General features: G+C 31.4%; 1 protein-coding gene and 1 long non-coding RNA gene across 13 annotated transcripts in view; one reads left to right on the top strand and one right to left on the bottom strand.

Annotated features, from left to right (window-relative positions):
- Window positions 1-8247: 8247 nt before the first annotated feature.
- On the top strand, window positions 8248-45062 carry LOC117683412 (uncharacterized). Of its 11 annotated transcripts, none has more exons than XM_066073890.1 (6): window positions 8249-8313; window positions 32708-32963; window positions 35869-35931; window positions 37166-37306; window positions 40186-40334; window positions 42479-45062. In XM_066073890.1, the coding sequence occupies exons 4-6, from the start codon at window positions 37270-37272 to the stop codon at window positions 43586-43588; spliced, it is 1296 nt and encodes a 431-aa protein (XP_065929962.1). In that variant the 5' UTR covers window positions 8249-8313; window positions 32708-32963; window positions 35869-35931; window positions 37166-37269; the 3' UTR covers window positions 43589-45062. The 11 variants fall into 11 exon arrangements, with proteins under 11 accessions (XP_065929961.1, XP_065929959.1, XP_065929964.1 ...); XM_066073888.1 differs by having other exon boundaries at window positions 35869-35950; XM_066073894.1 differs by having other exon boundaries at window positions 35869-35950; window positions 37166-37302; window positions 40189-40334; window positions 42479-45059.
- A 13073-nt stretch (window positions 45063-58135) lies between these two features.
- LOC105348713 (uncharacterized) overlaps window positions 58136-67196 on the bottom strand; it is a 9484-nt gene continuing 423 nt past the window's right edge. The window contains exons 1-4 of one of the 2 annotated variants that reach the window (XR_010710230.1): window positions 66693-67196; window positions 65153-65216; window positions 61996-62322; window positions 58136-58517 (exon numbers count right to left, since the gene is read on the bottom strand). The exon at window positions 66693-67196 is cut by the window's right edge and continues 423 nt beyond it. This is a non-coding gene — a long non-coding RNA (uncharacterized lncRNA). Of the gene's footprint in view, window positions 58518-60678; window positions 62323-65152; window positions 65217-66692 lie in introns of those variants that run through there. The other variant, XR_010710229.1, reaches the window with a different exon arrangement.

Here is a 67196-nt window from a genome sequence, read left to right as displayed (position 1 = left end):
CAACATTATGGTACTAAATTTTTTTGTCCAGTTGGAAAACAAGTATTCCTTTCAAATGAATCTATGATCGGCATGTACATGTAACATCATTGGTCAGCTCTGTTAACGTGATACGAAAGCATTACGCTACATGCAATAAACAATATATAGCACCTTACGTTTTGTATTAGCAAGGCATAAATTTTTAGCAATCGCAACTTCTTGGACCTTTCCGGCAGGCTCGGAAAAACACCGGAAAGGCCCGAGAAGTTGCGATTGGAATTTTTAGTAGGCGAATTTTACTTCCGATAAATATTCTTACGCATGTGTAAAGAAAAAACGAGATTTCAATCATTATTTATGCAACTGTATATTCCTGTAATTTAATATTTACAGAGCACATCGACGTTCGAAGCTTAATTGCAGAACTAAAGACATAGATGTTGACATAATCTTAAACAAACTTCAAATAAGAAAGAAACAAATGCTGATAAATCATTTCTTTATTAAATGATGTTAAATATTGCAGGCAGATTTTGTACAATTGGACAATGACAATAATATTTTTTATAAACTCAATAAATAATACATCAGTCAGAGTTGGGGTAAATTACTTTGAAAATTAATTAATTACATTCAAATACAAATACAGTTACGACCCCGAGACAGAGCCTACAGAGGATCCAACGTATTTTGGAAGTCACGTTGTGCCTGCGCCACCGATCGGCAATATGGACAAGGGTACACCTGAAGATCAACCCATGGAAGGCGAGGACCAGTTAATCGCGCAAGGTAGTACTGACGCGCCGACACCCACCCAGAGCTAGGGGGACGCTGAGGATAGACCACCGCTCCGAATCGTGTCATGGAACGTGAACAGAGGTCTGGAAAAGAAGTTAGGTGAACATGAGTTTTGTAAACTTCTTTCCTCGTATGACATTGTATTTTTATCAGAGTGTTGGGTAAACAGTGAGTCTACTTTAGACCTGTCTCATCTTACTCAAGGTTATGCGTCCTTTATGTACCCACGTACCAGAGGCAAAGGGGGTGGAATGGTAATTCTGGTAAGAGACGAACTACTAGCTCACTTTTCAGTTTGTAAATATGTTGGTGACAGTATGGTATGGGTAAAATTGTCAGGTATATATAAAAATGACGTTTATATTTGTTTTGTTTACATTGCACATGAAAACAGTGTATTCTATACTACTTATGATATTGACCTTTTTGACACTCTATTATGCGATATTGCGAAGTACAGTGATATGGGTGTTATCATATTAGCTGGAGATTTTAATAGTCGTGTGGGTGAATCAAAAGATTATGTTGAATATGATATTTTGGCTAACAATTTGTTAAATAACATGCCTGCATTCTTGTCATATGATAAGGATTATACTTGTTCACGTAGATCGGAAGACAAACATGTCAATAATTTTGGTCGTAAATTACTCGAATTATGTCGAGCCTCTGGTCTTAGAATATGTAATGGCAGGGTTTCCGGGGACACGCGGGGCAAATATACATTTTTTAATCATTTAGGTTCGAGTGTCATAGATTATGTTTTAGTTGGTAAGGATGGTTTTGATGCCATCGAGAGTTTTACTGTTAAAGATTTTAATGAATGGTCAGACCACGCTCCAGTTGAAGTGTGTATTCATAATGTTAAAAACTACCAACGCTATGACAATCATAACATTTTCTGTAGTAATGTAACGGCAGGCAGTGTGTACAGATGGAATGAGGAAGCTTTTGAGTCCATAAAATCTATCTTACACAGTAAAGTGTCTGATTTTTACAGTCTTTTTGAAAAAATGGACTGTGGGATCCTTAGTATAGATCAGGTTGTAAATAATTTCACTAGTATATTAAACAGTGTTTTTATGCCTTTTTGTAGTGTACCCAACTTTTTAGGTGGTTCGTCTATTGACATTAAGTCTTCCAGTAGTAATAAGCCATGGTTCGATGACAAGTGTAAAGAACTCCGTAAAGTTTATAAAAGCTCCTTACGTATTTTTAATTGGGAAAGGTCTGTTCAAAATCGTATCACTTTATGTGAAAACAAACGTGTCTACAAAAAGCATGTACTTAGAACTAGAAATAGGTTTGTCAGACACGAAGGTAATAAACTCAACTATTTAAGAAAGCACAATCCAAAACAGTTTTACAAGATTTTTAAGAAAAGAAAAACAATTAAAAGCTCTTTAGATTTAGATGCTTTTTATCAATATTTTAAGAGTGTTTGTAATGTAGATGAAAATATTGTAGACATTGAAAGTCCATTTTTTGAGCAGAGGAGTACTGATACTGTTTTTAGTGAATTAGATAAAGCCATAGATGAGGAGGAATTACTTTCAGTATTAAAAAAATTAAAATGTGGTAAAGCTGCCGGAACAGATCACCTGTTAAATGAATATTTTGTTAAATTTAAAGAGTTTTTTTTACCAGTTTTAGTTAGACTTTTTAATAAAATTTTGGATGCAGGTACTTTCCCAAGGAGCTGGTCTATAGGTGTAATAATTCCACTTCTTAAAAAAGGTAACACCAATGATGTTAACAATTACAGGGGAATAACTCTTGTTAGTAATCTGGCAAAAATATTTACCACAGTGTTGAACTATAGATTACTTCGCTGGTCTGACGACAATGGTATCATAAGCGATGCGCAGTTTGGGTTTAAGCCAGGTCATAGTACCACAGATGCCATTTTTGCACTTACTAGTTTAGTATCTTTATATTTGAAAAAGAAAAAGAAATTATATTGTTGTTTTGTTGATTACAGAAAAGCGTTTGATAGTGTGAATAGAAACAAGTTATTATACAAACTTGCTACAAATGGAGTCACGGGAAAGTTGTTAAGTATTATTAAGCATATTTATTGTGAGTTAAAATCATGTGTCAGATATAAGTCTGAACTGTCAAATTATTTTTCGTCAACAACTGGACTTATGCAAGGAGAGGCTTTGTCGCCTTTTCTTTTTTCATTATATATTAATGATTTTGAAATGGATCTTATTCGAAGTTGTTGTGAACCTGTTGACTTCAGAGACCTTTCGCTTTTTCTTTTAATGTATGCTGATGATACTGTGTTAATAGCTAATTCAAGGGAGAGTCTACAGGGTATGTTGAATCAATTGTATCAATTTAGTAATGATTGGAATATTGGTGTGAACACAGATAAAACAAAAATAGTTGTTTTTCGTCATGCGGGTAGAATGTGTAAAAATGATTTTTGGACCTATGACCAAAAGCATGTTGAGGTTGTTAATTGTTTCAATTATTTAGGAATCAATTTGAATTTTAATGGGAATTTTAATGTTACACAGAAAACAATTGCAATGCAGGGTAGGAAATGTATGTTTGGTATTCTAAAACTATGTAATGAAACTTATTTAAATATTGAGACTAAATTAAGCATTTTTGACACCTATGTATCTAGCGTTCTTAACTACGGCTCCGAGATATGGGGTTTTCATTCTGGTGATGAAATAGAACGAGTTCACACAAATTTTTGTAAAAGAATTTTGAAAGTTAAAAAATGTACGTCAAACTTTATGGTTTATTCAGAGTTAGGTCGTCTACCTATGAGTATTATACGTAAATTGCGTATCATTAAGTATTGGTTGAAATTGATTAAAACAGAAAATTGTATATTACGCAATGTATATGAGGAAATGGTCTCACAGTTGATACCAAATACATGGTGTTTTAATGTCAGAGAATTATTAGTATCTCTGGGTATGCATGAAGTCTGGCTTTCACAAAATGTGGCTAACACTAATGTTTTCTTAAAAATTGTAAAGCAGAGGTTGTCTGATTTTTTTATTCAGGAAAGAGACGCATTTTTCGAGTCATCCTCTAAATGTTTATTGTACAAGTATCTGCCTGACACTTTTTCGTTACAATTTTATTTGAGTAAAAATATTCCGGAAAACCTTGTTGTCCTTTTAACAAAATATAGACTGTCATCGCATAGGCTTTTGGTAGAGCAAGGCCGTTATAATGGAACTGTCAGATCGATGCGTATCTGTAAATATTGTAATTTAGGTGAAGTCGAGGATGAATTCCATTTCATACTTATTTGTCCATTTTATAAAAGTCTACGGGTATTGTATTTAAAAAAAATATTACTGGTCTCGTCCTTCAATGTTTAAGTTAGTTCAACTCCTTGCCATTCATAATCGCAAACAATTGTGCCATCTCGCAATGTTTCTGCGTGAGGCAGGTAAAAAACGGGATGTCGGATAACTAGTACATCCAACTGATGTATTATCACTATCACTATTATTATTAATATTACTATTATTATCATTATTATCATTATTATAATCATTTGATTTATTGATTTATAGGGTCTCTCCTCCTATGAATGTACATGTATGAATAATATTTTTTTAGAATATTGTTTAACGTCAATAGCGAACTGTTTGATTTTGATTGGATAGAGTGTAGCATTATATATTTATAATTATGTACATATGTTTCAACAGCTTATAATTCATTTGAATTTAGCCAATAAACAATACAATACAATACATTGACAATTTTATCAAATACTTGCAATTACAATTACATTGATTTTTTAAAATGTAATTAATTACCCTCAATTACTTTGATAAATGTAATTAATTACATTTCAAATACTTTATTTTTTCATTTTTTTAAATCTTGAGAACATATACATATATTAACAGCATTAAGATATACAGAGCTTAATGTATGGTTATGTTTTTAAAGGTTGTATAGTTCAGTTCATATCAGATTTCTTGAAAAATTTCTAGAAAAATTTTCTTTAACATTATATTCATTAAGTACCATTGAGTTCATTTTTGGTTCTGAATAATATTTTCTCTATAGTGAATTAATTTTTATTCACATATTAAAACTATGTTTATTCAGAAAGTATAACTTTTGGCAGTACAGCATATCAGTACATAAATAATAATTGCTCTAATTCACAAGAATAAGATATTTTGACTTCCTTAAGTCTAAAATCAATGGGTGTTCTTGGGTATTAGAGGAGTTCCCACCTCCACAAAATTCGATCTTTACCTATTGCCCTGGGCAGTGTGTTATGCTGTATAAACATATGAAACATTATGGGACCTTTAATTATTATTTTATAAACAAAAGTCCATGCCAAACATGTATAAAATCTATTGATCATTATAAGACACCTTTTTTATATTTTAAACTTGGAGAAGAAAAGTAATTGAGATGTAATTGAAAAGTAATTGAAAATACACAATATATTTGAAATGTATTTAAATTTCAATTAATTAAAATATTTGAATGTTAAATTAAGTGAAAACATACTAGACGTGACCTCAGGTTCATGAAGCCATTTCAGACCTAAGGCAAAATTTCAGTCAGTCAAAAAGTTGATTTTTTTATCATTAAACGTCGTTTGAAATGTTAAATTAACAACTTTATATCAAGACACTTTCATAGCATTTCACTTTTGTCATTGTTTTCAATCAAGATATATTAAGACAGTGTAAAATGTTTAACTTAAGTCTAAGGTTGCTTCATGATCCTAGACCCTGGACAGAAGAAGTAGCCCCAAAATGTTTGTTGAAAATAGTCTGTATTATGTAAATCTTAAATAAACGTCTTAACAATGTGTATTTACATGTACACAAGCATGTACAATATATTCTTTTTGCATTTTGACGTTACCCTATATAAAAGTATATAACACTGTTCAAATAACATTTCCATCCAGAATTGATGGGGGGAAATATAGTATATACATACATAAAAATTTGCTAACAAATCTATGACATGGATGGCATTTTATGTACTTCTTGGCTAAAAAAAACTACATGTAGATAAATCATAGTAAAATTAATATCTATCCAACAAATGAAAACTTCTCAAAGCTCTGTCCCGTAGCACATATTAGCATTCGTTAATTATAACTGTATAATTTAGACTAAATCATTCGAACTGCTTTGAAATTGGCTTATTTCCAGTTTCTTTAAAAATCAATCTCCTATGAAAAACCCCGTTTTTCAGTGCTTTCGGTTATTTTTGTAAAATGGAAAGAAAAATGCTATGACATTATAACATTATTTCCTCTGATTACAGAGTTGTTTTTTGTAGTTTACATTGTGGCATTTCATGTAGTATTTTGAACTTTGTCATTCAATATATCATTAAATAAATGACCATTTTAATTACTTAATCAACGTATTGAGTTGTATTGTGTCAAGTGGAGCACCACAATAAATGTTATCAGTAATAATAGTTTAACATTGTAACATACTTAAGACAACAAAATAGATACTCCTCCTTACAAAAAAAAATCTCTTTTCACAATTCATAAAGAAACTAATTTAAATAATGTATTAAAAAAATAATGTACAATGTATTATGCAAAACTAAAAAAGACTTCAGGTCATATAAGAATATTTTTTTTTAAATCAATATTTTATTTGACCTTAAAAACAAAGAGATGCATATATAACAAATATAGAGACATAATGCCGCTGCTTACATGCACATACCAGCTAAATAAATGTGATCCATCAAATTGATTTCTATTCCCTAGCGGTTTCAAAGAGAGAGAGAGAGAGAGAGAGAGAGAGAGAGAGAGAGAGAGAGAGAGAGAGAGAGAGAGAGAGAACTAATAAGGTCATATGAGATTCTAGGAAAGCGTTGCTCTTTAGCAAACAATATATTAATTATAAATGAGCACAACATTCAATTCTTTATTTCTTTAAGCTTTACAACTTATCAGTATACCATATGTATAACATGAGGTGGTAGTGTATTTACAGGAGAACTTGTGCACGTACAGATAATAACATTTACTGCTATATATACGGGTTGAGAAAACAAAAGACTACAATTATGTAATACAGTTGTCCCTTAATAACATACTTTTTGAGATGAATTTGCCAAGATTATAGAGATCTTTAACATCGTCAGTATTAAAAAGTTGAATTAATTTAAACATACAAGGTTTTTTATAATAATATTCTTTCATGTATAATCTGCGCAATGTTCTGTATAGAGGACAAACAAATAAAAAATGGAATTCATCTTCAACACTAGTTTTGCAATGTGGACAAAATCTATTATCTCTATTTGTGTTATTATATCTACCAGTTTCACCGCCTTGTGGTTTTTTTTTTAAATACACGTACAAATCATTTCATATCTTAATTATTTAGATATACACCATTAATTGATATTTAAATTTTAAAAAAAGTCATAACACCAAGTTTTATTTTTAAATACACATCTGTGGGAAGAATGTAAAATTATATTCGTAACACTAATTCTTTTTTTTTTGAATAAGCATTCGTGAGAAGACACAAGTATCCGTGACATACGGAAAATTTGATAGATATTAGGCTATCTTAGGCCTATCAAATTGATTTCTATTCTCTAGCTGTTTGAAGGAAAATGCGACAAGCTAAATCCTTCATCAGTATAATTATAGGTTTTTTTTTAAAGAAACAAAATTTTTTATCATGATTTTTTTAATTGCTAACTTAAAACATAGATGTATATCATCATGGCTGAGATAAAGTATCATCACTTTTAGGAGATTAATATATGCAACTCCTTTAAGAATTCAATTTATATCAAAACATTTTTTTTCAGATAAGAGGATAAAATTATAAAATAAAGAAAGACATTAAACGAATGCACCAATCTGTCTTATAAAGCGTAGACGTTTACAAGACACACGATACACGCTTTAATTTTCTTTTCTTAATATTCCCTTTAATATATCAGAGTTATTCTGACTCATCATATTGATTTCTATTCTCTAGCCGTTGGAAGAAATGACAGAAAAGGAAAAATGATATCGAAAAAAACATCGTCACTTTTACGCATTTTTTTACCTCATAAGAAATAAAAAGGATAAACGCTATTCGCTTTTTATTCTTTATACTTTCTTTTTTTTATCAACTTTTTCACCCATCACATTGATTTCTATTCTCTAGCCGTTTGAAAAAATCACTGGGAAAGAATATTTCGAACAAAACGCCATTTTTATGCATTTTTAACCTCATAAGAAATAAAAAAAGATAAACACTATTAGCTTTTTCCTTTTCTATAATATATGAAACTTTTTTACCCCATCATATTGATTTTTATTCTCTAGCCGTATGTAGATTAAGCAAAGAAGGAAACTAACAAAAAGTTGTCATTTTAAAGCAAACATATGTACATGTATGTATTTAATCACATTCGAAGATGTGAACATGACTGATCAAGCTCGTTAACCCATCATATTAATTTCTATTCTCTAGCTGTTTGAAGAAACATCAAAGATGAAGATTCAAGAAAAAGAAAGATTTGCCATCCATATCAATAGTAAGACTTTGTTATTCATACATACATGTACATGCCACCTGAATATAGACTATCTTTAAAGAAAAAAAAAGTTTGATATCAAATTGAACGATCATTTTACATTAAATTACAAATGTTCTCACAGGATGCAGCTGTGTCATTCAGTCAACTAAAGGCTGACTGAAAACTGACTATAAGGTATAATTTTGGCATTCAGCCACCTTTCTCAGCTTTTCAGATAACATTTAATTGACCTGTTGACAGAACTTCATCCAGTTTGAAGCTATTTGAAGAAAAGGGCATCTTTATTAATCATCAATAAATAGTTATACCATCAAATAAATATATTTTTTAAATATTCATATTCTATATTTAATCTCATAAGATATATTTCTATAAATGTCTATATTTTTTTAAGAGGAGCCTATTTCGCCAGTTCATAGGATTAATAGGAATACAAAGAAATGGAGGCAATTAAAATTACCATGCCGTCAATACTAAATAGTTTATGTTAAACAACATTCCGTTATTTTTATTTCAAAACAATCAGTTTTACAGAATTTCATTGAATTGAATTTTGTTTATTTGACCTTTTTAAAGATAAGTTTTACCTCCAAAAGTTTGTCTCTTTTACAGTGGAGGTTTGGGCCTCAGTCGTTCCCCTTTAACCATAATATTTAATCAGACTGTAGTGCAAGAATTCAATATATGTAATCTAAAAAATTAGTTTACAATATATGTAATCTAAAAAATTAGTTTACAATATATGTAACCTAAAAAATTAGTTTACAATATATGTAATCTAAAAAAATTAGTTTACAATATATGTAACCTAAAAAATTAGTTTACAATATATGTAACCTAAAACATTAGTTTACAAAAAAGGAATGCGGAGTTTGAAGAGTCGATGGTCGCCTATAATAAAGATTAAAATATTTACTGTCATATTTTCTCACAAAATCGTATTTAGTTAATATTAAACTGAACAACATTGTAAGGAACATAACTTTTTAAATTGAAAAGAAATCACAATATCTTAAATTGCTCCAAATACAAGACAGATAAAACTTAGTTAACCAATCGTATTGATTTCTATTCTCTAGCTGTTTGAAGAAAAACCAAAGAAATACCGTATAGCTGCTGATTTTTACCAATTTTTACGAATTTCATAAATCCGTAAAAATTAAACGCGTAAATTTTCTCAGAAGTAAAAAAAACAGCGCACGTAAATTTTCTACGTATGAGAGTAATGTTCATGATCTTCAGCTCAGTCCCTGACGGCTGTACATGTAGGTATATTTGAGCGGTTTTGGTCACGTGGTGATAACAGTTCAAATCTTTCTATTCAGTCTTGAGCTTTATGTCATGTGAATAAAAGCTTTGATTTTTGAGATGGAGTTGTCTCTATTGGTTGGGAGAGAGAGAGAGAGAGAGAGAGAGAGAGAGAGAGAGAGAGAAGTTGAAATTGAGTTGTCGTACTTTTTTTCCCGGTTGAGCACATGGTGTACATCAATGAAGATACCCAGATTAATGGGAATAAGTAAAGTGTATATCACATATGAAATAATGATAAATGAATAAACACAATCATAATACATGTAATTAAGGACTCGCTAACAGAATCAAAGTACTGTAGGCTCTTTTTGGTGTGTCTTTATGCATATTGTGTAGTAAAGCTGAAAATCTCTCTCTCTCTCTCTCTCTCTCTCTCTCTCTCATGCTTTTAATGTCAGTAAAGCGCCAGAATGCATAGTCTTGTTTTTAAAGCACGTTATCAACAAGAAAGCTAAAAAAAATAGACAATTCTTTCGAATTTAAAAAAAACAAAAACAAAATGCCAGCACTTTTGACAAAGCGTGGCTCTTTGTGTAACTATTTGGTATAGCGGAAGCGGAACTTTGACGCTGTTTGGTTTTTTTGTTTTGTTTACTTTTGAAGTTGTGCTATTTATAGTTACATTGGCGATTTGCCTGCCTAGAGCCAGGACAACAGAGTCAGGCCAAAAACGATTTTCTGATTTTAATGTGTGTTAACTGTAACAAAGTCACGGTGAAATTTTCTCCCCTTTTTCCACATGTGATTTTAATTTTTACGAACATGTCCCATTCGTAAAAAAAATTACGCGTAGAAATTCAAATCGCCCTATTATATGACAAATTCGTAAACAAATCACAGCAAGAAAAATTACCCGTTATACGGTAGATTCAAGAAAAAGAACTCATATCAATTTTCAGACTTTGTTATACATACATACCACCTGAATACAGCAGAGAGTATTTTTAAAGAAAAACGTAGGTTTGAAATCAAAGTGAACGACTATTCTACATTCAATTACAAATGTTCTCACAGAATGCAGCTGTTGTAATTCAGTCAACTTAAGTCTGACTTTTGCTAATAAGATTAAAATTGTTTGTCAAGACCCAATGGATGCTTGATATAGACTGATTATAAAATTATGCAAAACGAACTCGACCGAACAAAGGAATGAGCTATGGAAATACTTACTAAATATATTTAACGACGAAAGAGAGAATGAATGTTAAAAAATAATGAATAAACTGTCAATGCTCTTCCATAGAAAAAAGTTTTAAATTCACATTGTTTTACAAAAACTACTTGTCGTTGTTTTGAAGAATAAATCCTGGCATTCCGTAAAAAAAAGTTACAATACGAAAAACCCGCACGATCACGCACGAACACGCACGGTGAAAAACGCAAACCAATTTTCCTGATACACGCACGATCCCGCACGTTACACGAACGATCACCCACGTTACACAAACTATTTAACACGATTGGCTTGTCAACAATAACGTTGTTACCACCTGTAATGATAGCACAATTCTTTGTATCTAATTGTGTTACCAAATTGGTATGTTCTATATTCCTCACAAACTTCTATCGACTAGCTATTGTAAATATTTACATTTGCAAATACGTTTCCTTATATGAATCTAAAGAATAGCGAAAACGTTCTATTCTTTATTAACGTTTTCATGACTTCACAACATCATAATACGCGCATATCACTTGTTGGTTGGATTAACAATTCTGAACGGTCTGCCTTTTTCAAATGCAAATAAAAGTAATAAACAGCATTGTTGAAAAGTTCACCGGGATATGAACTTGGTGGGTACGGGATTAAATCTTCTGATTTCAAATTTTAACTTTGATATAATTGAAAGGGTTCTACATTTTGTCAAATAGGGAAATTTTAACTTCTTAAAACATAATTCAGTGCAAAATGCAAATAAAACTGTCATTTCTTTTTATATTATGCTTCAGTTTGTTGAATCGTGGCCATATTCGAAGACCGTTAAAATAAAATTAAGGATTGAATTGGATAAAAGTTCATAAACTGTACAATCTCCGTTCATCTCCGATTACTCCCATATTAGATTTATGCGGTTTTGGTTTTTCAAATATTTGGTCTGAACAAAATGCTGTAAATGTATGGTGGATTTCTGCCATGGTAAAACAAAAGTTACAAAAACATTATATCCAAAAATGGTCTGGTGAAGTATCTGAGCCGTCAAAAGGGCAAATATACAAGATTTTTAAGAAAAATGTAGTTATCATAATTACATTAATATATTGCACATAAGCTCAGAAATATTTTTGTAAAATTTAGAATCTCATACCACCATCTCTCAGTGAAGACTGGGAGATGATACAACATTCCTTTACACCAAAGAATATGTAAACTTTGTAATCCAGGTCAAATTGCAGAAGAATTCCATTATATTCTTGAATGTAAAAAGTAATTGACGTTTTGACATAAATATCCTGATGATAAACACTGTTCAGCAACAAATACTAGGTTGTCTTTTGAACTTGTGTCTTGTACTAACGTTACAAATCTGAAAAAATATGACTGCCGTCATGAGAAAAAGGGCCCTTATCTTTTGACGTCACAATGCTCAGAAAACGACGTCAAAGTAGCGGCATTGTAAACGCGTTTTTTTATTTTCTGTTTCTATTTATTTTTCTGCGTCTGTGTTTTGTGTTTTTTTAATAACTAAAGTCTGGCCTTGTGTTCATACCGCGATTAATATTTTTTCAGTCAAATATTACATGTTGATTTAAAAAATAAACATTTCATTAATGAAATATACACATATAACGTCAATATCTACACATTTCGAACGCGTAATATTCCACACAAGTTGATGCTGAGATATAAAAAAAATGCTGCTTTTGCATCCGCTATGAAACTTAAACACTAAATTTTCCATTCTAGTGTGTGATGAAAATATGCTGTTATTGGAAAATACCCTTTTTTTTTTTCTTTTTTCTTTATTTTACATATCATCGTTGAAAACCAAAGGCCCGTCTCGCATACCCTTACTCATTGCGTATAATTGAATGCCAGACTGGTCGTGGATTTCCGATGATGATTTATGAAGTATTCTGACTAAAATTGTACAACTTTAGTTTGTATGAGCAATATATGTACGAATTATTTATAACACTGTATACTCGTTGTTGATAAGAGGGGTTGAAGGCTGAGACATACCGAATCGACAGAGCAGTATTTTTCAAATCTAACAATTATCTGCGCAGTAATTACTGTGAAACAATACAAATCAAATATTTCAAATCAAAAGTATGAAAGTTTACCTCACGGGAGACGATTCTACACCTTTAAAATCAGTCGGAAGGAACACGAGAGAAGTGAATATGTCTCAATTATAGTGCTACTTCCAAGATACAAAATAATTCTCGCATAATTCTATTAATACTAAAGAATTTGCGATGAAATTTTGAATTATTTAACGAATTAAAACGCATTTGACTAACGGATTCGAAGAGTTCGAGAAATATTTTGACAGCGTGAAAATCTACTCTGATATATCGGATTTGATTTCATGAAAAAATCAATATAAAAGTATATACCCGTACAAATTAATTTGAAATTATTTGAGCGCAACATATTTTATTTTCTTGTGCAATTTAATAACCCAAATCCACATGTTGTGTGTACTTTTTGAGCTATTTTACGTTAAAAAACCCCAGTTATAACATGTCTAAAAACTCATGGTTTTATAGGATTTTGTATGATTATATTCATCTTAAATCAGTTACGTATATGATTTAATATTAATTCCTTTATCTAAAAGAGGTTTGTAAATGCAGTCATTATACTACTATACTTTTGATTTCAACTCGTTAAAATTGGCGTTTTATAAATTAAGAATTCATGTTTTTCGATAAATATAAACACTACATGTGCGATGTTTACAATTAATAACATGCATGGACGTACAATTCATCTTCATGTTTCTCATCTTTTTTTTTTTATACAAGTAACAAATTTCAACGATACTGAAGTCAATGCTTATGTGCGTTTGTTACAATGTACAGCAATAAAAAAATCCGAGAATCGTGATATTTCTTAAAACTTCAAATTACCGTATGCAACTGTATGCACTCTATAAACGACTATTATTTAATATTTTCCATTTTTTTAAAATTGATAACCACTTGGCCGATATTTGTATTCAATGAGAGAGAGGAAGAAATTGAGAGAGAGAGAGAGAGAGAGAGAGAGAGAGAGAGAGAGAGAGAGAGAGAGAGAGATTCATTAATTCATCGTGTAACATCGATAATAAGAAAATTAAATTTAGTCAACATGTAAAAATATTACTTCTTACTGAGTATAAGCTACGTCTTTCGACACTGTACTATCGATAAGTGCCAAAAATGGACGTAAAAAGTCTTATTGAAAGTTACATGCAGTTTGGAAAAAAATGTGAATAATGCATATATATAATTAATTATTTCAACGATTATGGTTTATAAAAATCGCATCACATAAATACAACGGTACGCGTGAACTTACAAAGCGATTGAATAGAAGTGAAGATCAGCACGTGGGTGGCTTTTGTATTTTGTTGGTCTGACGTATTTTATACAGTTAATCATAGGTGTGTACGAGTATATTTAAACAATAAACATAAACAGAGAGTAACGATCAATACCGAAAAAATTAACCTAACCCGCGTTTTGTAATGTGACTATCTTTATTGCTCGCGTGTATCACCGAAGAAAGCATTTTATTGTTTATATTTACATTTTTTTTTTGATAAATTAATGAGTTGAATTGATCGTTAAAAGTAAGTAAATCAATAAATTCTTGCTAATGTACACCAGTACGTTAGATGAAAGCTGTAGCAAAAGCGTCTTATACGGGAATTTGAGTTTGGCATCATCAAGATTAATTCGTGCAATCCTTGATTTTTCTTAGGTTGCTGAAGATTTTTACCGATCGATAAACTGCATGGTTAGAACTAGACCGAGTAGATTTCAGTTTCTACACAGCTGTGAATTACTATCAATTTTCGTAAGAAATAGAGGGAATCATACTACGTGGATGTAAATTTAATATTAAAAAATTAAAATAAAGATGCCATTTTTTGTCAAAATCGCTCAAATCAACTGTCTACATTTTTGTTGTAACTTTTCAGTGAGACAGTCAAAGTCGATTTTTTTTCACCGGTAATTTTATAAGAATTAAGTGCTAATAACGTATTAAAGAGAAGGATTTAACACCATATAACTTCCGAGTTACAAAAACAGCTACTGATTTTAATCTTGCGTCAGAACTATAAAGATACTTAAGAAGTAATATCAGTAAATATGCGATAAAATTTCCGTGCAAAAGGTTGATCAAAAATAATAAATATTTCTATTTTTGAAAATAAACGTATGTATGTTATTTAACAATGCTAAAAAATTGTAGAAACATAGGCATCGAAATTGACTATCTTTATCTATGTTTGTTACATGTTTGCTTAATTGCTTCTCGGCAGCTTAAATAACTTTGATATATTTGAATGTTGGGGAGATGTTTGATATTTGTTTTCTTTAAATATCCTCTATCTTATGTTCGGGTGAAGGGGGAAGGGGGGGGGGTTATTGCATGTGGATTCATAGGAAGTGTATCCGGATCAGCTGCAGAACTTTAAACTATATCTGGACATTCAAAATGTTTTGTTCTCTTTTGTTAAAATTGTAAGAAATCTAGAATTGTAGAAAATCATTTATTAATTCTATTTCAAACAAACAAAGACGATGAAAGGAAGTATAGAATAAATTAATACAAAAGAAAATTTGACGTCCGTGACGTCGTGACGTTTTCGACCAGCTACGTTAAAGTCGTGTTAACATCTCTTACTAAAATTGTCATAAAATGCTTTAAACACACAAGATCTTAGATATCCTTGTATATTTGTATTCAGAAAGAGTTGACTAATCGGAATTGACAAAAAAGTGAAATTTTGACATTAAGGGCCCTATTCTCGTGATGGCAGTCATATGTTATTTCCTCCATAATTTTATTTCATCCTATTTTATATATATATATTATTTTTATGCCTACTTAATATTTATTTACTATATATCTATTCATTTATAAAATGTACCTCAGATTTCTGAAATATATATATATATATATATATATATATATATATATATATATATATATATATATATATATATATATATATATATATATATATATATATATAATCCAAATTGAGTAAAGTTTATCCACACAAGTATTAAATTTTAAATTATAAAAAATAACAGAAAGCCGAAGATTATAATGAAACCGGTAGAGGAATCGGCTTTCTGTTATTTTTTATTTTATATATATATATATATATATATATATATATATATATATATATATATATATATATATATATATATATATATATATATATATATATATATATATATATATATATATATAAACACAATAAAATTCACAGTGGTCGGCGAGTTATAGATAAAAAGTAAAATAAGAAAACACGAAAAACGTTCAATATACAGGAGGTATGATAGATCGGAATTATTAGCCAGTAAACATCCGGAAAAAATCCATTGATATTATTCCATTTGTACATACCTTTAATCCAAGAAATATGAACATTACGCCAATAATTCATCAGTTTAATAATATCCTCATCAACGACCAATCCACGAAAGAAATTTACAAAGATGTGAACTTCATTAACAGTAGACGTCAGCCTAAAAATCTAAAACGAATATTGTGCACTTCCCATTTTGATACTAAACACACAGTTACTAAGTGTAGAAACCCACGATGCGGGACCTGTGACCATATTACAGAGGGATCTAAGTACGACTTCAGCGGAAAAGAATTCATCGTTAAGACGGACATGTCATGTGACACTAAGAATGTTTTATATGTAATAACATGTCCAGGCTGCAACGAGTACTATGTTGGGGAAACAAGCAATCCACTTCGTGTGCGTGTGCATAAACAACACATAAACACCCCGGGATATCGACAGATACCGTTAAAACATTTGGATACTTGCGGCAATAAACAGTTTAAGATATTTCCATTTTACAAACTGTTGAGTGACAGTAACGTTCAAAGAAGAGAAAAAGAAAAACATTCCATCCGTATTTTTAAACCCAAATTGAACTGTCTGTAATAATAATGTATTGAATTGTATATTATCTACTATGTTGCATATTATATTTTTTCCGCTAAATCTAGCTATGACGTCATAATAGACATTGCCGTTCAACGTTCAAGTTTTTTTTACGTTACGTTACTACGTTACCATTATAAAGCTTCTGAAGATTTTAAAATGAAAGCACTTAAGCTATATTGAACGTTTTTTCGTGTTTTCTTATTTTACTTTATATATATATATATATATATATATATATATATATATATATATATATATATATATATATTAATATATATTATATATACTTACTGATAGACTTCACGTACATTTCATGGTTTGAGTGAATGAACTGAATTGAATTGATATTTCGATTTTAATTGTTTTTTTCACATTTATTTACGAATATACTTAATTCATGTTTCCCTCGTTTAGAATTTTCATGAACTGGCATGGACAGTAGTTGACCAGTTAACACTATTGAATAAAAAGAATTCTGTTTTAATACGATTCCATTTTATTTCAAGAAGAACAGAAATAATCGGGCATTGCGCTCTTAAATAACTAAATACAAACAAACAAAAACAAAAAACAAGCAAACAACACAAAAAAAACAAAAACAAAAAACAAAAACAACTAGACTTTTGTTGCTATAGCAACAAAAATGTCTTCCGTTCCTCATGTATCAATCTGCACATAAAAATCCATTTCACCTGTGAACAGAAAAGGGATATAGTATATACTGTAAAGGAATCCAAAGAAATTATTTCTAAGTTAAACGAAACAAAAAGTCAGTTATAATATCACGTTGAAAAAAAGTTTTTGTCATCGGACCGGAAAAGAACAAACGGAAGTGATTTAAGAAATTGAAAGAAGATATTTTAGTACATTTACCTACGGTACGTTACTTTTCATCAAATTGAGTAAAGTGTTTTAAAAAGAACTAAATTTAAAAAAAATACTTCTCTTGCTTGAACGCTTCGAGTGAGAACCGGTAGTGATGTACGACCAAATGAAACCCGTTTAACACATGTTCAATCAAATGTCCATCATCCATATATTTTCGTGTCATGATCTCTCACAGTTTCTGAGATCTTTTGGGTACTTTGTTTTTAGAAAGGAAGGCTACCTATGATATTTGAGATGTCTTACCGGAAGTAGAACTTTTTTAGTTGTTTTACCATGTGTAGATGACCTTTTGTATTTCTACAGCTAAAATGTTACTTCCATGCTAAATAATCAAAATATTTTTAAACAAATAAAATTGGAAGTACTTCCTGTGAACGTAAAAAAAATATAGTGTTAACACATGTTCATACATAATTCTATCATCCCACAAAGTTTGGTTGTTCAAGTCGTCACCATTTTTGATCTCGTCGAAATAAGGTTTTTTGTCTCGGGACAGGAAACGGACAAACGGAAGTGCTCAATGTAAATTGTATGCAATATTTGTTGTATACATGCCGTTTGTAAATTAGTCATCGAGCACACTACAAATATCAAAGGAATAAAGTTAAACTGATAAACAGCTCGATTTGTTCGAACTCTTCCTGTGTGGACCGGAAGTGACGGAAGAAAAAATGAAACCTGTTAAACACATCTTCAATCAAATGTTTATCATCCCTGAAAGTTTCGTGCTTATGTCACTTATAGTCTCTGAGATCTCGTGGGTACAAAATGTGTTTAAAAAAAAATACCTGAGATAATTGAGATATCTCACCGGAAGTAGAATTTTTTTGTTGATATAACATCGCATATATAACCTATGTATAGATTTATACTTATATATTTATTATATGGAAAAGGAACGTAATGCGTAAAGATATTCAAGTTTTTGCTGATTCTGAGATCTCGAGGGAACAAGGTTTTTTGACGCGGGACAGGAAACAGATGACCGGAAATGAATTTTTAAAAAATGAAAAAAACACCTCGAGATATTATCATTTTCAATCATCCCTAAAAATTTGAAGGAAATCTATCAAGACATCTCTGAGAAATTCTGCCGACAAAAAAGGAGAAAAAACTAGACTCTTGTTGCAAAAGCAACAAAAAGGTCTTCCGTTTTGATATACATGTATCAATTTAACTGTAAGACATTGCTTCTCTCACATAAAAAAAAAGTGGATATGATAATTATTGTGAATGATATATCCAGACGTTACTTCCAATAAAAACAACGAGAATAAAAAAGAAATAAATTTTTTAAGTACTTTCTGTGACGACCGAAAGTAACACCGAACTTAACATCAATGTTAATCATATGTACAATCACAAGTCAATTTTTCCTCAAAGTTTGGTTGTTCATGTCTCTGCCAAATCTAAGATCTCTATGAAACAATATTTTTGTCTCGGGACCGGAAACGGACAATCGGAAGTGATTAATAACAACAAAAGCCAGTATTTCTCATACATTTGCTTAGCGTACATCACTGTTTATCAGGCTAGATGAAACACCCAAGAAAGTCAGTTAAACTTGTTCAAAACATGATTTATTTGAATCCCTCCGGTGAAAACCGGAAATGACAGTTGACAAAATAAAACCCTCTAAACATATCATCAATCAAATGTCTATTATTCATGAAAGCTTCGTGTCTCAATCACTTACAGTGACAAAATTCTTGCAGGCATCAAATTTGTAAAAAGGAAAGCTACATAAAGATATTTGAGATATATCACCGGAAGTAACAGTTATTTGAATATTTAACATTATAAGGATGACACATCTAAGATTGTATACCGATATATTCATTCCATGTAAACGAAATAAATAAAGAAAAACAAAATTGTTGTATTGCTTCCGGTGATGACCGGAAGTTACGCCGAACAAAATAAAAGAGAGTAAAAAACATGTACATTAATAGGTCTATCATCCCACAAAGTTTGATTGTTCGTGTCGACACTGTTTTTGAGATCTCGTCGAAATAAGGTTTTTTTTCTCGGGACAGGAAACGGACAAACGGAAGTGCTCAATGTAAAGTGTATTGAATGTTTTTTGTATACTTGCCTTTTGAACATAATTGTTCATAGACAACCTATGCATACATTTATACTTATATATCTATTTTATGGAAAAGGAGTTTTATGCGAAAAAGGAGTTATTTTTGAAGTGCTTCCGGTGACGACCGGAAGTTACGACGAACAAAACAAAATAGTGTGAACACATCTACAGCTAAATGTTTATCATCCCACAAAGTTTGGATGTTCAAGTCTTAACCGTTTCTGAGATCTCGTTGATACAAGCTTTTTCAAGGCGGAACAGGAAACGGACAAACGGAAGTGCTCAATCTAAATTGTATTTAATATTTATTGTATACTTGCCCTTTTTTCTTCATTTCTCATCCAGCACACTACAAATATCAATGAAAAACAGTTAAACTGATAAACAGCTTTATTTGTTTGAACTCTTCCTGTGTGGACCGGAAGTGACGGAAGACAAAACGAAACCGGTTAAACACATCTTCAATCAAATGTCTATCATCCATGAAAGTTTTGTGCTTTGATCACTTATAGTTTCTGAGATCTCGTTTATACAAAATGTTTTTCAAAAAAGCTACCTGAGATATTTGAGATATCTCACCGGAAGTAGAAATTTTTTGTTGAATTAACATTGCATAGATAACCTATGCATACATTTATACTTATATACCTATTTTAAGGAAAAGGAATTTTATGCGAAAAAGTAGTTATTTTTGAAGTGCTTCCGGTGACGACCGGAAGTTATGACGAACAAAACAAAAAAGTGTAAACACATCTACAGCTATATGTTTATCATCCCTCAAAGTTTGGATGTTCAAGTCTTAACTGTTTCTGAGATCTCGTTGAAACAAGCTTTTTCAACGTGGGACAGGAAACGGACAAACGGAAGTGCTCAATCTAGATTGTATTTAAGGTATCCGATGTACAATTGAACCAGAGAGCTCGGGATTTTCCGGGATGAGCTCGGTAGATTACGGAGCTGGAAATAAATTTTCAAAAAGTTGCACTATTTTTGATCTGACCTAATAAACGATAAAGAATAAACAATTGATGCATAAAGTCAAGCAATACTTTTTTTTCTTAATTTTAAAAAGAGTTATTTTAACTTTTCCCCCTTACGGTGATTGTGACGTTGTAGCAGCTTTACGTCATTTGCCGTTGTATGACGTTATTTTTTTCCCGCGGCGCTCTTGCAATAACGTGAAGAAAAACTCCTAATATATAGAGTAAAAGTTGCAGTGCACAAGTCACGTATTTCGTCGAAAAATACTGAGTAAGTCGTTTTAATCATTGAATTCGTTGATATTGTGACTGTGCACAACTTGAATTGGGGTAGTCTGGTAATCGTACGGGCCTATTCAATTTGTTCAATTTTTTCTATACCTAATTTCATTATACATACAGAGTGTTTCGGACCCAACATTTGTATAACGGCGTATTTGCTACTAACTATTTTTAATAAGTACCATGCATACGGATTTCGTGGTTCAAATGCTTGTACACGTTTATTGTAATTATTGTGTTAAAACATATCCTTGTTATTTTCCGTAAACAAGTTAACAAGAGTCAAATAATGGAATTTCTAATCATTGATTCATTTTTTCATCGGGATTTCAAACAATTTTCTTCCCTCGCATTTCATATTACATATATGTACATGAACGGTACATTTTTTTTACTCTTTTTCAAAATCGCTGGATCTTATATCATTCAAATAATACTATAAGATACTGATTCCGATTGCTTTAAAGTCAATTCGTTTCATTTTGCTTTTTACATAAAAGAGGCGCGTCACCATCCAATGAAATCAAATACTCGAAATTTGATTGACAGGTTCAGCCAGATAGCCGATACACACATGTCCGATGCATGTTATGTGTGGTATTTGTACACAATCTTATCGTGTAAAAAATGCATGCTTACTATAACATCACAGCGTCATTTATGGTTGATTCATATTTTGTTATAACTGTGTAAAGCATGTTGATGTATTGTGCATTCCACAATTGTAGCGATACGGAAACATCGTAGTCAGACTTTATCGGCAGTCTCCATTTTAAAACTGACTTAATTTTTTTTTGAAAAAAAAATACAATTTTGAGTAAAAGATAATACAATGTATATTGTTTTCTACGAGTAAAAGGTTTGGAATGAATTCTAATAAACATTTCACACGGTTCTCGCACGCTTTGTTCGTAACGCTTTACACACCTGATGTGACCCGCAATTCACGACTTCGTTGTAGTAGTAACAATATTTTTTGTGCAAGCATTTTGCTGAATGAAAAACCTGAACAATTTAGATTTTCAATTCTAAAATTACAAGTTCTCAATCGTAAAGGAATAGAAAACCGGAAAATTACTAGTTAACGGGAATATGCGTTGGATTATAAATGCGACGGCTGACGTGGGGGGGGGGGGGGGGGGGAATCGCGTGAGTCGTCATGGTCATTGAAAAAAAAAATTCGCAAAAATAAAAAAAAAGCTATTTGGAAAGGTAATCAATTTATTTAAAAACTTTATTTTTATTAGAATATGTTGGCAATTTTCATTTGATAAATAGTATTAATGATAACACATGTTTTCGTCAAAGAAAAGTAGTATTTTACCACGCGTGATTTGCATAGCTAGAGTTACTTCCCCATAGTGATTTGGCGGGAAAAACATCTATTTTTAGAAACTACATATCCTTACCTATCAAACGAGTACATTGAATATATACCTTACCAGGCATCATTTTTTGGTCAATTGTACATCGGATACCTTAATATTTATTGTATACTTGCCCTTTGTACTTCATTTCTCATCCAGCACACTACAAATATCAATGGAAAAAGTTAAATTGATAAACAGTTCGATTTGTTTGAACTCTTCCTGTGTGGACCGGAAGTGACGGAAGACAAAACGAAACCGGTTAAACACATTTTCAATCAAATGCCTATCATCCATGAAAGTTTTATGCTTTGATCACTTATAGTTTCTGAGATCTCGTTTGTACAAAATGTGTTTCAAAAAAGCTACCTGAGATGTTTGAGATATCTCACCGGAAGTAGAATTTTTTTGTTGAGTTAACATCGCATAGATGTTATTTTTGAAGTGCTTCCGATGACGACCGGAAGTTACGACGAACAAAACAAAATAGTTTAAACACATCTACAACTATAGGTCTATCATCCCTCAAAGTTTGGAGGTTCAAGTCTTTATCGTTTCTGAGATCTCATTGTACATAGCTTTTTGTCGCGGGACAGGAAACAGACGACAGGAAGTGAACTTTGAAAAAATGAAAAAAACGCCTAGAGATATTATCATTTTCTATCAGTCCTGAAAATTTCAAGAGAATCTATCCAGCCATCTCTGAGAAATCTTGTGGACAAAAAACGGACAAAAAAAAAATAACTAGACTCTTGTTGCAAAAGCAACAAAAAGGTCTCCCGTTTTGATATACATGTATCAATTTAACTGTAAGACATTGCTTCTCTCACATAGAAAAAAAAGTGGATATAATAATTATTGTGAATGATATATCAAGACGTTACTTACATGTAAAACAACGAGAATGAAAAAGAAATCAATTTTGAAGTACTTTCTGTGACGAACGGAAGTAACGCCGAACTAAACAAAAATGTTAACCATTTGTACAATCATATGTCAATCTTTCCTCATAGTGTGGTTGTTCACGTCTCTGCCAAATCTAAGATCTCTTTCAAACAATATTTTTTGTCTCAGGGCCGAAACGGACGAACGAAAGTGATTAATAAAAACAAAAACTGGTATTTCTCGTACATTTGCTTAATGTACATCATTGTTTTTCAGGCTAGATGAAATTCCAAGAAAGTCAGTTAAACTTGTTAAAAACAGGATTTGGTTAAACCCTTCCGGTAAGAACCAGAAGTGACAGTTGACAAAATTAAACCCGTTAAACACATCCCCAATCAAAATTCTATCAATCATGAAAGATTCGTGTCTCAATCACTTACAATGACGAAAATCTCGCGGACTTCAAATTTGTAAAAAGGAAAGCTACATAGAGATATTTGAGATATCTCACCGGAAGTAAAATTTTTTTGCCAATTTAACATTATATAGATGACATATGTAAGATTGTATACTGATATTTTCATTTTATGTAAAATTAATAAAACAAATTTTTTAAGTGCTTCCGGTGACGACCGGAAGTTACGCCGAACAAAACAAAATAGTGTATACACATGTACATACATAGGTATATCATCCCACAAAGTTTGATCGTTCAAGTCGTTACCGTTTTTGAGATCTCCAGGAATCAAGGTTTTTTGTCTCGGGACAGGAAACGGACAAACGGAAGTGCTCAATCTAAATTGTAATTAATATTTTTTTTGTTCTTGCCCTTTCTACTTAATTTTTCATCGACTTCACTACAAATATAAAAGGAAAACAGTTTAACTGATAAATAGCTTTATTTGTTTGAACTCTTCCTGTGTGGACCGGAAGTGACGGAAGACAAAACGAAACCGGTTAAACACATCTTCAATCAAATGTCTATCATCCATGAAAGTTTTGTGCTTTGATCACTTATAGTTTCTGAGATCTCGTTTGTACAAAATGTGTTTCAAAAGAGCTACCTGGGATATTTGAGATATCTCACCGGAAGTAGAATTTTTTTGTTGACTAAACATCGCATAGATAACCTATCCATAGAATTATACTTATATATTTATTTTATGGAAAAAGAATATTATGCAAAAAAGAAGTTATTTTTGAAGTGCTTCCGTTGACGACCGGAAGTTACGACGAACAAAACAAAATAATTTAAACACAATTACAGCTATGGGTCTATCATCCCACAAAGTTTGGATGTTCAAGTCTTTACCGTTTCCGAGATCTCGTTGATACAAGCTTTTTCAACGCGGGACAGGAAACGGACGACCGGAAATGATTTTTGACAAAATGAAAAAATCATCTCGAGATATTGTCATTCTCTCTCATTTTAGAAAATTTCAGATAAATTTATCCAGTCATCTCTGAGAAATCTTCTGGACAAAAACTTGGGAAAAAATAATAATAACTAGACACGATCTCGTTGCGAGCAACGAGGAGGTCTTCCGTCCGATTTTTAGAAGAGGAAATGACCTTGCCTTTTATCTTCATCAACGAAACATATCAGGAAATGCAGATGTGATCTAAAAGAGCGATGGATGAAGGATTATACACCTGTAGGATCCTTAATTTTAAGGACCAGTCCCATTTTATTTCATATTAAATAAGAGGTCTATTGACTTAATAACAGGTCTAATAACCTGTAATAAAAAGAAACCGAAGAAAAAAAGAGGGCCTTCCTTTGTAAACGGAAGACCCTAATAACAATAAGAATAGAAGGGTCTTCCGCTGAAGACGGAAGACCCTAATAATAAAAGACTGTATTTGTCTAAATCTTAATTGAAGAGTGTTTTTCAACTTGTACTACAGTCCAACAACCCTTTTATGTTGATTATTTTAGTTAGAAAATTAAATAAAAAGCAGAGAAAGAAATAGAGAGAAAGAACAAATCTTGGCTCCGGCGAGATTAGAACACACAGCCTTTGCAGGTGTCTCAAAACATGGCTGACGCGAAATAATTCCCGAATTTGTGTTTGAATTTGGGGCGTTTTCGCCCGGGAGAAGTTTTTGTATGAGATGAAAAACAAAGTGTAAGATGTCTGACTATTTAGGTTTGGTAACAGTGCGAGGTCATTTGAAATATTGACGCGTGTTTTTGTCTGGAGGGGGGTGAAAAGACCCGAGCTTGATTTTCGTCGTAAATAAATCGAAAATAGAATTTTGAGGTGTGGATCTCGGATTCGTGTAACAACTATTAGGGGAAGTCCTAAAACAATGACTGATGCAGTTTACCCATGTATTTCAGTGTTGAGAATTTTTGTTCGTGTCGTTTACTATTATGTTTGACTGTTTTATTTCAGCAGGATTGATAGAATCTTTATAAATGTAGAATTAACGAAATCAGTAACACGTAAATCTATTCGGTAAAAATTTGATGCAGTAATTTCCACAGTTCTAACATTCATAAGTAGTTCACACGCTATCGTAGATTCAGACTAAACGGAAAAAAAGAAATATACATGCAACAGAAATATTACGTGGCTGCACAGGGGCCAAGCCCATTTCAACATTAATTTCAAAGAAACCATACATAAAGAAAGAGGTCGAACTCTGACCCAGATAGAAAACTACCAGCTCGCTTCAAAATCCTAAAAAATCAATTAATCTTTAAAACACTCGCAACGTGCATGTATTTTTCATAAAAGTAATGTCTGAGATACACTCCTGCCGAATTTTAAGTTGTGGCACTTATGCGGCGTTTTTCCTTTGATGACTGGTGTACAATAATTTCCAATACTTGTCTTTCACCCGAGTAGGCGTGGCTTATCACCGTACAATAACTTTAGAATTTACAAGTTATTGTTCTGTATGAAAGAAGGCATGGTGATAGTACCGTACAATAATTTTTGAATTATTGTACACTGAAAAAAAGAAGAAGCAAACTTCCACAAAACTTATGCTTTAATCAATTTCAAAACAACTCTAAACTCAAATTCTTCTCCATAAACACCTGAACTGCTGCTGAACGTTCTTGTGTAATTTTTAACACAGACAACATAAAATTCAACAACAAAAATGAAAAAAAAAATACGTTTCGTTTAGTTTAACAACCTATCTGGCTACTAACTATACTTTATAACTGAAACGTAACGTTGCAGTTTTTAAATTATCCAAACGGGAATTTAGGCCTCTTGCTCATGGGCTCCTCTTTACTATGGGCAGTTGCAGATGTTTCCGGAAAAACGGAACACTCGGAGATGATCCAATTCTGTTTCGTACTCTGCAAGCGTCTACGTAACGCTCATGTTCAGTAATCCGTCGAAAGCTTCCATTTCGTCACAAACTTGAGATGATGTCAAGTCGTCGATCTTTTCAATTTTGAATTCATCCTCAAGGAAATCTACGTCCATCTGTCAAAGCGGTCCAAACTGAAATGCTGCGCGAAAAATGCAGCTCGTGAAAGTAGGCGTGCCACAAATCATTTGCTGGACCAATCGTCATACAATAATTGCTGTATCTTTAAATGAAACGGGGCCGTGACCTCGTGCCCTTGCGGGCACTCGTCACGCCTCCGTTTCATTTCTAGATACAGCAATTATTGTATGACTATTAGTCCAACAAATATAACTTGATGGGTCTTACAATAGGGGAGATATACGCATTATTCTCTCGAAGTCGCCAGTTTATTTTTACTCGGACATTTACCGGTCCAGAGCTCACGATGGGATTTTGCCTATGACAACAGCAGTATTGCAACAAGTCGAGAAACATTTGCAATAATCTTTTAAAATCTTACATCAAACGCAATTTATGGATTTACTTTTTACTTTTAAAGTTTTCAGAAATAAAATATATAAAATGCCATAACATTTACATGCTAAACACTACATATGTATGATGAGAGAGAGAGAGAGAGAGAGAGAGAGAGAGAGAGAGAGAGAGAGAGAGAGAGAGAGAGAGAGAGAGAGAGAGAGAGAGAGAGAGAGAGAGATTAATCAGAAATCGATTTGATCAGAGACATAAATAACATTTACGTCTCAGATTTGATAAAGAAATTTATAATTGTTTTATCTGCTTTTTCATATGTATTATATTTCTTTTTGTCTCAAGTTTTTCTTTGCCGACAATAACTGCATAATAAAAAATTCTGGTAAGTCAGCAAATAAAATAACCTACATCATTAGAAATATAGTAAGATTATTTATTCCCCATTTTCCCGAATCCAAACGATACCCAAGTGTTATGTCTAAATGACCAATGTTAAGCATTCAGTTGATAATAAAAATCGGTTTTTTTTAAATCCCAGACAGTCAATAGATTTGTTATTAAATCATTGAACAGTGAATTTCAAAAAATAACATCCGTAGACAATATCCCGAAACTAGAAAAAAATACGTATTTACTTTTTTTGACGTCAAATGTACATTAGCCTCTAGCCTCATTACTCCATGTTACCTGTAGTAGATCTTTTATAGAGAGAGAGAGAGAGAGAGAGAGAGAGAGAGAGAGAGAGAGAGAGAGAGAGAGAGAGAGAGAGAGAGAGAGAGAGAGATTTTAGTGTTGAGGAATTCAATATAAACGCAACATTTGTCAATAAACGCATGTATACATGCATACATGTACATATCTAAATGTTTGAATAAATACAAAACAACCTTTCATTTTAAGCCATGTGAAATACTAAAAACGTTGGTGCATTGCTAAATGTTGTGTGTATACAATCATTGAAATGGCGGCATTTCTTTGATGCCGGCAAAGCGATCCAGTGAACTCTAATGCGGTCAAACTGCAGGGGTGCTTCGGCGGCATGTCTTTGATGCCGGCAATGCGACAATCGTCCGAATTTAGCGAGCAGTTGACAGAAAAGAGCTCTATATTTGTACTGAAAAAAAGCCGCTATTATTTTTATTTATGACAAAAAGAAAACGGAAAACATTCAAATCCATCATTATAAAGATAAAATCGTTAAACAAAACACAGTTAAGCAAGAACAAATAATCGGCACTCGGGGACTGAACCCGGGTCGCCTGGACACAAGTCCACCACTCTAACGACTGAGCTACGCGGACTCTCGCTTCAGAACTTTGGAGCCCAAAATCTCGAGAATGCATGGATCGATTTTAAAACAGATTTCATATTCAGAGGTTTTTAGAGTGTCTCTATCGAATAGTAACATAAAAAAAATTCAAGTTCAAAAAATTGAAAAATTAAGGTTTTTCATTTCCTTCCGCTGACGACCGGAAGTGACGGCAGACGTTCGGATATGCGTAGTACACTGCGGCCGTTCACTCTCTACGATCTCTGAAAATTTGAAAGTTCTATCTTAAATACTTTTGGAGAAAACTCGTGAACAAGCAAAAACAAAAAATCTTTAATATCTCGGGACCGGAAGTGACGACCAAAAAAATCCCACGTACTTTTCTTACAAATGTTGTCATAAACAAGATCTGAAAGTTTTATCAAAATCGACTGAAGCGTTTTCGAGAAAACGTGGGAGAAAAAAAAAATAATAATAATAATAGAGGAAAAGAAACAAAGCAAAAACAATAAGGTCTTCCGTTTCCAACGGAAGACCTTAATAATAGAGGAAAAGAAACAAAGCAAAAACAATAAGGTCTTCCGTTTCCAACGGAAGACCTTAATAAAAAAAAACACTAGACTCTTGTTGCTATAGCAACAAAAAGGTCTTCCGTTCCTCATGTATTAATCTGCACAAAAAATCAGTTATCTTGTAAACAGAAAATGGATATAATATATATCAGTTTTGTGTCTTGATCTATCACAGTTTCACATATCAACAAAAAAAAATTACTTCCGGTGAGATATCTCAAGTATCTCAGGTAGCTTTTTTAAAAACACATTTTGTACCCACGAGATCTCAGAAACTATTAATGATCAAGCCCAAAAACTTTCATGGATGGTAGACATTTGATTGAAAATGTGTTAAACCAGTTCCATTTTTTCTTCCGTCACTTCCGGTCCACACAGGAAGAATTCAAACAAATCGAGTTCTTTATCAGTTTAACTGTTTGTCTTTGATATTTGTTGTAAGCTCAATGAACAATTATGTACAAAAGACAAGTATACAAGAAATATTTAATACAATTTACATTGAGCACTTCCGTTTGTCCGTTTCCTGTCCCGAGACAAATAAACCATTCACCTCTAGACCTCAGAAACAGTAAAAATTTGAACATCCAAACTTTAAGGGATGATAGACCTTTAGTTGTAAATGTGTTTAAACATTTTTGTTTTGTTCGTCGTAACTTCCTTTCGTCACCGGAAGCACTTCAAAATTTTTTATTTTTACGTATTTAATTAATTTTCCGTAGAATTAAGATATTAGTATAGTTCCTTACATATGTCATCTACGCAATGTTAAATAAACAAAAAAATTCTACTTCCGGTGATATAACTCGATTATCTCAGGACGCTTTTTAAAAACATATTTTGTACCCGCAAGATCTCAGAAACTATAAGTGATCAAGAAACGAAACTTTCATGGATGATAGACATTTGATTGAAAATATGTTTAAACAGTTTCATTTTGTCGTCCGTCACTTCCGGTTTACACCGGAAGAATTTAATCAAATCAAGCTGCTTATCTGTTTAACTGTTTTCACTCGATAGTTTTAGCAACTTTGATAAATAATAATGTAAAATAGGCAAGTAAACAAAAAGTAACAAATTTAATTTTCATTTAGCACTTCCGTTTGCACGTTTCCTGTGCCGAGACAAAAATCCTTATTTCGACGAGATCTCGAAAATGGTGAAGATTTGAACAACCAAACTTTGTGGGATTATAGACCTATGTATGTACATGTGTTCACATTATCTCATTTTATCCGGCGTAACTTCCGGTCGTCACAGGAAGTCACCAAATTTTGATTTTTTAAAAATATGTTGGTGATTTAGCAATGAAGTAACATTTAAGCTATAAAAACCCAAAAGGTCATCTACACTCGATAAAAAAATCGTAAAAAAGATCTATCCACTGAGACATCTCAAATATCTCAGGTAGCCTTCTTTTTTAAAAACAAACTACCCACAAGATCTCAGAAACTGTGAGAGATCAAGACACAACACTTCTATGGATAATGGACATTTGATTGAACATGTGTTTAACGGGTTTCATTTGGTTCGTACGTCACTTCCGGTTCTCACCCGAAGCGTTCAAGCAATAGAAGTTTTTTTTCTAACTTTAGATTTTTTAAACATTTAACTCAATGTGATGAACACTAACGTATCGTAGGTAAATGTACTGAAATATGTATTTTCAATTTCTTAATCACTTCTGTTCGTTTGTTTCCGGTCCCGAGACAAAAACAGAAAGTACTAAAAAATTGACATTCTGTCTTTTTGTATTTCTTGGGAATTACTTTACAGTATTTATGAAATCCATTTTCTGTTTACAAGATAAATGGATTTTTTGTACAGATTAATACATGAGGATAGGAAGACCTTTTAGTTGCTATAGCAACAAGAGTCTAGTTGAATTTCTTTTTTCATCAAAAGTAAAAACAGGCGCGATACCAAGGGGACTAGACCCTAAATCTCTTTACTTGATGGACTTAACCCTTCATTTCTTTATTTGCGATGGGACACTTGCATATTGTGACTTCCTTTTTTTATCGAAATAAACAATAACATCAGGTATAATTTTGATTCCTTTTCCTTTCCAAAAATCTGAAAAAAAAACAGCGTAGCACCGTGTCTTAGCTCGTTGACTATTTTTCTGTAAGCCATCAGTACGAATCCCGCTGGGGATTTACCTTTATAAACAATTTTACGGCACATCTTTGGTCAAATTCTAAACCGGTGAAAGTATTTTGGTTTTAATGTACTTTTATCTATACTTATATTGACAAGTGTCCCATACCATCTTATCTAGGTTCGCTTCTTAGGTTTTGAGTAGCCATTTTGGTCCACTTCTAGTCTGAATATTGGGTCTGAATATTCTGCATCACATATTACTTCTAATAGTGTATTTTTATTTTGCAATGCCACATAAACTTTATTGAATAGACTGTTTTAGAAAATTAAATTTGTACAGAGTTTAGTAAGGGACTATATTTTGTTGCGGAATTTTTTCAAGAAGAAAACGAACAATTTTCATAACTCACTAGTTTTAGAGTACTGTTACTTTAGCTTCCTAATTTTCAGCACAAACAAAACTTCTAGATAGTTTTTGTAGTAATTACAATATATTCATGATGTTCTAAAAACATATAAAACAATATTATGAAATTGTTTTCGATATATATTTATTTTGGCATATTTAGCTTATATTTCATAGAAGTTAAGAAAGAATAACTCTAATTTTGGTCTAAAATTAGCTTATTTCATGCTATATCTCTATTTTCTTTTAGAAGTGACCCCTACTTGCTTTAACTTTAATGAAACATTAAACGTATGTATATTTGTATGCAAAGTTTTGGAAAGATAACATTACTATAATTTATTTTATTTGCGTTATAATTTGATTACATATGTAATATTTCTTGTTGTGTTCATTATGTACTGGCCTTTGAAGCCTCCAGTAAAGCAAGAATTTGTAAACTTTTGACTTAGATTTTACTTTCTTGGTCACTGCATGTGTTCAACTTCTTACTGTATTAAATTCATAATTAAATAATTGTTCAAACTATTTAAATTTGTTTGATTTCTTCAAGATATCAATTTCCATGTCAAATGTTAGCCAAAATTTTAAGAAAATCATCATTCCTGTTTGGGATCCTATATTGTCAAAATTGGCATGTGACATGGGCTACATAGAAATTAATTGAAGATCTTAGGTCTCCATCTTTATTTCCAAGTGGTTTTTAGGATGATTGACATCACTCTTATTTCAGGTGCCAACCTCATTAAGCGCACTTAAAGAAAGATGGTCCGACTTTAAAGGGACATGGTCACGATTTTGGTCAAATTCTCTTTTTAGGCTTTTATTATTTACAATGCTTTAGAAATGCATTTCTAAAGACTTAATAACATTTGAGAGTCATTTGTAGAGTTAGATGGAAGATACAGGACTCACAATTCTTTGTCATGTAAACAAGGCTCGTGCCCTGTTTTTGTTTACATAAGTTCAATATACCAGTAAAAATCTTTTTCCAGCTTATTTGTCTATCTTTTTATTTATTTTAAGCATAGACAAACAGTTCCTAACATTTAGCACATTTATTTTAGGTTTAAACCTGAAAATTTTACTTCAACGTTCAAAATGTAAACAAACGCTTTTTTGACTCGGTGAAGAATTTCAAGCTCTGTAACTCTGTAAATTTAACAAATGACACTCAAATTTCGGTTGCCTATTAAAAATGCCTCTCTAAGGCATTGTAAATTTTAAAATTGGAAATATAATTTTTGACCAAAATCGTTACCATGCCCCTTTAAGTGCATAATTTTTTTTTTTAGCCATGCTTTTTCGTTAGCCAAGAGTGACGGTCAACGGTGTTTATAGAAAAAAAACATTGTCACCCTTGGCTAGAGAAGATACCAGCCATGCTGAATTGATAAGTGGGACGCAAAAGATCAATCTTTTCAAAGTAACTATGACGGAACCATAACAGTTGCTTGATTCGGTCTCCAACGTCCAAATATTTGTATTTGTATGCAGCCTTCACTTAAATAGAAAAACGACTTTTCGTTTGTTGTAACGTTTTAGTCAACGGTAGGAATGACTTACGTATTTTTAACCACTTTCATAAGTAAGGTTTGCAATAAATGATTAGTTAAATGTTTAATTATTTAAATAAAAAAATAGTTAATTTGTTAAATATTAATAATAATTGGTTAAATGATTATCAGAGATATTTGTAAATGTTAACAATAGAATTCTTTGGTATAAAAGCAAAAAAAAAGTCACCCGAGTTACGTGAACAGTTTACACTTATTTCATCCTTACGCATTTTATGTTAAGATTATCAATCATCTAAATGCAGTTGTTTAGAATTGTCGTTAATCAAAACAATACAATGTTGAACACACAAGCAAACATGTCAATAATTTAATAACTCTTTGCAAGTCCTTTAATATATTGTGGATCTACCAAAAATACAATTTTTCTTTTGAAGTTCTTTTATTTTTGACAATGTAAATATTCTAAAGTTAATGAATGAATAATATGTAGTCATTCAAAAGTGTTCATGAAATCGATCATCATTTCTCTTTTAAAAAGTAGTTTAGTATCATAAAACTTAATCACAACTATAAATAGCATGTAATTTGATAAGAACAAGGTGGGGTACTAGTATTGACCGTATTTAGTCCCATCAGATGAACGACGTTTTTGGTTTATTTTTTAGAGCGTATTGTACTAAGTTGTACAGTCACTAAAATGACATAATATATGTGAGAAATAGCAAAATTTAGAAGTTAATATTTGGCCGCAAAATAAAAGATATTAAACGGTATTTTTTTTTTCTTGTGTGATTTATTGTACTGAATATGATTCTGGATCAGTTCTTCGGACAATAAAATGGCATTAAAAACGAGCAAAAATGCAGGAACTAACCCTCTCACTTTAATTGGTGTTTTAAAACTACATTAATATCTATATTTTTCTGTAAAACTCCACTCAGTTGAATATCCTGAATAATAATATCGTTTTCTATGTGATTAATTTTTATCGGTTTTGTTTTTAGCTTACACGAATTCTACATCCCCATTATCAGCAGTGTGGCTGTATAGAAAAAGTCAAATCATTATTCGCCATGCCTCGTTGGGAAACCTAGTTCAATTAAAATCGTTACCGGCGATGAAAAGGTTGAGTTCAGCAGTTTGGTTTTTATCCAAAATTCAAGGCAACGCATTAAATATAATACATCTATTATTTGATGCTCTATAGTTGTATGATAGCCATACATAAACCTAGAGACCTGAAGTAACAGACAGAGGTATTATATCAAGTCAAAGAGAAGCATATAAATAAGGATATCAGATGATTGAATTTAAGGAAGGATTTTTCTCGTTATTAGACCTTCTTTTTATATTAGGAAATTCACGGATTTTTGACACATTCACACTGTTCATATAACCAAGTGATTTTTATCAGTTAAATTACATTTGATCTTTTTATTTTCGAAACAAGGTCAGGTTAAGGTCACTACCTTTTTCCTCAGCTTAAAGGATATTAAAAATAAATGTATTTATCTGCAGTTATGTAAGCATCTGTTTAAGATATGAAGTTTAATATCTACTCTTCGATAATATAAAATGATAGAATATCAGAATGTGTATCAGCTAATACTACGAAATTGGAATAAATATTTAAACTAAATATTGCTTACCTTGCATTTCATCTATTTTTCCTTAATTATGAAGATATATCATTAGTTTTTATGCTTCCAACATTGAAATATTTCTATATAAAGATATAAACTGACCCAAACGCTGATATATTGACATTTTAATATAAGAGAAAATTCGATTTTAGTGATTTTTTCACACAACTTTATTTATAGAATTAGTGTTTACAAAAGGTAAAAAATGTAATTTGATAGGCAAAAACACATATGATGAACCCCAAGCATCTTATTATTAGTTCCCATTAGTTGAAAAAATCAAACATTAATGTTATTGTTTTGAAACTACTAAAAGGTTCATGATTCTCAGCAATTTTGAACTGCAAAAACATGTCTCCAATTCCGGGTCACTCCTATGATTTTATGTTAGATTTTTTAAAATGAAGCAATGAAGCAAATAAAACTTTATAAATACACTGATTACGGACTGTGTGCCTTTCTGTATATGATTAGTAAAAACTATTTGAAGAAAAACATTTACAGACCATCTGAGAAACGAAATTATAGGAATCACGCGCTTTGAGTTCGAGAGTTTCACTCATTTTCGACATTCTACATTGGTTATTTACGCTGCAGTGTGGTTGATGTGAAAGTTGTGGCCGAGTATTAATAGCTGCATAATATTGCACATGCATTCAGTAATTTTTCAGAAATTGTTCATCATAATAAATGCTCAATTAAATTTACACTTATTGATAAATTAAACTGAGGGAGTTTCCCCAAATTTGTGGTTTTACGGTAACATGTAAGAGGGAGAGAAAAAAATAAATTGAATGAAATATTCCATGCCACTCTGTTGTCATCGTATTTATCTTGTTCGTTATTTTTCTTTGCTTTTAATATCTTTAGTGTCACACAATGATTGTTTCGTTCTGAATCACTGCCCTCATTTTCATTTAGAAATGGATCAATGTTACTTGTGTATCAGTGGTTTTAAATATTTTTTCCTGAGTGGCAGTATTTTTTCAATGCTGCATATTGATAAAAATCAAAAACGATTCCCCGACATTACAGAGACCTTAAAGTCACATGACCTGGAAATTGAGAAAATTATTCAAAAGTGGGGAAGCCAGGCCTTGTTGAAATACCTCCGTAAATATTGTTCCTGGGAATCATTTTGAAAAAAGAAATGTCTGTTTAATAGCTCGCAAACTGTACTTTCAATATGTATTTGATAAAAAATAAATATTGAACAACTTTTCAAAATATTAACGAAGCATGTTTAAGGAAGAGGTTGTTGTTGCATTCATGTATAGTATTTTTAACTTTCAGTGTTTACTTCCAAGTGACAATACACACCTCAGTGCTCAAAATGACGATACCTGATATTATACAGTGAGCCAATGTTCTAAAGGTCTACGTAGTACATTTTTTTAAAACATATTTGTACTATACAAAATAAACACAGACGATCCAACACTGGACGAAGCTGTGCAATTCAGTCAACTGGAATGTTACTAAGCGGTAACTGAAAGGTGACTGAATGGCAAAGCTATGCCATTCGGTCACCTTCCCAGACCATTCAGTTAATATTTGCATTCAGTTGACTGAATGGCAGAGCTTCATCCTGTGTAAAGTGAATATCTCCTTTCGTTCAGACGATCAAAACACCAACACCCTCGAGTTCACGGCTCTTCAAAAGTCTATCCACCCATTTAAAGTGCTTTTGCTTTGGAAAATGCAATTTAAGACTAATATCAATCGCAAAAAAGTATTAACATGAAGCATGCGCAGAAATATACCAAAAGCTTGTCTTGATATTTCCTCACGGATAATTGATTTCAGTCGGTATTGTCTTATTTTATCTGTACTGTTGATGAAATGACATAACAGTTAGTTGAGGAAATGTTGACAATTTCACATTTTTTTTCATTTTGTAAGTTTCAAATTGTTCTATCTATCAGAATGAGCACTTTGTTTTGTTTAGTGTACATCATTATTTTAGTTAGAGGTACACTGTTTGCATTCAATCCCAGTAGACTTTTAGCTTCACTACACATTTGAAAACAAGGGATTTCGATAAAATATGAGCTTTTAAACATTTAATTTTGCTACAAAAACCTGTTATTCAGAAAACTCTGCATGTCACTAAGACATTAACATTTAAAAGATGAAAATGAATAATTAAGTATGAGGTAACCGATTTCTTGATGAAGGAAATTTAAGCAAATCAAAAATTGTACAGCATGTTTCTAAGGCCACACCAATATAATTTCTTGTTCGTCGGACCCCGCGCGCTCTTATTCAAATAAAACTAAAATAATTAGTTATTAATTTCCTGCATCCAGGAAATTCTGCACTATTTTCTCTTTTATTTCCGCCTTATTTTTTTGCAATTTAATTAAATAGTTTTATTCTATAAATCAGAAACAAGTAGAAAAAATACAATTGTCTGCACAAATTTATTTACGTACAGCCTTAAAACTTCTGTCATTTAATCGCCAACCCGCTTGTACATTATTTCACTGGATGATCGACAAACAAGAAATTATATTGGTTTGGCCGAATTTTGTATTGCTTTTCAGAGTGTTCGTAGTTGTCTAAAGTTTATTTATTCGTTTATTTATAGGAGAGTGTATTATAAATAGTGAAAATCGAGGAAGGACATAGCTGGAACAACACCCATCAACTTTTAAAAGACAGAGAGAATTGGAAAAGAATTGCCAGTGATCCATGCTCTATAGGGGTTTAAATAGGCTAAGTCAAGTAAGTGAGTATTGTCAAAAAAACTTTTTTTATTTGCGTGCGGGATTTTTTCGCTAGGTTTGCGAGAGCCTGATCATCGCGAAAATTTCCCGCCGTAAACCGGTTTTTGACAAATGGATATTATGAAAACAAGACTGGATGAGTCTTCTGTCGCAAAAGTTAGCCGTTTCAAATCAGAATATTCCGAATAAATCGCGAAATTAAATCGCCGCGATTATGCATTGGATTTAAGTATTTTAAATTGGTAAGTAGGAAACCTTTAAGCAGTTTAAATGGGATTCACAAAAAAGGAGGCTGCATGGGTGCTTAAATTATCCATTAGATCTACATTAAAGTTTTTAATCTCATTTTTAAGCTTTTAATCTGTAAAGTTAATTTTTTTTTTATATATTAGCATTAAAAAATTGACTGTATTTTTATTCAGAGCTATTTTTCTTTAGATGATCAACATAATCTAAAAATGGCGAAGACCATTCAGCCCTTTTAAATATGTATGGTTATCTTAAACACAACTTGATGTGTATGTGTTATTTTGACTGTGCACCATTTTCCTTTAACTACATGTATAAAGCTTCTCTACTTCCATAATCAGCTTTTTGTCTGCATTGGTTAGAATAGAAAAACTCATTCTAATAATCAACACCGTTTTGTTGTGGATATTCACCAAACTTTAAAAAAAAATTCTTATTTTAATATCACCTTTTGTCAAAATTTTGTGTGAATGATTTTTTAAACCTTTTTTGAAAAATTAAACTTTACATATAAAAGTAAGCCTTAGTTACTAATCCCATACTTGAAAATCGTAATGAAACAAAACTAGGAAAAGCACTTGTGATACATTATTCTTGATTTGCTTTTTCCAAAACGTTTGTTAATATTTACCAATAAAGAAGCCAAGCCCTCACGTGTTAACAAATCTGAAAGGTTCGGAAATTGTTAAAACAATTACAGATTTACACACACAAACCCCCTCCCATTGAAGTAATTAGAACTGCTGTCAGTGAGAGCTCGATGGTCTTGTCTATTTTTAGACTATATTGATCTTCCTAAGAGGAAAATCTCTGTTTCAAATACTAAAATACATAACATTTTTCTTTCTAAAATAAAAGTTTATAGGTTTATAAACCGTGTTTAGATATTAAAGGTAAACTTGATGACTAATTTCTTGATCACGAAACTGAACAAGTAAAAAAATGCTACAAGTCCAAATCAATTTAAGTTTAAATTGAAATTTCTAGTTATTTTGAGGTAATTTATTTTGTACAAAAGCCCATTGAGCTCATTTTTTGTAGGTAAAAAAAATTTTTTTTTCGCGATAAAACGCAAAACTTCCGCGAATAAACGCGTAACTTTCGCAGATAAACGCGAAACTTTCGCGAGATAACGCGTAACTTTCGCGAATAACGCGAAACTTTCGCAAATAAACGCGTAACTTTCGAGATATAACCGCGTTGCTTTCGCGAATAAACGCGAAACTATCGCAAATAAATGCGAAATTTAGCGAAAAAACGCGTAACTTTTGCGATAAAAAGCGATACTTTTGCAAATAAACGCGAAACTTTCGTGATAAAACGCGGGGTTTTTTTTTCGAGAATTGACGAGAAACTTTTCGCAAAAAAACGCGAAACTTAAATATAGATATTGTCATTTTATAGAAGAACCCCTTTGAAGAATAATTACTGAAACAAATATATTAATTTAAATAAAACAAAATAATATTATATAAAGATGTAAATTGATTAAATCTAACCGTATACAAATTAACATAAAATCAAACGTATAAGAAATCTTTAAAATCTTAGTACTGATTTTCAAAGGACATAATGAAATGCGCTCCTGACATTCTAATGGGCGCTGTATTATTGAAAATGAGACAGCAACACATTTTAATTATAACAATTTTAATTCGAATTAAATGTTTTATTAAGTATCATTTTAGAATTGAAAGGATATTATTGTTTCAAACGTTATAATATATGTTATATCACCGCTACATAAATTAACGTCTAGTTTAATATCAGAAAAGATAAGTCAAGCTGTGAATTGAAATTTTTAAGCTTTTGTTCAAATCTAGATGACGTAAACTCTTCCTCCAAATTTATCACATATGTGATTTGAAATTAATACTAAGATTTTAAAGGTTCCGACGGTTGAATTTATATCAATTTTATAAGAAAAAGATAATTAATAAATGCCTGTTCGAACACAGGGTTGGCGAACAAATGAAAATCGTAAACTGATGCTCAAACTTATTATCTACTTTGGACTTACAACGTATAAAAATGTTATAAAGTTTAATCAGATTTATTAATATCTATTTGCAAAAAAGATAATTTTGTCTTCATAGTTCAACGTAACACGATGATTATCATTATAATAAACAATTAGTATTTTTTGATAAAAAAAACTTGAAATGTGTTTGTTTTCAATCTTTTTTCTTCATAAGGGTTTTGTTTGAAATGACAATATTTATAAAATGGTTTCGCGTTAATACGCAAAAGTTTCGCGTTATTTCGCGAAAGTGACGCGTTTTTTCGCGAAAGTTACGCGTTTATTCGCGACACTAACGCAAATATTCGCTTAATTCGCGAAAGTTACGCGTTAATTCGCGAAAGTTTCCCGTTAATTCGCAAAAGTTACGCGTTTATTCGCGAAAGGTTCGCGTTTATTCGCGAAAGTAACGCTTTATATCGCGAAAGGTTCGCGTTTATTCGCGTAAGTTTAGCGTTTATTCGCGAAAAAAATATTTTTTTTTACCTACGAAAATGAACTCAATGGGATTTCGTAATTTTGTGAAGTACGACGATTCTTTCTAATAATAATTTTAATTTGTTTAAGCAGAGTGTTTTGTTAAATATAATTTACAAACATACCTTTTTTCAGCAGAGAACTTGGACTTTGCATCGAAGGCTCATCCCCACGCTACATCTAAGACTATCACGTTCTCCACAGTAAAACAGAAGAAAATGCCATATGCAAACAATGTTAGAAAAATAACATATGACTGCCGTTATGAGAAAAGGGTCCTTAAGGTCAAATTTTCGTTAACATTCTTTTTCATCAATTCTGATTAGTCAACTCTTTCTGAATACAAAAATACAAAGATATCCAAGATCGTATGTGTTTTAAGCATTTTATGGCAATTTTAGTAAGAGATGTTAACAAGACTTTGACGTAGATAGTCGAAAACGTCAAAACGTCAAGTACGTCAAATTTTTTTGGCAATAAGTTTTTTCTTCTATACTTCCTTTCATGTCTTTAATTGTTTGAAGTAGAATTAACTGATAATTTTGTACGATTCTAGATTTCTTACAATTTTACCAAAAGAGATCAAAACATTTTGAATATCCAGATAAAGCTTCTGATGACTCCACATGCAATTACCCCCCCCCCCCCCCCCCCCGAACATGAGATAGAAAGATAAAGGTTATCAAAGAAAACAAATATCAGTCCTCTCCCCAACCTTTAAATCCATCAAAGTTATTTAAGCTGCCGAGAAGCAAATTAAATAAGCAAACATGTAACACACATAAATTTGTTCAAATTCGATGCCAATGTTTCCAATGTTTCGGGGCATTGTCAAATTGAATACACAAATTCATTTTCAAAAAGAGAAATATTTATTTTTTTAATTAACCTTTTGCACGGAAATTTTACCGCATATTTACTGATAATATTTTTTTAGTATCTTCATAGTTCTGGTGCGAGTATAAAATCAACTATAGCTGTTTTTGAAACTCGGATGTTATGGTGTTAAATTATTGTCATAATTTCTCTTCTCTTTTATACGTTATCAACACTTACATGTAATTCTTATAAAATTACCGATGGAAAAAAATTGGCTTTGACTGTCTCACTAAAAAGTAATCACAACTACAAGAATGTGGACAGTTGATTTGAGAGAAAAGATTTTAACAAAAATGGCATCTTATATTTAAAGATTAAAATTTACATCCACTTAGTTTTCTTACGAAAATTGATTGTAATTCACAACTGTATAGAAACAGACATGACTGACATGAACTCGGTCCAGTTGCGCTCAAACAAGTTTATAAATCATCATCGGAAGTCCACGACCTGTCTCGCATTCAATTATACGCGTATGCGAGACGGGTCTTTGGTTTCTAACAATGATTTATAAAAAAGTGATTTCCCAATTGGAGCATAAATTCATCACACACTAGAATGTAAAATGTGGTGTTTAAGTTTCATAGCGGATGCAAAAGCAATTTAATGACGTCTCTGCATCAACTAGTGTGCAATATTACGCGTTCTTAATGTGTAGATATTGACGTTACAAGACGATTGTGTATATTTTTTTTATCAAATGTTTGTTTTTTAAATCAACATGTAATATTTGACTTAAAAAAATATTAATCGCGGTATAAAAACAAGGCCAGACTCTAGTTATTCAGAAATCACAACATAGACGCGGAAAAAATAGAAACAGAAAATTAAAAAAAAACTGCGTTTACAATGCCGCAACTTTGACGTCGTTTTCTGAGCATTGTGACGTCAAACGATAAGGGCTCTTTCCTCATGACGGCAGTCATATACTTTGTTTTCAACCTTTCAAATTTTACATAGTTCTGCAGATGATCTTTAATAATTTTTATTCGTGTTTTTAGTTGATTTGCTAAATAATAAAATTCTATATTATACACAAGCAAATATTCGCCCTAGTTTTATTTTCGCCCCTTTCGCCCTCTTGTCAGAGCGAATTTAAGACTGGACGAATTCAAAACAATCTTTAAATTACTTTGTTTTGAATTCGTTAAGTCTTAATTCGTCCAGTTACTTAGAAGGAGTTTGCACATCTGTGTCTGTGCGAATTCAAGACGGGGCGAAACGGTTTGCAAGTGTAGAGGGGTGAAAATAATCCGGGGAGAAAATAACCCAGTATATAGAAAAATTAACGGAGTCTGTTATTTTCTATCTAAAGTATGGTATTAAGGATAAGTTGAACTTGGTGGTCAATATTTCGATGTATAATATGTTTTCTGAATCAACATGTAAATTCTTCAAACTTAATAGTATTTCATTTCTTTCAATGAAATGCCGAGTCTAGTTTTCAAATAAAATAGTGCAAACCACTTAGAAACTTCAATAAAATCATTTTATGTGCATGTACGGGTTTATTATATTATTATTACATTGTTTCTGTTATGTTTTTTAGCGTCTATGGTTGCAAAGAACCTTCGTATTGCTGATAACTCTTGGATTAGCTGCTGTCCTGTTTCAGTATAACACTAGGCATATAAAAACTAGCCAGCACATATCTTCAGTAGAGAAATTAAACACAGATGGACCTTGCAACGAAAAGATAAATCTGTCAATTTGTGCAAACAAAACACTATACAAAATTGAAGACATGTTGGAAACTGATGACAAAAAGAAAGTTGTTCGTGCAGCCCAGAAAATTTCAAGCAAATACGGAATGGTTATGATGACGTTTATGAACAAAGCTTTTGTTCCCTTTCTTACAAACTGGATGTGCCATACCAAAAGCATGGTGGATTACTCTCAGGTTCTAGTTCTAGTTACAGATAAAGCAGTTCACAGTGAAATAACCGCCAAGTATCCCTCGCTCACTGTTATGTTCCTGAGTATATTCAAAGACATTAATACTAAGCAAAGGTACTGTTCCGCCGGTTTTATGCGCATTGGTATCTATAGAACCAGGGTGGTGAATTGGATTATACAAGAAAACATTCCAGTTTTTCTTTTCGAATTGGATGCTATGTGGAAGAGTAACCCCATACCATTTGTGACAAGCAAGAAGGAATATGATTTAACGATTATACCAACCTATGAGAAATCTTTCGAATTAGCGATTGGGTTTTACTATGCGAGGAATACGACTCGGTTAAAACAGTTCTGGATGGAGCTCGATCGTCGACTGGACTCACTAATGACCATGTTCTCATGTTTAGACAATGAAGAGCATGTTCGAGCCAAAGACAATGATCAGATAGTGTTGAAGGAACTTATCATAGAACATTACGGCAATGTTATTGTCTACTTTTTACCACTGACGCGATTTCTTGATGGAAAGTGGTACTTTAAACCAAATGAGGACCAGCTGAAAAACGCTTTTATTCTTAACTTCAACTTCGTCATCGGAGTTGATGAAAAAATACAAAGGGCAAAAAAATTCGGACACTGGTTTGTCGCAGATGATAATGTTACATGTATTAGTCATATGAATAATACTTCACCACAAAAACTTGCATTGAAGAACAAGCAGGAAATAGTTATCAAACGATCAAATGATTCCTTTGGGTGATACATTTTTATATATTTAGCTTTAGAAAGCTGGGTTGTCAACAAACTACATAACGACTTCTTAAAACAAAATTTTCAGTATAACTTACATGTAGTAAAAAAATCTTAATATTTTTGCTTTAAAATTGAAATTTTTTTTATATCTTTTTACAATATTCGTTTTCTCTAGAGGACTGTTTCTCTATCCCAAATTCTACAAATCTTTGTAAGCCTTTGATTTTTCACATTTCATTGCATTTTGCTGGAAAAGCCTCAGTTAAGAAGCCGAGAACTTAAATATGTAAGTCGGTCACGGTGAAATCATCAGATACAAGTAATTGCACTTCTATCAAGTAAAAAAAAACTAGTATCGGATATACAAGCCAATGCATTACAAACAAACAAAACAAACAGTAAAACCAAAAATAATGAAGACTCTATTAGGAACTTTTCAAGCTAACATTTAGATTTAAAAGTGCACTTTTGCATTGCATCAGCCATTAATAGGTCCGGATGATAACGTTGAAAAATTGCTCGAGATATCTCAAGTACTTCCAAATGGAGAAAAGATGTAAACATTTCCCATTATAGATCTCCGTAAGAAATTTGTCTTCGTTCTTTTGAACTGTTAGGAGTAAAAAATGATAATTGTTCGATGAAGATATCTTGGACATATTCCCTTTTATCTATTTCAACTGTATTTCTTTCACAGATATGTGTATTTTTATTAAAAATCATCAAAAAGTAATGGAAGCAATAATTTGGGACAGACTATAATGTTGTTAACATTATCGTGAAACCTTAAAAAATGAAAAGGTGATATATATATTTTCCCATTATAGATTTATTTAGACTCTAGGAATTGAAGTTCAAATTTGGATTTTGATTCAAGAATTTTTTTTTTGCATTTATGTGCAGCAATTTGTAATATCGAGCAATTTTGTTCGCTGTATTGTTTGTTTGGAAAATAATTATCATAAAGTACCAATGACTTTGACTAGTTAACGTTTTAGGAGGTGTAACAACATACAATTCTCTGTTAAGGCATTTTTGTTGACATAAAACAAAATGACCTAACTTTTCTTTTATCCGTCTGTATTTAGTTTTATGAAGTGTTTAATACATTGTTGTTTTTAACTTCTTTAAACATATTGTCATCCATATTTGCTTTATATGTTGATATGACTCCATCCATCGTCATACTTACATGTATATTGATGTGGCAGTGTTTGCAATTCTTGGTACAAAATACGCTATGAAGAAAAATGTACATAAGCTGTTTATGTTTTTTTTACTAGATGTGGAAGTGTGACTTGTATAGATTCTATTTTGAAAACTTTGTATATTTCGGCATCGGTAATAAATACAGTTTTTGAAGTCAGTTTCTTTTGCTGTACATAGAATCATCCGTTAATTATCCAGCGACATACTTTTACTGCATAGTTGAGGCCATTTATTGATCAGCTAAAAAGAAGAGTTCAGTATGAACAAATGGAAAATATATGATTATACGAAAATTAAGGTATATGATTTTTTCTGTACTAAAAAAAAGTTAAGGTTGAATAACACATTGTCACAGAATGGCTGGCCTCTGATCGAAACGACATTTTGTTTTATTAAAAGGATTTTATCGACGGCAACATATATAACTCTTTATCCCCAATTTGCAAATTTTTCGTTTATTTGGCATATGTATAGTTTATTTATCATTATATCCTTCATAATCAAATAATTTACAGTTAATTTGAGTGACGTTTTTCAGGTGTTTTTTTCAAACTTAAAGCTTAATAAATCATTGCTAGAAATTTTAAATAGATCTAATGACTCATTTTATAACCCGGCAGTCTCCTTAAAGGTTGATTTTGGGTTTTATTTTTGTCTACAAGTTTTGAATCTGCGTTCACTGTAATCGGGCACTCTGCGTTCCAACGAGATCTGTTAAATGTTCGTTCGGAGTTCACTTTTGAAGTTAATTTGCTTCACTTTATTTGAGAACAAGTTGGCCTGGCAATATGAAAATGCCTTGAAACAACTGCTCTGTATCGTGTCATGTAATTTTTGATATAAGTTGTTTGTACCTACCAAAAAAAATATTCATGAGTTATTTGCAGAGTCGAATACACCAAATAGTTATTGATTTATCTATCAAAAATTTCTTTTTTTTACTAAAGATAAATCTAATAAATAAATTGATAACTAAGTCCAAACTACATGGAAGTTGAAAAGTTTAATAAGTTTAACAAGCGCCTTTGATATTCGTCCCAAGTATTTCATTGTATGTGAATGTTATGTTTAATGTGTATATAAAAATATCAATGAAAGTGAAATTAATGCTGACAAATTGCGATTAATTCAATATGTTGGATGTTAAGTTTTTGCACACTTAAAAAAAGTTTCTCAAACAAGCACACACTGATGTAGTCTTTAAAGAAATTGTTTGAATATGTATGACTTGGAATTAAAAATATCATCAAAAAATACGGCTGTTAATCAATATTCTTTAAATCAACGAATAAATAGTGTGACCGAGGGTATTTCTTAAAATAATTATATCATAGATTGACAACGATGTCTAACATAATACTTCATACATTTTTGTGACGTCATATGTACTTATTTTTCCCGTAACGTGCGTAACCTAACAATGCATAGTCTGATTTAATCGCATCGGCACAGGTTATTAATGACATTAATTCATAAGTTCTAAACCAATCAAATTTTATCTCTCTTTTGTTAACGACTCTCTTGGTTCTAAATCGAAAATGTGACGTTGCTGTAAACTGGAAGAAATTCTGGACGATTAAAAACATCACGAAATAAAATATTTAGCGACTGCTGATTAGATGAAAAAGTGGGTTATGTTCTAACACTTAATAGATGAAAAATAATGGGAAAACTGATATGGAGCACATCCAAAAGCTTTAAAATACATGTACCTGTACAATTGAATATCATTTATTAACATTGAATGGAATATATTTTGGAGGCTGTCATCTTGCACTACTGTACACAAAGGGAGATAATTTTCTCAAGAATGTCAACAATGATTTTAAGAGGACTGGATAGTCATGCCCATTTTTTTTATTTTATTTATCTCATGAAAAATAAAAAATCTGTATAACATCTTTTAGCAAAATTTTATATCATTAAGCTAAAATTTTTAAAATTTGTTTTCCATAGTATTTGTTTACAGCCTAGAAAAACATCAATAAATATTGAAGCTAAATTTGATGCCTAATTTGATGACCACCCAACCGCGTTAAGTGTTCATACATTTTTATCATATAAAAAAAGAAAGTTTAGAGCAAGTCCTAATCATAACATATGAGATTTTGAATACTAATTTTTGTCTTGAAATTTTTAATTAGTTTATTAATACTGGCACAATAACAACCTACAATTTAAAAATAAATCAATAAAAAATACTTCTGTCTCGAGTAAACCTTGGCTAACAAATTTTGAATACAACTTTATATAGAAATTTCTTCAAAAAGAAATTAAAATTTACAAGCAATTTTTAATTGTTAGATTAAATTCTTATATCAATATTCAAAGAATGTTTGCAATGACAAAAAAAAAATCAAACAAATAAATAACATACTTGACAGGGTGTGTGTACATAATACTCGTTTTGTATACTTTCATTTCAAACATGAGAAAAACTATTTATGTAAATCTTTGATTTTTTAACATTCTCTTTTGAATCATTCTTTCATTACTCATGTAAAATCGTTACGGACTAGGATATATAATAGCATCATTTAAAAAAAAAATGAAAATGAAATTATATATTAGATGTTTATATTTAATGAGTGAAAACAAAACATAGCTATCTTAATTTAAGACAAGAGTTAATAAAAAAGGATAAAATACGGATGTCTTGAACATAAATATTTTTAATCTGTTGTAAATACAAACATACACATTATAAATCAATTGTAAAGCAAATAAATTATACAAATGCAATTAACAACTCTTTTATAACAAAATGCGCACAACTTCGCATAGTATTTAGTATACAATGTGTAAACATATTATCACATTTGGTACTTTATTGAAAATAAATATATTGTATTCGTGTTTAAAACGGGAATATTGAAAAGTATCACAAGACTGAAAAATGATTCCCTTAAGGTTCATCGCATACTTTCGAATATTTAAGAAAGTCTAATGTATCTGTATTATACTATTCCTTTAATATATTAGTACAATTCAAACGCTCAGAATAATTCAATTTCTAAGTTTATTACTTTTCCCCCAAAAAAAGGCAAAACCAAAAGAACTTGTATCTATAAGTTGGAATGGTGTTTTCTTTTCTCTCGGCAAATGTCTTCAATTTCCTTTCGGAAGAAAATATTAACTGCATTTACATGTAACGCATTAAAGTAAAACTAAAATCCATAATTCTACTTTATTAACCCCAAAAGGTAAAAAAAGGCTTCCAAGCTAGAGAGGATGCATATATTATAGAGTTCTAAAATCTTAAATAAAGTTTTCATAACACAACTACGTTCTTGCAATACAAATCATCTCTCTTGTGAGGATTAGTCAAGTTATCTTTTGAGTTGACCTACGAAAAATCTATTACTTACATGTATTTCTCTAAAGACGTTTCTCATTCAGTTCACTTTCAGCAATGAAACTCTTGTGCTCGGGATTATCTTGGTCCTCAGATCGAATTTCAATTTTTACATCCCTGAAAGTGTTTTTCAATCGACTGATAAGACTAGCAAATGTACAAACTAGACATAATATCAAAAATTTTATGACAGATTCTCCTAACAATAGGTAGGGAAACCACATGGGAGTGGAATTCTCCATTAAAAATCCCAAAACGATTAGATTGATCATTGTTCCCATGGAACAAGCTATGAGGAACAAGGAAGCTCCAAATCCCGTTACTGGTAAGATGGACTCTTCCGTCCAAGCGAAAACTAAGGGAAAATCATGAACATTGCTAAACCAACTATCGTGGAGGAAATCCAAATACCCTCATAAAACTTGAACTGTGCTGTATGAAAAACCCTGCGAATCCTATGATCATGAGAGCAATTAAAAATAGATGCTGTCATTAGACAGTAATACCCGCACCAAGTGTTTGCCTCTAAATAACACTGTTTTGTACCAGTTTAATTAAAAATGAAGGCCACATACAGGCTCCGGTAATACATTTAAAAATTACAATTTTCATAACTGAAGGATAAAATCCCTTCCTATATTATTATACACATGAGCAGCACTTTATGTTCAATTTGGGATTGAACTGTTTGCAATGAATTTTTGAGTTAATCAATAATCTCAACATTTCATGTCATAGAAAGTATAATGGTCTATATAATTATTACAACCAAAAAAAATAATTATGCCCCCTCCCCGTGGTGGCTACCGGTTTAAGATTTGCTTCTGTATGCCTATATGTACATCATCGTGTGCACAAATTTAGAGAAGAGGTTGGAGTGAGGGGCCAGACACAACCCCCCCCCCCCCAAATGAAAATTCATTTATATCAATAGTAAAATTACCAAAAATACACCTGTGACCCCAATGCTGTTACAGAAATGTAAACGCTCTAACCCATTGCGCCTCAATGTTAGGTAACATTATTTTGGGGGTAAATATTGAATTAATATTTATGCTTTATTGTTTATCTCAATAGGAAGTATACATCACAATATGCAGGTGTCCTGCACCACCTTAAAGCTGTTATTTACCTAATAAAATAGTGCAAGGGGTTTTGAAGAATGGGTCATAAAAATACATGCATGTTACAAATAACTGATCTTTTGTCTGAAGTTACGTATACAACACAGGTCTGCAGGTCTCATTAGCGGGTACTAGTTTTACCCAGCTCTTCGATTTGATGGTTTCACGTGTATAGATACATGTATGTATTTTCCATATGCAGAAATAGATTAGTTAAGATCAGCTAAAGGAATTCATTATTGTGCTTTAATTGGATTATCATTATGATGTTGACCAATATAGGTAAGCATAATACATGTAGAAGAAGTAGCACAATATAATGAGATGCCAGCATACATAAGTTTTACTTTCACTTTCTAAATGTGATCTCCCTTTGACAGCATACTGTATCATCATCTTTTAATATTTAAATAAGCTTATCATCGTTACCTATCCTATCGCATTTGTAAAGATTCTGTCTTACACTATTGAGTTGACCCCATATTGACCCTGTATAAACAATTTCGTATTAAATTTGTGTATTACATGTAAGTAAGTGTAGACACTTATCATTTTGATATGAGATATAATAGGAAGGAATGAGTATTTCTTTCTTGATGTATTATAATGCATCAAATCCAATGTATGTCATGACCTTATGGTACCGTTCTGACCCCACGAAACAGGAAAATACAAAATATCTTCTATCATTATACTTTTATGTTAAATACTGAAATCTGATTAGTTAAGAAGCAGTTGTTAATCCGTTGTATTACCCTAAGCATTAGCAACACACTTGGCAACAGGTAACACAACAAATTGTTACATGCGCGTAAATTATGCGCGTACGTTTCGCCGTTGCATTCACTTCATTTCTATATAAAAGCAGCAATATTTTCTTTAAAAATAAGACATTCAGTATAATAGAATAAATAGTGCCTGTTTGGGAGGGTAACTGTTGAAATTGACACCCTCGAAAACCATTGTCAACCTCTGCTTCGCGTCGGTTGACAATGGTTTTCCCGGGTTGTCAATTTCTACAGTTACCCTCCCAAACAGGCACTATTTATATATTGTCATTATGATGCATCAAATGGTGTAAAGTACATTAATGACCCCCAGGTGTTGTCTTTAATCCCCCCCCCCATTTCCTTCATGAAATAGGAATGATGATTGATGATACACTGTATATTTTGTTAACTTCTGAGATCCTCATCCCTAAACCATATACCGTAATTAATTCTTGCTTTATGTGTCATTGCGCGTCAAATTGTAGATACATTTGTAGGTTATGCCCCCTGGGAGACATTCTGACATTCTAGAACTAGAAATGATAAATCATGTTGTCTTATTTATATGTAGTGTTTGATCCATGTGGGTAATTCCTAACCTAATGATGACACTGCTTTGTTTAATAGACTTTACAATTGCCCCAAATAGGCGAATACACATGCACATAACATTTTGTTTATAAATCTTAAAAATTGAATTAAGCAATTTCAAAAATGTTTAAATGTGCATCAGAAGAGAAAGAGCAATCAAAAAATGATTTAAAGTTTGCTACTGTTCACATGTAAGAACGTAGTAAGAAGACTGAATCTTTTTAACCATATTAGATGGGGGGGGGGGGGGGGGGTGGATGTGGAGTATAAACATTTATAATTTGAATCATTTATTGTTATTAATTTTAACTTGTCAATGAATATAAGCATTGATCCCAAGGTAGAAATATGACCTCTGATCATATTTCAACAGATCATGCAAGATGTAATGATATTTGTTTTAAGAATAACATTTTTGACCAGTTTATAAAAGTTTATAGATATCCACATTTTATTTTGATTGTAATAGATCATTCGACAATTAAAGGGGGGAGAACAATTTATATTTGAGTTTGTTTGGGGGTGGGGGTTCCAAGTCATATATTTGACAATTTTTTAATGTAATTTAAAATAAGACTAAGCCATATTACAGTCATGAACATGAATAGTATAGAACAAAACACAAACTAATACTTGTATATATACATAGGAAGTATTACAAAACATAGATGATTGATCTATATCTGGGTTATTAAATTGATTCATATATCATGTACATATTTTATTATTGTTTCTTTGTTCAAGGCATTTAGATGGTATGTAGGTCATGATCGCAAGTGCTCTTCCTGATATTATTAAATATCATAAAAACCACTGAGATCCCCACCTTAATCCAAAGATATTATTCCTCCTTAGGTCATTGCACATCAGATCATTATGGCATGTAAGTCATGACCCTAAGGGGTCATCCTGACCCCCTTAGAATCAGAAATTGTCAATTATCTTTAAATTATTGATGTTTGATGATCCTACATGTATCTCTATTTAATCTTTATTATTAAGTCTCCCGAATGAAATTTGGAGACTTATTGTTTTTGTACGGTTCTGAATACATGTATTATTATACTTCGTCTTCTTCTTTTTCTTCTCTCTCGCTCTGAATTTGTTTCTCAGAGATGGCTGAACAGAATATTGTACAAAACTCTAGGATATGATAGGCCTGCATATCTAGTTGTGCCCCCTGGTTTGATTTTTCTCATTTTGGGTTAGACAACCACTTTTCCGGGGGGGGGGGGGGGGTCAAAAGGGTGTGGGTCTAACATTTAACCTTGTAGGAAGAATCGTAGACTCTATTGTAAATGGTAACTTGAAAACGGACAAAGATAATAATATAGGGTTTTTCATAACCATATATTGACTGTTACTGGCAATATATAGGGTTAATTAGATCTGACTCCTGGGGTCAAACCCAGCCCCCAGAAATTGGAAATAACCATATATCTCAGAAACTATTATAATCATGACCCCTAAACCATATATATTCATGTTTCTAATGTCAAGGGGCATCAAACGGTATGTAGGTCATGGGCCCCAGGGGTGGTCGTGACCTCGAACAGGAAGGCACGAATATCTCGAAAACGGTTGAGATCCACACCCCTTAACCTTATATATTCTTGATCCTTAAAGGGCGTCAAAGGTATCTAGGTAATGGGCCTCAGGGTTAAATTTAATTTTTCAAAACCGTTAATTTTCAAAACCTTACTACACATCTATGGAACAGTCCCTATCATATCCCAGGATATTATGTGTCTATCCATTAAATCATAAGAGGAGCTCTTGAATCCATTGCAATGAGCTTGACTCTAGTTTTAAAACAATGATTCGGGTTTAAGGTCAGAAAAAATATTAACAATTATTTAAATTTTATTTCAAAAACGAAAAATATACGAGAGCAATTAAGTTTTAATTCATATCACATGTCAAATGATGTTCCGAATTTAAAACTTTTCCTTTTCATGTTTGAAATTCTTTGAACTGATAAATCAAAACTTTCAAATTCTGTTTTCTTTACTTGACAAATTGGGGAAAAGGTATTAAGGGTGGTAATATATAAATAGTCACTGTGTGGGAGGGTAACTGTTGAAATTGACACCCCGAGACAACCATTGTCAACAAACGCGAAGCGGAGGTTGAAAATGGTTTTCGAGGGGTGTCAATCTAGTTTGTTATACTCAATGTCTTAATTTTAAAGAAAATGTCACAGCCGCTATTTGATGATTTCGCAAATCGTTGTTGTTGATAAATAAACAACTCAGCTGTTTGGATTAGTTTAATTTATATTTTTCAATATATAGAATTGATGGTGATCTGTAACAATTATTACAGAAATGAGTATAATAAATAAACACCTACACAACTAAGATTCACGTATTAAATATATTTTAAGATGTTTGAATATTATTAATTTATGTTTTAGATAATTAATTATTTCTACAGATAACTTAGGCAACTGCGGTAAATGAACTTACCGAGTGACAGATATTTTATATTACTATTTTGAAATAGATAATATAATATGGAGAAACTGTTCCTTTCTCTCCGCTTGTCTGGGGGTGAAGTGTGTTAGATATAGGAATTGGCGCCAAGCATGCGCACTTAAATGTAAGGCTTGTAAACCCACTCATTCACTATTTCTCATATTCAACCAATCATACAACTCTCACATGACCCAAACACCTTTGACCTTTCACACTCCAAACTCAACCAATGAAGGTAAAACACCATGAATATGAATGTGGAAACGTAGTAAATTCCAGTGATCTGTAATTCACTATGTTTATAGACGATGATGAAAATGATATATGAATATGAGTACATTATATATTAAAATAAATATTGAATCAATGAATAATTCACTCTGTGACATATAGCAAAGGTTTATCACACGGGTAATATATATACACCTCACGTATGAGATACAGAGTTCTATAGAAGAATTAGAAAAAATGATTTGATGTGTGTGCTGTTCATTTTCCGAAACCCCTTAAGATATCTTTATGCGCTTAAAGCGAACAGTCTCGTCCTGCAAAAAAATAGCGATTTTGACATCCATTGAATAGATAGGTTGTCGTTCTTTTCCTGAGCAGATCGATGTAAGTCCCCGCATGATATAAGATAACTGATAATGGAATATTTCACCGTTAAAGATTTTTGGGTTTTTTTTTTCTTAATAGAAACTATTAAAAAGGCAGCTATCAAAATACAGTATATATATATGTGATATCCATTTGTCATGTTCGTGTTACTTGACCAACATTATGGTAACCAAATTGTTTGTCCAGTAGAAAAACAAGTATTCCTTTCAAAGGAATCTATGATCGGCATGTACATGTAACATCAATGGTCAGCTCAGTTAATGTAATACGAAAGCATTACACTACATGCAATAAACAGTATAAAGCACCTTACGTTTTGTTGATTTCCAAAATAGCGAGGCATGAGTTTTTAGTAGGCGAATTTTACTTTCGATAAATATTCTTACGTATATGTGAAGAAAAAACGAGATTTAAATCATTATTTATGTAACCGTATAAATGTTTTCTTTTCCAGACAAAGGGATAAAAATAATGTTTTTGGTAATCTACGTCTGATTATTTATTTAAATCTGGATTTCATTGCATTGTAAATAAAGAAGTGCAAGGGGCAATGCGTGCGCAAATAGTGAAATTTGCCAGATGCCTCAAATGGACACAACTGTGTCGAAGCCGATTACAAAAAGGGAGGGGAAATGGCGATGTTTGGTTTTGGGGGGGGGGGGGGGCAAAAACCTATTTTCAAAGATAACTATAGTGTTTCGACAATTGATGATAACAAAAATGTTTGTTGCTTATATTTGAGGTGACTTATTTCGTAATGATCTTACTAATTTTGTTGATTTAAGCTGTTAATTAAGTTGTATATAACAATTCTTATTTAGACATGCACGTGCTACAATATCACTATGGAGGTAAATATTCCTGTGATTTAATAAATATATTCATTTATTGACAGGGCACATCGACGTTCGAAGCTTAAATGCAGAACTAAAGACATAGATGTTGACATAATCTTAAACAAACTTCAAATAACAAAGAAAAAAATGCTGATAAATGATTCCTTTATTAAATGATGTGAAATATTGCAGGTAGATTTTGTACAATTGGACAATGACAATGATATTTTTTATAAACTCAATAAATAATACATCAGTAGTGTACGTATAATTGGATGCCGATTGAATTTTTTTTTATAAAACAACAAGAGCGAAAATATTTGAATGTTAAAACCAGTGAAAACATGCTAGACCTGACCTCAGGATCATGAAGCCAATTTAGACCTACAATGTAACTCAAATTTTCAGTCAGTTAAAAAATTGATTTTTTTTTTCATTATGCGGCGTTTGAAATGTTAAATTAGCAACTTTATATAAAGACACTTTCATAGCATTTCTCTTTTATCATTGTTTTCAATCAATATATATACATTAAGACAACGTAAAATGTTTATTATAACTTTAGTCTAAGACTGCTTCGTGATCCTAGACCCAGGACAGAAATATAGCACCAAAATGTTTGTTGAAGATAGTCTATGCTAAGTAAATCTTAAATAAATGTCTTAACAATTAATGTGCATTACCATGTTTCTGCATAAAATAGTACAGTCTGTTTCACTATTGATGTTATTACTAGGTCAGGCGCGGATCGAAAATTAATTCATAGGGAGGATTTCTAAAACGCATGGTAATTGTCGCAAAAGCAGAAAAAAGAACTTTTTTTTGTATTGTCACATTTATTTCTAGAACACATTTTATCTACCAATTAATAAAGATAAAGTTTAAAATCAATAAACCTCTAGAATTTATATTTGACTACAAGTACTTAGATTCTCTAAAATAGACTATGAACACGAGGCACGATTTTTCACTGCGAAACTGAAAGGGTCAAATAAAACCACGGGATCTAAAATTTAAATGACAATACCATTCGCAGGGGTGAAAATGGTAATAGAAGAAGGCTCCACCATGAAAAGTCTTTTGCACCTGATCATAGACATGATTAAAACTATGCTAATTAAGGAAGTTTCTGCTTTGAAAATAAAAATCTTCACACACCCGTTTAAACGTATCTAAAGATAAACTTCTGCTGATATTGATTTTTCTTGTGGGCAAAACTCCTTTAAAATGTTCCAGAAAGGGAGGAAAAGCGCAATGTAATTTGCCTGCTTTTATCAATGTACAAAAGATCCGAAAAACCCAGTCTGTCTGCATTTGCACAACAGTTTTTAATCTGGTAAGTTTAAAACAAGTTTTGATTTTTTTGTGGAAATATACACGTTTAGGTTTTTTTCCTCTTTTCTCGTATTTTTTTTATCAGATGGCACATTTTATTTGCACTGATAACAGGGTATTGAAAATGATATATATTTTATAAAGTAATATAAAACAATTCATTTGGCATTATTAAAGGGAATTTACTTAAATGCTCTATTTTTGAACAATCATAAATTATCCATTACTACTGGTTAATGTTAAATTCACGCTTCACGTATGTGTATCTAATTTTAGAGACAATGACTTAGTTTATCAAGTTTAAAGAAAGTTTTTCAGACAATGTATTTTTATGCGGTTGGAAAGCTAGAAAATGATTAACAAAAGATTTCTTTGGAAATATTTCCAAATACTTGTGACGTGTTACTTGAATTGATTTGCAACACAAGTTGAACGACATTATAAAATCCAAATACTATAACAAATCAAAATACAAAGGCAATAGTATTTTTACATAATTATAATGTATTCAAAAATAATGTACAATGTATTATGCAAAACAAAACAAAAAGACTTCAGGTCATATAAGAATACATTTTTTTAAAAATTAAATATTTCATTTGACATTAAAAACAAAGAGATGCAGATATAACAAATATAGATACATGTACATAACGCTGCTTACATGCACATACCAACCACCTAAAATTTAATCCATCAAATTGATTTCTATTCTCTAGCGGTTTGGATGAGAGAGAGAAAGAGAGGGGGGGGGGGGGAGAACCAATGAGGTCATATGAGATTCTGTTGCTCTTTAGCAAACAATTATAAATGAGCACAACGTTCAAAACACCGTCTGGTGGTTATATTGTTCAAATGCACGTACAAAGCATATCATTTCATATCTTAAACATTTCATATCTTAAATATTAACACACACAGGCACGTAGCATCAGTGGGGGCCAGGGGGGGGGGCCTGCATTTACATTTACATACAAAAAATTGAATTATCATGGAGTTGCCCCCCCCCCCCCCCCACTTTTTTTTTAGGGTATGTAAAAAATTGATATGAAAATAAGTAAATGAGGAGTGAAAATGAAGTTATATACTATGCCCCCCCCCCCCCCCCCCCCCCCCCCCGGATTAGGATTTTGATGATTTTGGAAAAGTTTATATTTCCCTTTTTTTTTTTTGCCTGTCAAGATTTTTTGGATGAGTCTGCCCCCCCCCCCCCCACTTTCAAAAACGATGCTACGTGCCTGACACACCATTAATTGATTTTGTTTTAAAGTCATAACACCATGTTTTATTTTTTAATAAACATTTGTAGGAAGAATGTATATATTCGTAACACAAAATTTTTATTTTTGAATAAGTGTTTGTGAAAAGACACAAGTATCTGTTACATACGGAGATAGATATCAGGCTATCTTAGACCTATCAAATTGATTTCTATTCTCTAGCTGCTTGAAGGAAAATGCGACAAGCTAAATCCTTCATCAGGATTTAGTTTCGTTTTAAAGAAAAACAAACTTTTTAATGAGTAAATGATTTTTTTAATTGCTAATATAAAACATCGATGTCTATCATGGTTGAGATAAAGTATCATCACTTTTAGGAGATTAATGTATGCCACACTTTTTTTTAATTTAATTTATATCAAAACATTTTTTCTTTCAGATAAGAGGATATAAAATAAAGAAAGACATTAAACAAATGCATCAATCTGTCTAAAGCGTGGACGTTTACAAGACACACGATACACGCTTTAATTTTCTTTTCTTAACATACCCTTTAATATATCAGTGAGAGTTATTTTGACTCATCATATTGATTTCTATTCTCTAGCCGTTGGAAGAAACGACAGAAAAGGAAAAATAATGTCGAAAAAAAAAACATTCGCCACTTTTAAGCATTTTTTACCTCATAAGAAATAAAAAAGATAAACGCTTATGGCTTGTTTTCTTTATACTTTCTACTATATATCAACTCTTTTGCCCCATCATATTGATTTCTATTCTCTAGCCGTTTGAAGAAATGACCAGGAAAGAATATTTCGAACAATACGTCATTTTTAAGCATTTTTAGTCTCATAAGAAATAAAAAAAGATAAACACTATTATCTTTTTCGTTTTCTATAATATATGAAACTTTTTTGCACCATCATATTGATTTTTATTCTCTAGCCGTATGTAGAATAAGCAGAGAAGGAAACAAACAAAACGTCGTTGTCATTTAAACCAAACACATGTACATCAAGCTAGTTAACCCATCATATTAATTTCTATTCTCTAGCTGTTTGAAGAAACATCAAAGATGAAGATTCAAGAACAAGAAAGATTTGCCATCCATATCAATAGTAAGACTTTGTTATTAATACATACATGTACATGCAACCTGAATATAGACTATCTTTAAAGAAAAAAAAGTTTGAAATCAAATTGAACGATCATTTTACATTAAAACGAATGTTCTCACAGGGTACAGCTGTGTCATCCAGTCAACTAAAGTCTGAGTGAAAACTGACTATAAGGTATATTTTTGGCATTCAGCCACCTTTCTCAGCTTTTCAGATAACATTCAGTTGACCTGATGAGATAACATTCAGTTGACCTGATGACAGAACTTCATCCTGTTTGAAGCTATTTGAAGAAATGGGCATCTTTATAAAACATCAATAAATAATTATACAATCAAACAAACACATTCTTTTTAAATATTCTTATTCTATTCTATATTTAATCTCATAAGATATAGTACTATAAACAATTTAAAATTAGAGTTTTAGGAGGAGCCTATTTCGCCAGTTTCTAGGATCAGTAGGAAAAGAAGAAATGGAGGCAATTACAATTACCATGCCATCAATATTAAATAGTTTATATAAAACAACTTTTCGTTATTTTTATTTCCAAACAATCAGTTTTACAGCATTTCAGCGAATTGGATTTTGTTATTTGACCTTTTTCACGATAAGTTTTACCCCCAAAAGTCCGTCTCTTTTACAGTGTGAGGTTTGGGCCTCAGTCGTCCCCCTTTAACCATCATATTTAATCAGCGTGATTGTATACTGTAGTGCAAGAATTCAATATTTTGTTCAGCCATGCAAATTAAATTTATGTAACCTAAAAAAATTAGTTTACAAAAAAAAAAGGAATGCGGAGGTGGTAGAGTCGATGGTCGCCTATAATAAAGAATAAAATATTTACTGTCATATTTTCTCACAAAATCGTATTTAATAATTACACTGAACAATATTGTAAGGAACATAACATTTTAAATTGAAAAGAAATCACAATACTACTATTTTATATTGCTTTAAATACAAGATCAAACTTAGTTAACCCATCTTATTGATTTCTATTCTCTAGCTGTTTGAAGAAAAATCAAAGATAAAGATTTAAGAAAAAGAACGGTTTGCCACTCATATCAATTTTCAGACTTTGTTATACATACATGCCATCTGAATACAGCAGAGAGTATCCTTAAAGAAAAAAGTAGGTTTGAAATCAAAGTGAACGACCATTCTACATTCAATTACGAATGTTCTCACAGAATGCAGCTGGTGTCATTCAGTCAATTAAAATCTGACTGAAAAGTGGTTGAAAGGTATACATAGCTTTGGCTTTAAGCACCTATCTCAGCTTTTCAGTTAACATTCAGTTGACCTGATTGTAGAACTTTATTCTGTGTCTGTCACAGATTTCCATCACGTGATCATTTTCTACTAGTCATTCAACAAAATGTTAACATTAAAATCTAGAAAGGTGACATAATGATGGAAAAGTTATGTCATTCAGTCACCTGTAAGATATATTTCAGTTTTGCTTCAATAACGGAGCTTTACCCTAGTGGTTCATGATATAAATAGATAATTAAAATACCATAGTAACTAATCCATTTTTTTGGAGGGGAGGGGGGAAGGGGGGGGTTGATTTGTTGGATAGGAAACACATTTACCCATCATAATGATTTATATTCTCTAGCTGTTTGAAGAAAGGGGCGTCTTTATAAATCATTAATAAATAATTATACCATCAAACAAACGTAACCATTTTTAAAAACAATCATATTTGTGTTCAAAATGATTAGAAATCTTAATATAAATGCTTGTTTTAGATAGTTTAAATTTAGATATTTTTTTAATAGGAGCTTTTTTTCTCCAGTTTCTATGATTAATCAGGACAGAGGAAAGGAAGAAATTATAACTACTTTGCCCTCCATATTAAACCTTTTGTATAAAACAACAGGTTTTTAAATCACAAAATGACCAGTTTTACAACATTTCATCATATATTTATTTTTTATTGTTTTTAGCCATTTAAAGGAACAAGAGTTAGCTGACGTTTTTTACAAAATGATTCATTGAAAAGTTTTTGCTCTTTAACAGTAATAAGATCTTGATTGAGTCACTCCCCTTTAACCTTTAAATCAAAGCTGTAAAGTTGTAGTTGGAGTGCAAATATTTAAACATTTTCTTCAGCCATGCTAAATGAATAAATGTTATCCATGTTTGTGCGACTTTTTTTTTCAATTCTGTCAATGCATTATGGACTAAGCAGCAAAATCTTTACGTATTCAAAATTCCTTGTCGATATAAATTTTTCCGACAGTACAGAATTAAAGTTCAATTTGATGAATTTGTTTTTTAATAAACTAATTTTATTGATTTTATGTCAGAAATATCGAACTAAACAGACTTAAGAGATAGAGAACACAGTGAGAACTAGCTGATTCAAGGCTGTTTAAAATTAAACTTTCTTTAAGGACATTTACTCGGAATGAAAAAAAAATGATATTGAAATAGACCTTTGATTGCATTGTTATTTTTCACTTTCAAGAAGAAGGTTAATGACCTACTTTCTGAGTTATTGGATAATGAATATTTTTTGAGAAATAAAGAATGATCCCCAACAAATTTACACTGTGATTGATATGTTCTTGTAGAATTTATTCTAGTTGCTTGAAATTTATATGATAAAAGTTTGGAAAGATGATGTTGTTTATGGTTTTTTAACCATCTTTTAATATTTTTATTGCATGTCGTACGATTTTCTGAAAGAATAAACGAGAAACAAATAAACAGAATATGAAAAATCATACGACTAATAAATACAATCTGAACTTTTATAATCATAATACTGCTAAACAATTTTGAGAAAAATAAACGTTAAACGATCGTGTCTTGACAACATGTCAAGTAGTTCAATTATTCTCAAAGTGAAAGGAACGTATTTGCAACAAAAACACATCCAGAAAATTTCTCCAGGGGAAGGGAGGGGTCCGGTGGATCCCTAAGGTTTCCAAGAGAGGGGGGGGGGGTGTCGCATGTTTTGATTAATTTTACAATCATATGTAAGATTGAGAGTTTTGAGTTTTCCACGGGCCGACCCCCTATCCTTCAGATTTGCGCATTCAACAACATTCAATAAATTAAAATTAGTTTAAAGGGGTTAGTGGATATGTTGGAAAAAAAAAATATGGATAATAATATAATCCAGGTTAATTTCATCAATGACGGAGTCTTCTACCACCCAAGATAAACAAACTGAAGAGACTTCAACCGTTTTACTTGGGACCCTTAAGAAGTGAGGCCTTTCCAGGGTAGTTCACTCCGAAATTTGATACATTTTAAAAAGATGAAAGAATACAATAGAGGTACAATTATTAAATTGAGAAAAGAGCCATCTACCATCTTAGCCAGAAAAAAGAAAGTAAATTTAAGATCTAAGAAGTGACATCCTCTAGGGAAGTTAAGTTCGTGCAGTGATGTCTAGTACCTTGAGTAATGTCCGGCTTTCTCAAAGAATAGTGGTTTTTTTTAAAACACAAACGCTTATTTCAGCCACAAATGTTACCTAGGGTTTTTTTACCGCCACTTAATTGACCTTATTTGATGGAGAGTACTCAAATCTGTTTAAATTTTCTCTGAGATTTTTAAAATGTGCAAAATGAAATCAAAGCTGTTTAAAAGATCAGCTCTTTGAAATTGATAAATTTTTATCATAAGCAAATCTGAATAAAGATAGGTCACTATCTCAAATTCAGTCGATCTTCCTTTTACAATTTCTTTTTAGTCGAACTAGTATGACTGATTTCCGTACAATCTAACCAAACTTTAACCAAAGTAAAACATCAGAGTGTTTATTCTGTGAACTAGTCTGAACTAGTGTTGCTTTGTGTAGCTTTCCAGTCTGGCATCAATATGAAATGCGTGCAGCAAACGCCTTCTTATGTCCTTAAATCCCCATTCTTACAAATGTTTTTTGTAGCTTTCCAGTCTAGCATCAATATGAAATGCGTGCAGCAAACGCCTTAGTATTTCCTTAAATCCCCATTCTTACAAATGTGGTAAAAAATTTGAATAGTCATTCAAAAAGGCGATGAATCCACATCCCTTTTGTAAGGGTGTTGGTATAGAGGTAGACTCCAACAGTTATCAGCCTTGGTCTAAAAAAAAAAATAAACGTCAGCTTTTAATAAAAGAAGGGTAAAATGACACGCTAAACAAATCTGAGACGGTCAAAAGTTTAATCATGTGATTGCCAGAGCATTCGTATGTAAAAATAAAACTCCGTTACATGGATATTTTTTGCTGGGTGCCCTTTGTTATAGCAGTGGTAAAAACAGGTTATATTCAGAATGTCGGGAAATACGAATAAATCGCGTGCAGGCATACAAGTTGTGCACTAGTAGGTTAATTACTATACATGTAGTAATTATAGACCAATTAAGTATTACGTCCAGCCATTGTAGCTTTTGTTTTATCCTTTTCAATCTTCTCAAAAATTTCGTACATTAAAAAACAAAGCACATGTCATATAACACTGTAATTGTTTGTTAGTCAAGTAAACAATTTCTGTATCTTTCATGAAATACTAATCTGAAAAAATATGACGCTTAATTCTTTATTAAAAATGGTATTAATTACAAATAGGATTGTTGTTTTACCATTTAGGAGACAATAAAACTAGATAAAAAATACAGGTATAACGTTACCAATTCAGAAACTGTGGGGAAAAACAGGCTGTTGTACAATTTAAATTAGAAATATTCTACTTTCACTTTGTAAATGATTTGCTTATTCGGATTTTAACCTCTAAATGCTGAAAAAGTTTTTGTATTTGATTTTTCAACCAGAACGTTAACTTTGATAAATTTGTTTTAAAATGGTAATTGATGTGAAATAAATTTTGAACTCATTGATTTATAATAAAAATAATTCTTAGCAAATTTATATTCTATGAAAGATATGACTATTTTTACACGTATACATTTAAAGCTTTAATTGGACAATTAAATTGCGTTATTACACAAACCAAGACAATTTATTTTTTTATCATATATTTTTTTCGCTCACATTTGTTCATTAATATACAAAATGACAATGCTTATCTTAAGATTTCGCAAGATTTAGCAAAACGTTTACTTTATCGGCCCTAAAGATATGATTTGAGTTTTAAATTCAAACATTCTTTTATCAATAGTTTACATCTAGGATTGTTAACTTCCATTTTTAATGCTTGACCAAAATTTGATTATCAGAAGTCAGCTGCAAGTTACAAGCGAGATACATAGCTCAGATACTAACAAGAAATTCAAATTACTGTTATAAAGCAGACATGCGACTTTGACACTGATTTGAAGATATACATGTAATCAACGTTTCAAAATATAGATATATGGGTTTGCGACGGCGCTTAAAACGTAAATAAATTGGACTATTTTCTATATTCTTTACAAACTTCTTTCGACTTGCTACTGTAAATATTTACATTTGCGAATACGTTTCCTTATATGAATCTATTGAATAGCGAAAACGTTTTATTCTTTGTGAACGTTTTCATTACTTCACAACCATCATAATACGCGCTTATCACTTTTCGGTTGGATTAACAATTCTAAACGATCTGCCTTTTTTAATTGTAAATAAAAGTTAAAATAACAGCATTGTTAAAAAGTTCACCGTGATATGAACTTGGTCGGTACGGGATTAAATCTTCTGGTTTCAAAATTTAAGTTTGATATAATTGAAAAGGTTCTACATTTTGTCAAATAGGGAAAACTTCTTAAAACATAATTCAGGACAAAATGCAAATAAAACTCTCATCTGCTTTTATATTATGCTTCAGTTTGTTGAATCGTGGCCATATTCAAAGACCGTTAAAGAAAATTAAGGGTTGAATTGGACAAAAGTTCATAAAACTGTCTCCGTTCATCTCCGATTACTCCCATATTAGATTTATGCGGTATTGGTTTTTCAAATATTTAGTCTGAAAAAAATGCTGTAAATGTAAAGAGGATTTCTGCAATTGTAAAACAAAGGTTACAAAACCAATATATTAAAAATGGTTTAGTGAAATATCTGAGTCGTCAAAAGGGCAAATGTACAAGATTTTGAAGAAAAACTTTAGTTATGAAAATTACATTAATATATTGCCACATAAACTCAGAAATATTTTTATAAAATGTTGAACCTCAAACCACCATCTCTCAGTGAAGTCTGGGAGATGATACAATATTCCTTTACACCAAAGAATATGTAAACTCTGTAATCCAGGTCAAATTGCAGAAGAATTCCATTATATTCTTGAATGTAAAAAGTTATTGACGTTAAGACATAAATATTTTGATGATAAACACTGTTCAGCACCAAATACTATGTAGTCTTTTGAAATTGTGTCTTGTACTTGTGTTACAAATCTGAAAAAAAATACGCTATTTCCTGCAAAGTTTTACTTCATCCTATTTTCGTTGTATGTATTTTATTTTTATACCTCTTTAATATTAATTTACTATCTATCTATTCATTTATAAAATGTACCTCAGATTTTTTAACGATATATATATATATATATATATATATATATATATATATATATATATATATATATATATATATATATATATATACTTAAATAAATAAAACAGAATGCGACAGTCCAAATTAAATAAATTGTTTACTGTTTAAGGTCTAGTGCTTTCAGCCATGTCGGCTCTAAATTTGGACTGTCGCATTCTGTTTTATTTATTTAAGTATTTTTTGCTGTACCAAGGCTTTATATATATATATATATATATATATATATATATATATATATATATATATATATATATATATATATATATATATATATATATATATATATATATATATATATATAAAGATACTCATTGACTTCACGTGCATTTCATGGTTTGAGTGAATGAACTGAATTGAATTGATATTTCGATCTTAATTGGGTTTTTTTCACATTTATGTATGGATATATATACTTACTATCTATGTTCCTCTCGTTTATTATTTTTATGAACTGGCATGGACCGTAGTAGATCATTTTACACTATTGAATAAAAAGAATTCTGCTTTAATACGGTTCAATTTTATTTCAAGGAGAACAGAAATGGTGAGGCATTGCGCTCTTAAATAACCAAATACAAACAAAAAAAAAAAACCAAAACAAAAAGCAAATGTGAAAGTATATGGGTTGTATTGGTAAAAGTTCCAATTGAACCTTGCCTTTTTGTTGAAAATATTATCAAAAAACACATTAGATAACTTATTATATGTTTTTGACAAGCTATTTTGTTAACAATATGGTAATTTCTTTAATGTACATTATTTGCTAACAAAAAGAAGATTCGAGCTTTGTTAACACAAAAAAGAAATCTGACTCTGCTCTTGCTTATAATTTGACTTCTAGCAATCAAAATTTGGCAAATTTTGGAGCATTCATAAGCAAACTTTTTTATGTATAAAAATGAAATAAAATAAAATTTTGAAACTTCAATCTAAAAATTAAACGTTTCTAGGTTCCTTCAAATATTTTTTAGAACCAAAGGGTGACTTTGTTTCTTAAAAATAAAATGTACTAACTAGCTAAAAAATAATGTCGTTTGATCTGGAAACAAAGCATTTGTTATATTTTTTTTCAACTGCGTGACATTTTTACTACTGTTAAAAGATTGTTCTCCTTTAATTAAAAAAAAAATCTGTAATTACAAATTTGGCCCAAAATTGTTAGGTCATTGAAAATTGTCCCATTATAGATACTTTTAATTTTATATTGTACTTGATGGAAATCTATGAAAAAAATATTGAACTCGGAAAGAAATAGTGCATGTCTTGAAATTATAAAAAAATATGTGAATATTGTATTTCACTTTGTAAATATCCACATTTTAGCAAATGTTTCTTTTGCACTCTTATTGATCATAAGTCATTGTTTAGTTCTAAACTTTGGTATCTAGGGAATTACAGTTCGCGATTCATAAAATCTTGAGATAAACATAGTAGGTCGCTTGTCTTTTTAGATTTAGATATTTTAAAAATCTACGGTTTATATTGTGTCTAAATATATGCTATGTATGAAGAATACACAAAATAGAAGATGCATCAGAACCGCAAGTGTTGTACAATTTACTTAATCGACTTTTAAAGCATAAACGTCCAACTGAAGTAAGATACCATTTTCAGGAGAATTTTAGCGAAGTCATGCTGCTTTCCACTCTAAGTTTTTATCCAAACTGTTTTGCAGTCAAATGAGTTTTAGCTCTTGCGTAGATTAAAACTTTTATCCAAGCCAAAACTTTTTTTTCCCCTTCTTATTGCTTACAAAATGTAGCAGTTAATATTGTGCCATTCAAGTCAAATTAATTTTACAGCTAGTTACTCTGAAGTTCCGACATTCTGGGTGACCATCTCTAATTTCAAACTACATGTACATAAATTTCGTTTATCGTGTACATGTTTTTCATGTGAGTATAAAATCTTCATTTGAAGTCAAATAGAATTCATTAAAATGAAAAATACAGCATACCTGAAAATGTGTGTAAACGTTTTTCGTAGTCCCATGATCCTAACACTACTTGCCAAGCATATAGCGCATTTATCAAAAAAGAAGAAGGTCAAACGAAAGGTCGCTTTAAGTAGGGCTCTCATACGTTTATAATCATATCTGGATATTCATGCTTCCCATCGATTGGTTGTTTGGTTTTAAACAAATTATGCAATAGTTATCTGCATGACAAACATTGGCCCCAAGCCAAACAATGAGTTATATAATCGCATGTCGGGTTGAGTTGTCGTGGCCATTTTGAATTGTCTATAGAAGGATAAGTTTGTGTAAACATATAGGGAATTATTTAGATTTCAAATCTTATAACTAAATAATGATTTACAGCTATAAAACCATGTCTAAAAGTTTAATGTCGATCTGATTGGTAAATTATTGACCATCTAACCTCCTTAATTGAACATATTTTCAATGTAAAAGTTGAAGGATGCTAACTTCTAGACAAACACAAATAAAATGTATTACACG

Source organism: Magallana gigas, chromosome 10, assembly GCF_963853765.1.
Source record: "Magallana gigas chromosome 10, xbMagGiga1.1, whole genome shotgun sequence".
In the NCBI taxonomy this organism is placed as follows: Eukaryota; Metazoa; Mollusca; class Bivalvia; order Ostreida; family Ostreidae; genus Magallana; species Magallana gigas.
The sequence above is the reverse complement of the archived record's forward strand: the minus strand, read 5'-3'. Positions and strand labels throughout refer to the sequence as shown.

Excerpts from the sequence above, each read along its gene's own strand:
- LOC117683412 (XM_066073889.1), top strand. The coding sequence starts at position 37,270 with ATGCTCTATAGGGGTTTAAATAGGCTAAGTCAAGTAA. Across the intron at positions 37,307-40,185 it reads AAATAGGCTAAGTCAAGTAA|CAGAGAACTTGGACTTTGCA; the intron begins GTGAGTATTGTC and ends ACCTTTTTTCAG. Across the intron at positions 40,335-42,478 it reads ATGAGAAAAGGGTCCTTAAG|CGTCTATGGTTGCAAAGAAC; the intron begins GTCAAATTTTCG and ends TATGTTTTTTAG.